Consider the following 72,089-nt stretch of genomic DNA (forward strand, 5'->3'; position numbering starts at 1 on the left):
ATTTGGCATGATCTGGGATTGTTTGGTTCTTCGACGCTCCTCCTGGACTTGCTGTCATAGCAACAGGTGCGCAAGCTTATTTCATGTTAACAGGATTAGATCCCGTCTTCATAAGCGGAGCTGATACTGTACCAGCCATTTGGATTATAGACATACTTAATTTAATGCAGCAACAAATTATTTACAGTGTAGCAAGATGATTTAAAACTCATTTACCTGTAATTAAGGTGTTGCTGTTACTGGTCCCTGGCTTTAGGTCTAAAGGCCTATTTATACTTCTGCGTCGAACTTACGCCGTAGCTACGTCGTAGGCTGTGCTTAGCGCGCGTACCCTTTGGCGTACCCTGATGCGCACCTCTCCAAAAATGTAACAACGCGTCAATTCTACGCGGACGCAAGCGCTGTGATTGGTCTGCTAGAACCCCTCCCTCGGGTTTCACATGGTCCCTCTGCATGAGTAATTGCGCGTCAACGCGGACAACGACGCAGAAGTATAAATTAAAACCAACGCGTTGCCTACAGCGTAGAGGCTCCGGCGTAGGTCCGACGCAGAAGTATAAATAGGCCTTAAGGAAGAGCTGCCCCCAGGAATGCCCTCCACAATGGGTCGGTTCTCATTTAGCCCAAGGGCCAGCTCTTCTGCCGGGGTATAACGTGGGGGTGCAGGACCACCACCTGTTTTTTTCTGCTCCGCCTTTTCCTTGGTTGCAGATAACCATAAACAGACAAACAGACACATCATTTAAAATGTCTTTGCTAAAAGAGACTAATCAGTAGAAGTAGAAAAGATTACCAGTTTGAAGAATATTCTTGTACTTCACTTTTACTTGTTCCCATGTTCTAGTGGGTCCTGAGGTGGCTCTGACATTAAGCAATTATGAAATTATTAAAATACAAGAATATATACTGTAATAAGTGATATAACCATAACATGGAACACTTACGCATTTAATTTGTCTGTTACTTTTTGCCAGCCCTCTCGAGTCCTGGCTTTTGCACACTTTGATTCCCAGTGTTCCCTGGCGTTTTAATTATATTTTTCAAACTCTGCATACCCTTCCAGTAAAAATTCCTGCTCTGCTGCGTTGAAAAACTGAGCGCGCTCTTTGGCCATGGTGAGCAGCCAATAGCAGCGTTGCTGATCAATGTTTCTACTATCGATACATATCCCCTTTTAAACCAGAGCGTGAACGCGCAATTATCTCACTAACTCAATCCAGCTATACTAATCATATCCGGCAGGTGTGTTCGAAGAACCAAATTAGTCAGATCATGATTAGCACGATGATATCATCTTGGATGTCTCGTTTGATCTCAGATGTTTTAAGCAACGTACGAAGAACGGGCCCCAGTTGCTATGACAGCAAGTCCAGGATGAGCGTCGAAGACCCAAACAATCAAATCCAGCTAACTGAGTTCTTCGACGCTCATCCTGGACTTGCTGTCATAGCAACTGGGGCCCGTTCTTCGTACGTTGCTTGAAACATCCAAGATCAAATTATGAGACATCCAAGGTGATATCATCGGCCTAATCATGATCTGACTAGGCATGTGCCGGTATCACATTTTCATGCTGCGATTAATTGAGTGATCTTTTATCACGGTATACGGTATTATCACGGTATTTGAATTGCACATGAGAAACAGATGGATTTGGGGGGGATGTAAAAAATAAAATAAAACTTGCATCACAAGGTGTAATTGTGATTGTCAAAACATTTGGTAACTAAACTGAATTTTATTAAGTTTAGTGACAACATGTTACAATGATTACATGGTACAATGACTGGTAGGCTACTGTTTGTATTGCTTAACACAAATTTAACGATTTCAATTCAATACTTGGGATTTGATTTAAATCTTGATTCAATATTGACTTATTTTGGATAAATATTAGAAAGGCTACAGTAGATAGCCCACGTTATTTTTTTCTCATGAAAAAAAATATCTCACATAATGCTATGTAACCATATAGAACCCTATCAGCTGGTATTTTTAAAGGTTACAAATAACTAATTAAATCAAATATAATGTGGTTTTCATTATAATAACAATTATGTAATGACACAAGTAAAAATATAATATGTAAAGTGCAGTGCACATATTCAGCAAAATACTCCTCTTTATCTATATGTTTTAGTCATCTAACATGCTGCTGGTCATTAAATAGTTTAAATGTAACGTTCTGTGACACAATTGTTCTCCTGTTTCATATCAAAAGTAACCTGCTCTGTCTTGTTTGACGGTATTCGTGTCCTCTTTGCTCCGCGATTTTTCTCTGCGTGAGAAAACCATAGGAGAAAACGGATGTGTGGCGTGAGCGTATGAGGAGTCTCGCGCTGAATGCGTCGAGTTGGCAGCTCTGCTTTTAGAAGCGGGATGGATCCGGATAGATCGGCGGCGGCGTTCCTCCTTCCGCCATGCTGCTTCTCCATGTGAGGACTGTTTACATTAGACTAGAAGTGCGCACCGGCCGCATGCTTATACACGTGGCGATTGTTTACATCAGAATGCGCACGTGTTTTGCGCAGTTTGTTTAAGCGGTTGATGGAAAATAAGCTAATGCGCGTTCTAAAAATCTAAATTCGGATCTATTATTTTTCACGGTATTTTGAAGTGCCCGCGATAACAATATCGTGCATATTCATTACCGCGATTTATCGCATTACCGAATACCGGCACATGTCTAGATCTGACTAATTCGTTTCTTCGAACACACCTGCCAGTTATGATTAGTAGAGCTGGATTGAGTTATCTGAGATAACTGCGCGTTCATGCGCTGGTTTAAAAGGGGATATGTATCGATAGTAGAAACATTGATCAGCAACGCTGCTATTGGCTGCTCACCATGGCCAAAGAGCGCGCACAGTTTTTCTCCGCAGCAGAGCAAGAGTTATTGAAGGTTATGCAGAATATGAAACCTTAATTAAAACGCCAGGGAACCAGGAGAGAGGGCTGGCAAAAAGTAGCAGACAAATGAAATGCGTAAGTGTTCCATGTTATGGTTATATCACTTATTACAGTGTATATTCTTGTATTTTAATCATTTCATAATTGCTTAATGTCAGAGCCACCTCAGGACCCACTAGAACAGTGTTCTTCAACCCTGCTCCTGGAGGACCCCCAACACTGCACGTTTTCTTTGTCTCCCTAATCAAACACACCTGATTCAACTCATCAGCTCATTAACCCATGTGATAATGAGTTGATGAATTGAATCCGGTGTGTTTGATTAGGGAGACAAAGAAAACCAGCAGTGTTGGGGGTCCTCCGGGAGCAGGGTTGAAGAACACTGCACTAGAACATGGGAACAAGTAAAAGGGAAGTACAAGAATATTCTTCAAAATGGTAATCTTTTCTACTTCTACTGTTCTTTGTCTCTTTTACAAAAGAAAAGCACCGTTAAATGTGTTTGTCTGTTTATAACAGCAACCAAGAAAAAGGCTGAGCTGAAAAAAAACAAACAGGTGGTGGTCCTGCTCCCTCACATTATACCACATTATACCCCAGCAGTAGAGCTGGCCCTGGGGTTAAATGTGAACCGACCCATTGTGGAGGGCATCCCTGGGGGCAGCTCTTCCTCAGACCAACAGCCAGGAACCAGTAGCAGCAACACCTTCATTACTGGTAAATGAGCTTTAAATGATCTTGCTACACTGTAAAATATATCTTTTTTTTTTGCCGCATTAAATTAAGTAGGCCTATATAATCCAAATGGCTGGTACAGTAATTTCAGCTGTTAAATATTGAGTAGTGATCAATTGCTTTGACTTGTGAAGGTGAAAACTGCTGAACTTAATGTAAGAATATTTCGCCATGAGTTACTGATCACATTTGTTCATATAGTGTAGTTCATTGTAATGCCATTGTGTTTCCTCTTTTGTGCAGTTTTACATAATACACCAACACTTGTACCTGTTCCCAAGAAAGTAGTGGCTGAAATATGTGCAGTAAGTGGACTTTTTCTAACTTTACATCAAAAGGGAAGAAAGTGCAACACTTTGTAATGCCCATTTGTTTCCATTGCACAGGACAGTGAAGAAACCCTCTCAGATGACTGTCCTTTGGAGGAAGTACTTGTAAGTGCATAAATAACTTTACTTCATTTATAGTAACTTGTGTACATATTATTTCTGACTGCAATATGAGTTGCAGGAGGAAAGGCCTACTGCACAAAGTGATACAGAGGTGGGCAGTGTAGTAACCTACTTGTACTTTTTATTTTTGTTGCATGAGGCTTGTGTTGACAGTTCTTTTTTATTTTTTTATTCTTTTTATCCAAACATGGCACAGGGTGATATCCGTATATAAACGGAATCTACAACAGAAAATTTAGTATTTTGACCTGAAAAAACAGAAAAATGAAGGGGAGAAATAGAACTTGACACCTTAAAGAAGAAAAAACTGGCACTAGAGATTGAGTTGCTTCAAAAGGAACTTCAGAGTAAGTGCTAAATACACTATTTCACACAGAGTACTATTGCTGACCTTGGATAACAATATATCTTATTGCAGGCAAAAGATGACCATCATTGGCTTTTCTTGACAAAGAATAATTGAAATAAAACTCAAGGGACTAAGCATGTTGTCTTGTCTTCTATTCATTTAATGAAGGTTTTTGTTTTTAAAAAAAAAAAAAAAAATGGTGTTCCACAATTCTGTCCCGTGCAGCTCTGCCACTAGGTTGGTCCAAGTGCACTGGCTGGAGGTCATCATCAGGCTGCACCTCCACCACAGGGGTCCTCTCCTTTCTGATGGTGGCACTATTGTGGAGTATGGCACATGCAACAATAATGTCACAGGCCCTGTCAGGTGCAACCCTCAGACACTGAAATCTTTCCTTTAGTTGCCCAAAGGTCATTTCAATGCGTGCCCTTGTCCTGGCTAGAGCTGCATTGAAACGGGTTTGTGGTCCGGGGTTTGGGTCAGGGAATGGCGTCATGAAATACTGCCTGCAGGTATAGCCCCTGTCACCAAGCAGGATCCCGTCGTAAGCACCTGGAAAAATGCAGTTTTGTTAGGCTCAGAATAAATGTATGTAATACAGTGAGCTTGATATTAAATATTTCCTTACCACGTTCAAATAATGTGCATAAATGTGACTCTCTGAAAATCCTGGAGTCATGCACAGAACCAGGCCATTTTGCTTCCACATTTGTGATGTAGGACATGGAGTCACACACCATCTAAGATATTTTTAATCAGTCAACTGCATACTTTTTGATTACATTACTTTTTGTATTATTTGATATATTCTGGACTCGCTTCTCCAAGGTAAATGGTGAATTGTTTGATGTCAGGCTGCATGCTCAGAAAGCGGCAGTGGATTGTGCAGCGTGAGACCACCTTCAGCGACAGGTTCTTGTCGTAAAAACGGACAAGACATGGCTGCGAAAGACTTCCCGTATCACCTCCGCTTATAAAGCCGGGATCTAATCCTGTTAACATGAAATAAGCCTGCTCCCGAGCAGGTTTAAGCTTGGGCACCTGTTGCTATGACAGCAAGTCCAGGATGAGCGTCGAAGAACCAAACAATCCAAGATCATGCCAAATCTCCAACAATCAAATCCAGCTAACTGAGTTAGCGACGTACGAAGAACGGGCCCCTGGGGCCTGTTTCAGAAAGGAGGTTCAACTGAGTTGGCTTACCCTGAGATGGGAAACTCTGAGTTTTCGGTTACAGAACAGCGGAAATTAGTTAGTTCAATCAACTCTGAGTTGACTGACTCTGAGTTAAGCGCGTGCACCACCACTATAAAAAGCCATTATCAATGGAGTGCAGATATTATGAGTCACCATGGTAACAGCGCCAGACAAAAAGAGGTCTGCATATTTCTCACCAGCTTCTGCAAGCGTAAGAAGACATATTATTATTTTTTAAATATCGGCTGCAGCAGCGAAGGACAACTAGAGTTAGCTAGGGAGAAAATAGTTGCTCGAGTCAATGCGTATGTTTACATTTTAATTAGTTATACAGTGTTGGGTGTAATTAATTACCAAGTCATCTAAATACTGTCATTTAATTAAAGGGATTACTCTTAATTCTTCTGTAATTTGAAGTAAAATCTCATGTAATTGCATTAGACTATAGAACAATTCTGTATATTTAACATACATTTTTAAAAGGTATATTTTTTATGTAACCTTCTCCCACTTTGGTCAATTCAAGAATAATCCATGCAATTGTATATTGTTTATTTGAAAGCATTAAAAGTGCAGTTTCTTGTCTCTCCTTGTATTGTTCAAGTGGTTGAGGTTGATATGGGATTTATTAATAAGTAGACCAATACTTTCTAAAGATAGTCATTATTACATGAATCTAATTACACGGTTGAAGATGTCATTTGTAGTTAGTAATTAATAACTATTTTAGAGTAACTTACCCAACTGTTATAATATCAGAGGTGAAACTGGAATTCAACCTAATTTTAATTTTCATGGGTGCAATCCTGCAGGTATTAAAAGAACATGGCAGCAGCTGAAAATTAAATATAAGAACATAATTCAATCAGGTAAGGTTTGAGCATATCATGGGTGTAGGCTACCTGAATTTACAAATATTTGACATATTAAATAACTAAATATAGCATCCCAGTGTCTAGCAGTGCAGCAGCATTTTTGGCTGGGGGAATTCCTGGAGGGACTTCAGAGCCAGTCACTCCCGAAGATCCAAGGGCCTTCATAAAATGTAAGAGGTTTACATATGTGTTATTTCTTATATAGGCTATTTTTGATATTTCCATTTATTTGACTTTGGGTTGGGTTTTTTGTTGGTCCCAACAGATTCCGATGGTAATATCTGTCTTTTGGAGCCTCCTGTCCCAACAAAACCTGCAGGCAGTTGTAAGTAGCCTACTCAATACACCAGAAATTATGACAAATAGTGTTATAAAGTGTACTCATCTTCACAGGACGATGGGGATAATGTTATGTGTCACATCAAACAATCTACACATTCAGATTTTTTCACATTTTTATGTGGAGTAGAATCTAAGTTTATAGTCTTATCTCTCCCCCCGCCCCCAAAGTGGAAGAACAGCAGGAGGACGGTCCATCAACTTCTGTTGCACAGATGAACAGAGTTCAGTGATTTTCAGTAAATGCCACAGTTTAATTCTGTAGAATTTGTTTAGAACTACATTATGTAACTCTAATCTACTACTGTATATTCAGTTGCCAGTTAAGGAGTTAATAGACTTCCTCTTATTTAAAAAATTGAAAAAAAAAAAAAACAGTAAAAATAGCAATATTGTATTTATTAATTAAAGATTAATTTTATTAATAAAAATGTACTGAAAGAATGAATGAGGTGTTTGAACACCACTTCCTCTTTAAAAAAGGGGAGGAGACCGAAAGAAACTCTGGGTTTACCGAAGAAAACCTGCTCCCGGCCAGGTTAGGTTCACAGAGTAAGTTACCATGGTAACTGACTCTGAGTATAAGTTACCTCTCTTTCAGAAACGGGCTTGACTTACTCTGCTTTCTCAGGTTTAACTTACCTCCCATTCTGAAACAGAAAACCCAGAGTTTCCCTCATTTCAGGGTTAACATACTCTGAGTTTTCACTTAACCTCCTTTCTGAAACAGGCGCCCCTGGTCTTTTCACGATCGGATAGCTATCCGATCTGAGAAAACGCATGAAGTGGCCAGGTGTAAACAGCCCCAGAAATCATTCTAATATTCTGATTTATTATGAGTGTTGGAAACAGTTCTGCTGCCTAATATATTTGATGAATAAAAGGTTAAAAAGAACTGCATTTATTAAAAAATATATATAATTTCTAATAATATAAATCTTCTTTACTATCACTTTTTTTAAAATCAATTTAACACATCCTTGCTGAATAAAAGTATTGATTTATTAAAAAAAAATAATAAAAAAAATACTGACCTCAAATTACTGACCAGTAGTGTATATTGTTGTTACAAAAGATTTCTATTTTTAAAAAAATTGCTTTTTTTTTTTTTTTTTTTTTTTATTCATCAAAGTATCCTAAAAAAAGTATCACAGGTTATGAAAACATATTAAGCAGCAGAACTGTTTCCAACTTTGATAATGAATCATCATATTAGAATTATTTCTAAAGGATCATGTGATAGACTGGAGTAATGATCCTGAAAATTCAGCTTTGCATCACAGAAATAAATGATCATTTAAACCAATTATTTTAAATTGTAAAAATATATCACAATATTACTTTTTTTTCTGTATTTTTGATCAAATAAATGCAGGCTTGATGAGCAGAGGAAACTTCTTTCAAAAACATTAAAAATACTAATACTTATACTTGCCCTGTAATACATGTATTCTTTGTTTTAGATGTTATTAACTTAAATTCTTATGAATAATAAAAATGTTGTAATGTCTATTTGTTATTTATGGCCTGTACGCCTCATTATTGATCTGAGCTTCTACATCTTGAATTCGAATAACATTCGATAAAACATAATTGCTGGATTATTTTGACTATAATAAATTAGCAGATGAAACATAGTAGGCCTATACACTGTTTATCACAGATTACTTTGGACCAAAGTTACCATATTATAATTAATTATTATATAGTTCTATTCATTCATTTTATTTAAATTAGCACTGGTTAAAATGTATAAAGCATGAACAAGATATGAAACAATATTTATTAATAATACACAGTTTAAATATCACAAATATCAAATTGTATTTTCATTTGCGTCCTATGCTGGCTAATTACGACGTTTAACCTGTTATCATAATGAAATTCATGCATTTATTTATTTGTCATTTAAACTGATGCAAACAGGGAAAGAGAGTAGAAAACACTTATTATCCTGTCGCCCCCTCTAGTGGACAGCATTAAGTATTACGGCCTTCATTGCTCAGATAACTCAAGTCGATGGATTTTTTGGGAAAGTCTGACCAGTTAGAAGCAAGTTAGACCAGTCTGAGGGTCTGAGCTGAGTTTGGTGAAGCATCAAAGTTCTAGGCGGAGTCAATTTCTCATAATAATAATAACAATTAATCCCAAACCTGGTAATTTTGTCAGTATTTAATTTACGTTCACTGATTCTGGCTTCTCTCTTTTCTGTCTCTTTCTTTTCATGTGAACTGAGTAGGCTACACATGCTTAAATTCAAAAAATATAAACTTTATTTCTATTCAAAATTATTTATAGCCCATTATATAGTTCTATTATATATGTCACACACGCCTACCTGCCTTTTGATGTAAATAAAAGACTAGAGTGGTAAATGTTACGGACATATTATCATGGTACAGTTCAGCCTATTATTGATTTTTATTTCCACTTCCCTTTTATCCAAAGAGACGGAACTATTTGCACTGTATTTATCAATGGGAAATATGCTAATATAATCTGTCATATACTGTGGCTCACATTAATGGGGTTGCTTGCAAGTCGCAGCAGCACGAATTACGTGACCAGCAACATATTTCTAAATCAAATAGTGTGTGTAGTTAACAGTGAGTGGTGGTTTCAGACATTATTTCATTAAAGGGCATTTGTCAGTGCCGCACTCGTAGCCTACTGACTCTTATTCTGCCTGACAGAAAGAAAAGCTCACAGCTTACTGAAGGCGGAGCGGTTTGACCAATCAGATGAAAGGGGCGTTTCAGCGCCGCCCACGTGTGCAAATGAAATATCGAACCCATAAACCGACTTGTAAACGAAAAATGAAAAATCTAGCCAAAATCTAGCCAAAAAAACGAATAAACGAGCTGGTTTTCATTTCTCCTTATTCCATTCTAAACAGGAAATGAAATGATCAAAAAGTGCACGGACCCTATGACTTAGCACGACGGTGTAATAAGTTTATATACACTAGATGTCGCCTTGGCTACGGCAGTTTGGAATATTCTGGGCTCATCTGATTTTTTTGTACATAGCATAACCTACTTTGTTATGATTTTAGTATCATAATGATTAATAAATGCACGCACAATTATCATGAACTTGATTTGAACAAATGCCTATCAACTTGTGTGTGCAAAATTCAGAATTAAATGAATGTGCAGCAATTTGTACAAATAGAGAGTCTGTAGGCCTATACTGTTGTAGCCATTAAATAAGCGCATTTATTTTCATATTTGTTAAAATGTTATAATGTTATTTTTTTCCCCATGTATGTTGATTTATGAAAAGTGAACAGCACGAGTAAGATAGGATGCACAATATATCGAGAGACATGGAGCGGATCAGACATGATTTTGACCACTTCATTAAGTTTTGTTTTGTAGAAAGGCTTTCTTTAAAGTGAATTTCGTTTTGTATAAATTGTATCTTAATTTTAATAAATTTTAATAAATAAGATTTAATAAATAATAATAAAAAAATGATAATCTTGCATTGCACGTTAACTGGAGCGCATCTCATCCTAACTTAACGAAACTCATTGTATGCCTCACACACAGACATGAGAAATACATCAAATACACAAAGCTTGAAATGTCTTTAAACGAAATAATTCCAAACGAAAAGAAAAAGGCTACTCTCTGATTATGTAATCCATTATGTGCATTTCTCTCTATAGGCGCGTTCACTATACGGCGATCGTCAACTTCATCTTTGCAGCCGAGTCGACACTGTCAGAAAACACTAGATTATTAATAAAAATCAATGCACGCGTCACCGGATTTACAAATGCACATCTTGCTTGTTGCCCCCACACATATTATGTCGAAATAACGAGATATTATGTTGAAATAACATTATTAATAATAATACATATTTTATAATATTTGATTGAATGCTGAATGTTGCGCTTGTTCAGTTAATAAAATGAAAACTTTAATTGTGATCATTAAAATAATTGAATATTAAATATTTAGTGGCCAAGTTTTGGTAATTTATTTCTTTATATATATGTAAGGCATTCGTTCCAATCAACTGCCGCAGTCTAGTGTATATATCTATGACTTTGCACTTCTGGGTAAAGATGCGATCAGTCAAATGAAATCCAATAAACGCATAAATAAATATTCCAAATGAAAAACCGATGGGAAATGTGGTCCAATTTTCTAATACTATTATTTGATGACAACAATACATTTGTAAAAGAAAATCCAGCCATTTGTGTTTTTTTGTTTCTTTTTTTTAAAGAAAAAAACCAAGCTGCACCCTTTTTTAAATGTCATCTTTCATTCCGAAAGAGAATAATGAACAGATTGTAAATATTTGAAATATTTGAAATGATTGAATGATTTTGTTGTGTCATTATGATGAAGAAACAAGGCAAAAAAGTGCAAAAAAACCATTTGTGGAAGGCATCCGATGAGTGTCAACCCGGCCAGATCAGCAAATGCATCAAGGCAACCACGATTAGCCGGTGCACCAGCCAGCAAAGTGATTCAATGGTTCATAGGTGTAGCTCGCAGCCTCATCGCCCTACCCTCCACATTCTAAAGAGTGTACAGGCAGTTATTTATATAGGGCAGATAGGAGCTATGTTTCTCTTCGACGGTAACTGTAAATTGAATTCAAGCTGCGATTTTTGAAGTTGGATATACTCGCGCGGGCAAATACAGATGTGTTAAACACGATAAGAACACAAATTCTACCTTTATTCGTTAATACAGTCGGTATTTCCCACAATGATTCTGCTTTGCTATTGGCCCACGTCACGATCAGTAAGCGCTGCTATTGGCGGTCACGATTATTAAGTTTGAAAATGAAAATTCTGTCAGTAATTCCTCACCCTCATGTTGTTCCAACCCCTTCGTTCATCTTCGGAACACAAATGAAGATATTTTTGATTAAATGACTAAATTGGACTATATTAACGATGTGTTTAATGAATTTTTCTGGGCCAGCAAGTTTCAAACCCTTAGAAGCCTGAAGAAGTCTCGTTCCGAACACATCGCGATATTTGGCATCAGTTCACGTGTGTCAGATGTTGGTAAGTAGTAAATACGCTGTCCGAATAATGTGTTATATATAATGTATTTTCTGTTTGTCGATATTAATCAGATTAGCTCACGTTCAGTCACGGCATTATATCTGTCATCTCCACTGAGGCTTTGCGTTTTATTGCTTTCTAATTCAAAACAGGGTGATTAAGTTACACTGCCTGTCACATGACGTGAGCATAGGCCTAAAGACCTTAAATCAGTTCATCATATTCATATCAGATTAAAAGTAGTACAATTAGTTCCAAAGTTGTATTTGTAGTAGAAGCACAGTACAAACAACACTTACCATGCTTTTACCACATTAACATTAGTTTTACTGTGGTAAGTGTAGTAAAAAGACAGTAATCACAAAACTTACCATGCTTTTACCACACTATTGGTAGTTTTAATGTGATACTTACTGTAAATGCACATTAACCACAACGCTTACCATGCTTTTACCACAGGAATGATGTAAAACAACATAATGATATTTTATTTTCTCTTTTTTCAGCTGAAAAGACCTTTCGGACTATTATTGTTTGAGGACAAGTAAACGGAGGAGACAGACAGCTGCAAAGGCAAATATTCGCAATGGTATATACATGTGTTGGTTCGAACCCTAAATCAAACATTTTATCAAGCATTTGTTGTTTCTTAAACCTTTTCTCGCAAAACCCATAGCCCAATCAGTACGAAGATAGTCTGAAAGTCTTAATAATTCACAAGATTTAACAAGTTGTCAAATTCGTATACGATACTCGTACATATTTGTATACTCGTACACACACTGTCAGAAAGTTGATATTAATTGCATTGTATTGATTACAATTAGTGATGCACCGATGTGAAAATTGAGGCCGATACCGATAACCGATATTAATATTGCTGTTATGGCCGATACCGATATTTGCCGATGTCGATATCTCTGTATAGAAAACAAATTTTAATGATTATCAAATAAAGAGCTATTTTCCAAAACACTTTTTTTTTACTTTAGAAATGACTGATATTGGGCACCTTTACCTGTGTGCAAAATATGTCACATACGACACACATGCATTATACTGCATTGCATATACAGTAATGTGTGCTGGTCAACTTGTCTAAAATTAAGAAACCCTTAGAAAACAGTAAAAAAAACCACACAAAAAACAGGAACATTGTGTAAAATTAAGATAGGCTACTTTATTTATTATTCCAATATCCAAATATCGAGGGCTTGGAACCAGAGGGGCGTAAGTGGCATTTGACAAACTTTACAGGAGAGCCAAAACAAAATTTTGACCACACTTCAATCAACTGTATTTATTAACCTTCAACCACAACATTGCAACCACATACATACTTATATGAGTAAGTTCTTAAGTGAACATATTATGGAATATTAACACGATGAACATATTCTAAAACCTTGCAAAATCTTGAAAATATGGCAAAAACATCAAATACGCCTTTTTGGCACCAAACATTTCCAATTCTTCTAAAGAAAAATAGGGCGTATCTGCTGATCAATGCAGAAATGATTGGTCAAAACATTGGTTAAAAACACTCTAACTTCATAACTTTTCATTTTATTTAAAATACTGTATACATAGTCATTTCATCATTTCAAACTGTTTAACATTTCATTTCTAACCGTTTAATTTCAATTCTCATTTATGAGTTCACATTCATGTCAAACAGTTTAACATTTAATTTCAAACAGTTTAATTTCTCTTGTTTATTACACATTTCACTTTTTAGTTCACTTTAGTTGAACTAAAAAGTTCACTCACTGCCCACTGTCAGAGTGTTATAGAACTCTGCATAACAGTGAGGAATACTCCCATTGGTGCACAGGGTGAGTAGGTCTTTTTTCTTTAAGGCACTGATCACTGGAGGATTTTCATACAATGAGCTGGGGTGTGTGGTTCTGGTGCCTCTTGTTGCCTGTTGTGCCACCGTCAGTTTTCGGAAGGTTGGGGCGGTGAAATCATACTTGAAGAAGATTGTTTTTGGTTCATCTTTCGTGTAGCGGAACCATTTAATCTTCTGCCAATGAACTGATTGTCCCTCCTCATCTTTTGTTCTGTTTTTGAGTATGTGGTTGGAGAGGGACTTGAAGTCCAGAAAGTCCTTGTGTTCAAGTTCATGTACACTGTATGGGTCGTTCCTTCTTGCCATTCTCACAAGTGTGTAGTAGCCATCAGTAAATAGAAGTATGGGAGTAAATAGAAATGGGAGTAAATAGAAACTTTTCTTCTTGCAGTTTCCACTGCAGCATGCACACTATCACACTCCATGTCTAGTAGCCATCCATGATGGCTACTACACACTTGTGAGAATGGAAAGAAAGAACGACCCATAGTGTACATGAACTTGGACACAAGGACTTTCTGTACTTCAAGTCCCTCTCCAACCACATACTCAAAAACAGAACAAAAGATGAGGAGGGACAATCAGTTCATTGGCAGAAGATTAAATGGTTCCGCTACACGAAAGATGAACCAAAAACAATCTTCTTCAAGTATGATTTCACCGCCCCAACCTTCCGAAAACTGACGGTGGCACAACAGGCAACAAGAGGCACCAGAACCACACACCCCAGCTCATTGTATGAAAATCCTCCAGTGATCAGTGCCTTAAAGAAAAAAGACCTACTCACCCTGTGCACCAATGGGAGTATTCCTCACTGTTATGCAGAGTTCTATAACACTCTGACAGTGGGCAGTGAGTGAACTTTTTAGTTCAACTAAAGTGAACTAAAAAGTGAAATGTGTAATAAACAAGAGAAATTAAACTGTGTGAACTTAAATGTTAAACTGTTTGAAATTAAATGTTAAACTGTTTGACATGAATGTGAACTCATAAATGAGAATTGAAATTAAACAGTTTGAAATGATGAAATTAAATGACTATGTATACAGTATTTTAAATAAAATGAAAAGTTATGAAGTTAGAGTGCAATGTTTTGACCAATCATTTCTGCATTGATCAGCAGATACGCCCTATTTTTCTTTAGAGGAATTGGAAATGTTTGGTGCCAAAAAGGCGTATTTGATGTTTTTGCCATATTTTCAAGATTTTGCAAGGTTTTAGAATATGTTCATCGTGTTAATATTCCATAATATGTTCACTTAAGAACTTACTCATATAAGTATGTATGTGGTTGCAATGTTGTGGTTGAAGGTTAATAAATACAGTTGATTGAAGCGTGGTCAAAATTTTGTTTTGGCTCTCCTGTAAAGTTTGTCAAATGCCACTTGCGCCCTTCTGGCTCCAAACAATGTGTAGGCCATACATGTATTTTTTAGAGCCAGAAGGGCGTAAGTGGACATACGCCCCTCTGGCTCCAAACAATGCTCAAACTTTTGTGTTAGGTCTTTGTTGTTTTGTTGCTTTATTCAATACAAGTTGATTTCTGATGCGTCTTTTTGGCACAACTAGATAGAGCTCATCAAGACCTTTAATTTGATATATAGAACTCATTTTCGCCCAAAATGCCACTTACGCCCCTCTGGTTCCAAGCCCTCGATATGATACTAAAAAATACCACAGGGAAAAGGGCTTCTATTTGTGACGTGCTGTCTTTGCGTTTGAACATTGCACATTTTAAACAGGACACTCATTAACTGAATAAATGTTAGCCAATACAAACATATTTATAGAAAACAGTTGACAATGAATAGACAGGAGTCCAATAATAGCATAACGAATCATTCTTAAAATAATAACAAGTAGCCTAGGCTATAAGACCAATCCGACATGGGCTGTGTTAACAGTAAAACGTCCGTCATTTAACGAATTTTAAAAACACGGATGGATAATACAAAATACTTTCTGATATTTTGACAGAAAAAAAACAAGCAAGAACAAAATTTAAACTTAGCCCGTCAATTTTTCATTTTACAATTATCTTCTCTCTCTGTGTGTGCACGCGTCCGTGTTTGTGAGAGAGAGAGCTCGCGCAGCACTGATACAACGGTAGCCTACTTTTTAATCCACAAGTAACGAACGCGCTAGTTTTCATACAAAATAAATATGTAACATAATTAGGTAGGCTACTTTAGTTATTATTAATACAATAACGTAACACATGAAGGCTATACGTTTCTCAACACTGAGAATGAATCAATAAACGCCTGTTTCTCCACTCGCGCTTATCAGTAATCCACAAATCACACGTGCTGTCACTTTTGAGAAAAATCTAATTCGAACGGGTATCAAATATCAAGCAATATATTCAAATATCTACGAGTCAAAAAACGATCAGTCAAAAATGTGTCATGAAGAGGAAAAAAACATAAGTCGCACTGGACTGCGTTAACAATGTTACGGACGGGACAGTTGACGTGAGCGCTCTGAAAGCGCCACTAAGACTGCTTTAAAACTTTCACAGAGACCTCAAACAGAAAGCACAAAAAGCCTGTCTTTAAATTTAATTTCGTTTTGTATTAATTGTATCTTAATTTTGATAAATGTTTCACCAACCAATTGCCTGGATTGAATTAAATAAGAAGTAAATATAGTAGAAAATATTTAATCAGGACACGGAGGCGAGGGCGCGTGAACCTGGAGCGCGTCTCATCAATGAACCGAAATTTACCTGCCTCACAGACCGGAGACATATATAGAAAGCTTGAAATGTCTATTTTTAAACAGAACAATTCAAAACGAAAGAAAACAGACTGTTCTCTGCTTATGTCATCTGTATGAAATGTGTATTTATCTCAGGCACATTCACTACTGCTAAGATCGAGTCAGCATCGTCAACTTCATCTTCAACTTCACACGTCAAATGTCGGCCTGTTCACATCGGCCATATTTTGACATCGGAACGATACCGATGTGTAAAAAAATGACCATATCGGCCGATATTATATCGGCGGCCGATATGTCGTGCACCACTAATTACAATTATTACAAATTGGTCCCCGGGATCAGCCCTTCCCAGGTAAAGTTTCTAGAATATTGAAATCGGTATTTACTCATCAAATGCTCTCTCCTGAATCGCCGCCGCTAGAGTTCTTACGAGATCAAGAAAATATGATCATATAACAGCGATTTTATCATCACTGCATTGGTTACCTATAAAGTTCCGTATTAATTATAAGGTATTGCTACTGACTTATAAAGCTCTAAACGGCTTAGCTCCAGTCTATTTAACGGATCTTCTATCGCCCCTATAATCCATCGCGCTCTTTAAGATCACTAAATTCAAGGCTTTTGGTCATACCTAGGATATCCAGAACCACCAAAGGAGGGAGAGCATTTTCACATTTGGCTCCAAAACTCTGGAATAGTCTTCCTGATACTGTTCGTTGCTCAGACTCGCTCTCCCAGTTTAAAACTAGATTAAAGTCGCATCTCTTCAGCCAGGCATTCATATAATCCTACAGTTCAAACTACAATCCGGCCTGTAGCTCATAAATGCCAGAGGAGAACTGGCCCCCGACTGAGCCTGGGTTTTCCCAAGGTTTTTTTCCTCCATTAGGTCACCTGATGGAGTTTTAGGACACCATTAGGTCACTTGATGGAGTTTTTCGGTTCCTTGCCACTGTTGCCTTTGCCTTGCTCAGTTGGGGATATTTTGGGGATATTTAATTTAATTTTATCAATCAATAAATTCCTCTTGAAACAAACATTGTTGTATTATTTTAATTTAATACTGTGAAGCTGCTTTGATACAATCTGTATTGTGAAAAGCGCTATACAAATAAACTTGACTTGACTTGACTTGACTTGAATCGTATGGTAAATTAACTTATTTATAACTGTCTTAATTTATGTTTCAAGAACAATAGTAATTGCACATAGAGTAAGTCGAGACTTTCTTGTTTTACAGCAGAGAAGGAAGACCAGTCCTTATATCAACGCAAGCTAATCGAATAAGTCCTTTGTTTCGGGTGAGGAAGGAACATCTGGTGCCCAAAGAAGACAGAAAGCTGCGCGAGTCCATTGGTATGTCTTGTATTGAAACCAGGGGCGGAGTGGGACCAAAAAAATCTACCGGGAAATTTCGTAGACCACCGGCCCTCGTGGTAAAAAAAAACAACAAAAAAACAAAACAAAACATTTGCTAACAAATATAGCGGTGAATGAGAGAATATTAAATTATATATTTTTTTGTTCCCATTTGCTCAAATAGCAAAAGAAAAACTCCTCTATAGTTTTTTCACAACTTTCAAAAAAAGGAAAAAAAGTATTATTATTATATTGGCTATATTAATAATAATTGAGCAAAACTTGGCCACTAAATATTTAATATTCAATTATTTTAATTATCACAATTAAAGTTTTAATTGTATTAATTTGAACAAGCGCAACATTCAGCATTCAATCAAATATTCTAAAAGATGTATTATTAATAATAAGGTTATTTCAACATAATATCTCGTTATTTCGACATGTGTGCGTGCAACAAGTAAGATGTGCATTTGTAAATCCGGTGACGCGCGCATTGATTTTTATTAATAAACTAGTGTTTTCTGACAGTGTCGACTCGCTGCAAAGATGAAGTTGACGATCGCCATAGTGAACGCGCCTATAGAGAGAAATGCACATAATGGTTTACATAATCAGAGAGTAGCCTTTTTCTTTTCGTTTTGAATTATTTCGTTTAAAGACATTTCAAGCTTTGTGTATTTGATGTATTTCTTATGTCTGTGAGGCATACACTGAGTTTCGTTAAGTTAGGATGAGATGCGCTCCAGTTCACGTGCAATGCAATCGACCGCGCGGGCGCATCCATGATTATATTGTCTACTATATTTGCTTCTTATTTATTCATCCATTGGTTGATGAAAAAAATATTAAAATTAAGATACAATTTATATAAAACGAAATTCACTTTAAAGAAATGCTTTCTACAAAACAAAACTTGATGAAGTGGTCAAAATCATGTCTGACCCGCTCCATGTCCCTCGATATATTGGGCATCCTATCTTACTCGTGCTGTTCACTTTTCATAAATCAACATAAATGAAAAACAGAAATTATTTTTGGGGGTGCTATCGGGGTGCTTTGGACTTTCTTGGGGGTGCTGAAACAGCTGCTAGCGCCGCCCATGCTCAGCGCCACCTTTCAGTTTTCTTTCTTGCCTTTTCATCATTTAACTCACACGGTTAGACTTCCAAAACGTGACGAGGAAAAAGAGGTGTTCGGCGGCTTTTTACATCAAAGGCCGGCCCGACAGGCTATGCCATTTGGGGAGGGGCCGCACACTGATCCCCCTATTTTTTTTTTGTTGAAAATCCTAGACATGGTTGGACCTGCCGAACGGGTTGAGCATTTTTATAGGCTATAGCTACTGTGTTGAGCAGAGAGGCTGCACTGCACAGTTTGACCAGCGGGAAGCGGCCGCATATCAGGCCTTCAGATGGTGTTGCTAATATAACTCGCAACGTGTGGATTCTCAGACCGGCCCTCGCGGCCTCAAAACACTACCGGCCCACCGGGAAAAGTCCCGACTCTCCCGATTGCCACTCCGCCCCTGATTGAAACAATGCTGTAATATGTAGTACATAATTTGATGTTGACAATTTTACATTGTACAGGTTATCACTTGGTTTTTGACCAAGTGAAGCTCTTGAAACAAGTGACAGGAGAGTATGTAACTTGTCTGGAAAGTATCAGAGTCGCATTTGGCACGCGTGCCTTAGGTTGCCGACCCCTGGTCTAGCCTATAGTCTATGGTACCAATCACGTTAGTGAAGCCTGAGTAACATATACTGTAATCGGCATGGTCATGAATGCATGATCTTCATAAAAAATTATGATAGCCTAAAAAAAAACTGCTTAAAAAAAAAACTGCTTTACAACATTGGGTCTTAATGTAGCTTTTCTACTAAAACGAATCCTTTTTTTATTGCCTGTGTGTGAAGGGGTTGTGATATCACATTAAAATGATCCACTTTTCGGGTTTTGCTATTACCTCTGAAAGCAAGTATTCTTATGTTTATGTGAAGGTGCCGGGTCGGATTTACCGCGAAATCCAGTGACGTCACCTGCATGCGCGGAGCGCTCCCGAGCCTCTCGCCTCGTCTAGCCTACTGATTTTGCACTCAACAGCGACGACACTGCAACTTATGACATGGACTTATGACTTATGCAACTTATGACATGTCTGATAACACTAAGAAACGACCTGCTCCCAGCACAACACAGACTCCAACACAAACTCCACATATTGATAAAAAAAACAATAAAACGTTTTTTTCTTTCTGCTGAAGCTCGTATTAAAGGCCAGACGTGAATCGGATGAACTTCGGGTGAAAAAACACGGATCAACATCGGCAGGGCGTTTGAATCATGGAGAGACCTTATCTACAAACCTAGAATGTATACATTTCCTGAAGAAAATGTGAAGCAGTGCTTGCAGTGGCAAAATTCGGCACGGTTGATAGGGTTCCATTCTTATCATGGTACGAGCATGGAGCATTAGTTCAACGTCAAGCTGATAAAAGTAGCCTATTATTGTAACGTTGCAGTGGGAGTTTACCTGAGTTTCTAGCATGTTGTGGGATGCTCTCTCTGGTGTGTTGCGTGACGCGTCTCAGTCTGGCCGGTATCCACAGTGCTCGCTCATAAATTCGAGCACGCGCAAGAGCACGCGCTTGTCAACTTATTGGTTGCAATCTGAAACATCACCGCTAGAGGCCGCTGAAAACTACATACAGCTCCTTTAAGTGGCTTGGAAATGCCACAAAAAAACCTAAAACTGTTTTTTTAAACCTAAAAGCGCCAGGTAAACTCCGAATGACACGACAGACAGCACTTTCCATCAAGTTCTCCGCATCTCCAATAGTGTAAAGGAAAGAGCCACTCGCAAATAATCTTAAGGCAATGCAAACAGTTTGTGCTGTAGTTAAAGCCCGACTCCGACAAGTCGAAAATAAGTGTGCGTTTCCAACAAATTAATCATGTAAACGACAATCTCACCAGTCACGAGAAAAAATATATATCTCAGAAAGTGCACTATTGTAACGCAAAATCTCAGTTCTTCGTACCTCAGGGCCCGTTGTTCGTACGTCGCTAACTCAGTTAGCTGGATTTGATTATTGGCGATTTGGCATGATCTGGGATTGTTTGGTTCTTCGACGCTCATCCTGGACTTGCTGTCATAGCAACAGGTGCGCAAGCTTATTTCATGTTAACAGGATTAGATCCCGGCTTCATAAGCGCTGGACTTCCCGTATCAGCTCCGCTTATGAAGCCGCAGTCTAATCCTGTTAACATGAAATAAGCCTGCTCCCGAGCAGGTTTAAGCTTGCGCACCTGGGGCCCGTTCTTCGTACGTCGCTAACTCAGTTAGCTGGATTTGATTATTGGCGATTTGGCATGATCTGGGATTGTTTGGTTCTTCGACGCTCCTCCTGGACTTGCTGTCATAGCAACAGGTGCGCAAGCTTATTTCATGTTAACAGGATTAGATCCCGGCCTCATAAGCGGAGCTGATACTGTACCAGCCATTTGGATTATAGACATACTTAATTTAATGCAGCAACAAATTATTTACAGTGTAGCAAGATGATTTAAAACTCATTTACCTGTAATTAAGGTGTTGCTGTTACTGGTCCCTGGCTTTAGGTCTAAAGGCCTATTTATACTTCTGCGTCGAACTTACGCCGTAGCTACGTCGTAGGCTGTGCTTAGCGCGCGTACCCTTTGGCGTACCCTGATGCGCACCTCTCCAAAAATGTAACAACGCGTCAATTCTACGCGGACGCAAGCGCTGTGATTGGTCTGCTAGAACCCCTCCCTCGGGTTTCACATGGTCCCTCTGCATGAGTAATTGCGCGTCAACGCGGACAACGACGCAGAAGTATAAATTAAAACCAACGCGTTGCCTACAGCGTAGAGGCTCCGGCGTAGGTCCGACGCAGAAGTATAAATAGGCCTTAAGGAAGAGCTGCCCCCAGGAATGCCCTCCACAATGGGTCGGTTCTCATTTAGCCCAAGGGCCAGCTCTTCTGCCGGGGTATAACGTGGGGGTGCAGGACCACCACCTGTTTTTTTCTGCTCCGCCTTTTCCTTGGTTGCAGATAACCATAAACAGACAAACAGACACATCATTTAAAATGTCTTTGCTAAAAGAGACTAATCAGTAGAAGTAGAAAAGATTACCAGTTTGAAGAATATTCTTGTACTTCACTTTTACTTGTTCCCATGTTCTAGTGGGTCCTGAGGTGGCTCTGACATTAAGCAATTATGAAATTATTAAAATACAAGAATATATACTGTAATAAGTGATATAACCATAACATGGAACACTTACGCATTTAATTTGTCTGTTACTTTTTGCCAGCCCTCTCTCCTGGCTTTTGCACACTTTGATTCCCAGTGTTCCCTGGCGTTTTAATTATATTTTTCAAACTCTGCATACCCTTCCAGTAAAAATTCCTGCTCTGCTGCGTTGAAAAACTGAGCGCGCTCTTTGGCCATGGTGAGCAGCCAATAGCAGCGTTGCTGATCAATGTTTCTACTATCGATACATATCCCCTTTTAAACCAGCGCGTGAACGCGCAATTATCTCACTAACTCAATCCAGCTATACTAATCATATCCGGCAGGTGTGTTCGAAGAACCAAATTAGTCAGATCATGATTAGCACGATGATATCATCTTGGATGTCTCGTTTGATCTCAGATGTTTTAAGCAACGTACGAAGAACGGGCCCCAGTTGCTATGACAGCAAGTCCAGGATGAGCGTCGAAGACCCAAACAATCCAAGATCATGCCAAATCGCCAACAATCAAATCCAGCTAACTGAGTTCTTCGACGCTCATCCTGGACTTGCTGTCATAGCAACTGGGGCCCGTTCTTCGTACGTTGCTTGAAACATCCAAGATCAAATTATGAGACATCCAAGGTGATATCATCGGCCTAATCATGATCTGACTAATTCGTTTCTTCGAACACACCTGCCAGTTATGATTAGTATAGCTGGATTGAGTTATCTGAGATAACTGCGCGTTCATGCGCTGGTTTAAAAGGGGATATGTATCGATAGTAGAAACATTGATCAGCAACGCTGCTATTGGCTGCTCACCATGGCCAAAGAGCGCGCACAGTTTTTCTCCGCAGCAGAGCAAGAGTTATTGAAGGTTATGCAGAATATGAAACCTTAATTAAAACGCCAGGGAACACCTCAAAGTGTGCAAAAGCCAGGAGAGAGGGCTGGCAAAAAGTAGCAGACAAATGAAATGCGTAAGTGTTCCATGTTATGGTTATATCACTTATTACAGTGTATATTCTTGTATTTTAATCATTTCATAATTGCTTAATGTCAGAGCCACCTCAGGACCCACTAGAACAGTGTTCTTCAACCCTGCTCCTGGAGGACCCCCAACACTGCACGTTTTCTTTGTCTCCCTAATCAAACACACCTGATTCAACTCATCAGCTCATTAACCCATGTGATAATGAGTTGATGAATTGAATCCGGTGTGTTTGATTAGGGAGACAAAGAAAACCAGCAGTGTTGGGGGTCCTCCGGGAGCAGGGTTGAAGAACACTGCACTAGAACATGGGAACAAGTAAAAGGGAAGTACAAGAATATTCTTCAAAATGGTAATCTTTTCTACTTCTACTGTTCTTTGTCTCTTTTACAAAAGAAAAGCACCGTTAAATGTGTTTGTCTGTTTATAACAGCAACCAAGAAAAAGGCTGAGCTGAAAAAAAAAAAAACAGGTGGTGGTCCTGCTCCCTCACATTATACCACATTATACCCCAGCAGTAGAGCTGGCCCTGGGGTTAAATGTGAACCGACCCATTGTGGAGGGCATCCCTGGGGGCAGCTCTTCCTCAGACCAACAGCCAGGAACCAGTAGCAGCAACACCTTCATTACTGGTAAATGAGCTTTAAATGATCTTGCTACACTGTAAAATATATCTTTTTTTTTTTGCCGCATTAAATTAAGTAGGCCTATATAATCCAAATGGCTGGTACAGTAATTTCAGCTGTTAAATATTGAGTAGTGATCAATTGCTTTGACTTGTGAAGGTGAAAACTGCTGAACTTAATGTAAGAATATTTTGCCATGAGTTACTGATCACATTTGTTCATATAGTGTAGTTCATTGTAATGCCATTGTGTTTCCTCTTTTGTGCAGTTTTACATAATACACCAACACTTGTACCTGTTCCCAAGAAAGTAGTGGCTGAAATATGTGCAGTAAGTGGACTTTTTCTAACTTTACATCAAAAGGGAAGAAAGTGCAACACTTTGTAATGCCCATTTGTTTCCATTGCACAGGACAGTGAAGAAACCCTCTCAGATGACTGTCCTTTGGAGGAAGTACTTGTAAGTGCATAAATAACTTTACTTCATTTATAGTAACTTGTGTACATATTATTATTTCTGACTGCAATATGAGTTGCAGGAGGAAAGGCCTACTGCACAAAGTGATACAGAGGTGGGCAGTGTAGTAACCTACTTGTACTTTTTATTTTTGTTGCATGAGGCTTGTGTTGACAGTTCTTTTTTTTTTTATTTTTTTTTTTTATTCTTTTTATCCAAACATGGCACAGGGTGATATCCGTATATAAACGGAATCTACAACAGAAAATTTAGTATTTTGACCTGAAAAAACAGAAAAATGAAGGGGAGAAATAGAACTTGACACCTTAAAGAAGAAAAAACTGGCACTAGAGATTGAGTTGCTTCAAAAGGAACTTCAGAGTAAGTGCTAAATACACTATTTCACACAAGAGTACTATTGCTGACCTTGGATCAACCCTGTATCACATGAAATACGTTCTAAGGAAACTATTTTGCAAATCGCAATTACGTTACATGCCAACATATAAGCAGTGCTATTACGTTGGTCCTTAACCTAATATAAGCAGTGCTATTACGTTGGCCCTTAACCTAATATAGCCAATCTATTGCAGTGCTATTACGTTTGTCCTGAACATAATACATCCAAAGCAGGTTTCTTTTCACACGTAGCAGCTAATGCTGTTCATTTTGTTTTAATTATTTACTCCCTTTTTTCTCATTGGGCTACAAAATATTATCTATGCCAGGGCGAGTCAAATGGCAGCACACAGATAATTTTTATCTGGCCCTCCAACTGGTTTTTGATGTTTAAAACCCCTCGCAATCTGATATCAAAGTCCCCGCAAAGGTTTAGCGCAGAGTCATAGAGAGAGAGAGTTGCGACACTCCCATAGACCTCCGTTGTAAATAATGGCGGCGCTTTTAACCGCCTACTTCCGGGATATGAAGATCGGAATAGTTCCAAACACTGTCATTTGGGCGTTGGACACCATTCACTTACATTGCTGCGCGTCGAGTTCAGGGATGGAAATTAACTTTTTTGTCCACAGGCCACTGTGGCTGGTGGATTTAAAAATCTACCAGCCACTCAATGTTTTTATCAGCCACTTTCTTGTTTTTAACCTACAATGTGTAACTGCATGTGAAAATTAATACTACAAGATCTACAATACTTAATCAGTTTATTTAATCTCAAGTCTCAATTAAATACTGACATTTTCTCTTTCGTTCTTATACACACACCAGGCAAGGTATTATGGGTGCGTTAGTAGGCCCACCCACTTCACTTTTCAACAGGCCCACCCAAAACTTGTCTTCAAAAAAAAATAAAAAGTTTATATATTCTAATTTTGTCAAGAACTATAAAAAATCGTCAATAAGATCATAATTTGTGCTAAAATAGTCTAAATGTTTAGTTTTAAATTTTTTAAAAAGCTGGTTATGTCTATCTTGATGTTTCTGCGCAAATTCAGCAGACGGGTTTGTTCCGATCAGAGCTCGTGAGTGGAGAACGCATTTCTGAATAGCTCGCTCATTCCGCAAGGTCGCTCGCTCAACCCAGAATGGCCTGATCCTGGTTCGAAAATATGTGGAATAGGGCTGCCTCCGAGTTAAAAAAAATTCTAGTCGACTAGTTGTTGTTCATTTAAGCCATTCGTGGACAAATCGCCCCTGTATATTATTTTAATTATGCTTAAATAGGCTATAGTCTACAGGATAATGCGCGTTTACGTAATATAGCCGCACTCAAGCGCACGACCGCACGCATAAAGCTTGCCACAAAGAACCGGTAAAAGTAATGAAAATTAATGCGTCTAAAATAGCAAGGAGACATTTAATTATTAATTAATAAACTGGTGTTTTGCGGATTCGCCATGAACGCCAGAGAGAAATGCACATTTCATATGGATTTCACAATCAGAGAGCCTATTTCTTTTGGTTTTGAATATTTTCGTTTAAAAGTAGACATTTCAAGCTTTCTGTAATATATAGCCTATATTTCTCAAATCTGTGAGGCACAAGCTGAGTTTCGGCGCTCTCCAGTTCACATGCAATGCAAGTGATCATGCCGGCGCCTTAATACATTGTCTGCTATATATTTTCTTATTATTTATTATAAATACAGTCAATTCGTTGATAAAACATTGATCAAAATTAAGATACAATTTATACAAAACGAAAATCTTTTAAAAAGAGCCTTTCTACAAAACAAAACTCAATGAAGTGGTCAAAATCATGTCTTACATGTCATGTCTCCAGACATATTTGCGCATCTCATGATGTAGGCCTATCATATCTTTCTCGGCGAACAGCGCCGTTGCTGGGAGGGCGCCAGCGCCTCTGCCTCGCGAGTGGATGATAGCCCTGAAGACGCCAATGGTAGGCTATACCTTTAGTGGTAGTATAGGTACCTTTTGTTAAGTTATACCTCAAGAGTCTTCGTAGCGCACTAAGAGACAACGGTATGATGCGTAATGGAGATTCCAAAGCGCTCTTCTTTGGTCAGAACCATGGAGAGCGATCGCGGATAGGTCCGTCCTATGCACCGACACTTTTTACAATGCAACAAAATATTTAAAGAGCATCAAGCTATTAAAATCTATATTTTATTTTATATTTTAATCTGTTATTTTATCAGTCATTTGTATTAGGTTAAACAGTGGTTGAATAACGGTTTTAATTTAACGTTTTTAATTTAAGGTCCACCTTGTCTCGTCGTAAACTAACCAATCTCGGGACTCCCCATTGTCTGCTTTTCTCCATCGTTCTTTAAAAAAACGTTTTTTTACCTTCGATGTAATGCCAAATTTTTTTGAAGGTGTGCCTCCTCTAAAAGTGTCCGCCGTCCATGTGAAACAGTATGCTATTTTTATTTACCCGCCACGGTGGCCGGTAGGTGAAGCGAGCAGTGTTACCAACTTAGCAATTTTGTTGCTAGATTTAGCAACTTTTCAGACTACCCTAGCAACTTTTTTTTCAAAAAGCACCTAGCAACAAATTTAGCAATTTTTTTAGTTTATTTGGCAACTTTTAGCAACTTTTGGAAAGTGACTCTAATCCAAACAACACTCGCAAGGGCGTGGTGAGCTGGTAAGGGCACCACAACTTCCAATAGGAAATTTGAACTGCAGTAGTCACCGTTCTACCTGAAGAGGTTGAACAGCCTTTTTACAGCATATATTGTAGAATTAAAACACTTTATACCCAAATGTCAAATAAATTACTTGAATAAATGAACAGCATTAATAAAGCCCCAGTCTTACAGATCATTAACTAAAAAAAGTTGTTTTAGGTCTTCTTTTTTTTAAAGGTGGGGTATGTGATTTGCAAAACGGCTGGCAGATTTTGAAAATACACAACTCAAATGGTCCTACCTTCTTTCCTTTGACTCCACCCATTCGAAGAGCATGGACATGGATGGGGGGAGGGGGGTATGGTACGACCGTTTGATTGACGCACTTACTGTCCAATGATTCTAGGTGGTCTTGGAAATGATTGGCTGGAGTTTTTCGAGTCTTGCCCGTTCCACAGATGAGTAAATTGCTTAATTTTCATGTCAGTGCTTCTAACTCAGTGGCTGTAAGTGGGTTAGGGATAGGATTTCAAGTGATTTTGAAAAAATGGCCAAAAAAGAGAATTACATACCCCACCTTTAACTAAAAAAAGTTGGTTTAGGGTTTAGTTACTGGGTAACTAAACCAACTTTTTTTAGTTAAATTTTTTTTTTTTATATATATATATATATATATATATATATATATATATATATATATATATAATTTATTTAACAAACAATAATATCTACGTATTACATAATGGCGTAGTTTTGCGTTGCGATTACGTAATGACGTCATAACGCAATGACGTCACAACGTCATTTAGCAACTTTTAGCAACAAATCGATCTGCCTTTAGCAACTTCCCCTGAAAATTAGTTGGCAACACTGGAAGCGAGTTTACCCGCCACAACACAAAATCACCCGCATTTGGCTGGTGGCGGGTGCTAATTTCCATCCCTGGTCGAGTTGTTCCAGAGTTAAGTTGCCGAAATATCGACCTCTTTTGAATTGTCAACTGTCTATATTGTATCAGAGGCCCTTTGCGATGCTTATACTGGTCTTCATTTGTACATGCACAGCGTAATTATTTATATTTTATGTTGGTTGTTTCAACCAATTTTCAAGCACTGCCTGCTAGCTAACGTTAGTTAGCTAGCGCGACTTCGTCAGCTAAGAGTTCGGTAATGAATCGCTACCACCTTTATAGCAACTTTTATTTAATTTAATTTTTTGGGATATACTAACTTTTCATTATGTTATTATTGTCTTGAGTGAAGCGGCTTGTGAGAACAATGCTGGACCTTTAGGATTGTTATGGCCATCACCAGTCCTGTCTGTTTCATGGATCACCTGCCCCTGGTTTTTGTTTTTCTTGTTCACACACACAAGCACACATTTTTGTTGTCTGTCATTGTTTAATAAAAAAATATTTTATTTGAAAACCTTCATTTGTATCAGCCATGCTTAAATTCGTTTTTAATCTGTTATAGTTTTGATAATGTGTATGGCCTTAATCTTAAAATAATATTCTTAGTCTTAACATGATCATGTTTCACGTTGTGGTCCTGGGGGTGGCCACTTTCATCAGAAGAAGTGAGCTAGCTTCTAAGCGAATTCTGAACGGACCGCCACGGCAGACCTCTTTGCGTGATCACGAACAGTGTTGGGAGTAACGCGTTACAAAAGTAATTAATTACTGTAATGCATTGCTTTTTGCTGTAACGCGGTAATGTAAGGCATTACTGGGGGAAAAAAAGTAATATTTTACTCGGTACAAATGTCAGTAACGCGCGTTACAAGCATTGTTAGTTAACCTGGAATAAAGTGGTAGTTTTTTTTTCTTCATACAAATTCGCCAAAATCACCGCGAGATCAGCAGAGGAGAAACGTCCGCGCAAAATGTTTCACTTCCTGTACGTTTATCAGACAGAGCCGAGATGAGTGAGCCTGCAGCGGATAGTACATTCTCAACAGCGAGAGAGGGAGTTTCCTGCTTACCAGTCGCAGTGGTCCAGCGCCGTTTCCATGGCAAAAGTGCGCCGCGGCCGCTCCAGTGTTTGAAAGCGACATGAATGTTCAAAGTTCACGCGCACGGCAATTGATTAAACCACGTCAAAATCATGCAGCATTTACAAACATCTAGAATTAGAACATTACTTAAATAAAAATCTCATTAATATTAAATTATACATTTAAAACTGATTTTGGAGATCTATGACTCGTTCATAGACCAAATGGCCTATGCCCACACTACTGCAGTCACTCACAATAATAATAAAAATAAAATAAAAATATTTGGCTTAGTTATTATTCATTAGTTATTTTTTGCTAAAGTTTAAGCCTAAAGTTTACCCCGGGCTTAAAGTAAAAAGATGTCTGTACCATGCGTCCATGCAAAGTACCATGGTAATATTTGAGGTACCATGGTTATATCTGAGGTAGTATGTACCATGGTAATATGTACGGCAGAATGTACCATGGTTATTTCTGAGGTACTAGGGCATGTACCATGGTAAATCTGAGGTACCATACTATGTACCATAGTAACATACTGTACAGTATACTTCAGATATTATCATGGTACCATGATAATATCTGAAGTACTATATAGTATGTACCATGGTTATATCTGAGGTACTATGGTATGTACCATGGTAAATCTGAGGTACCATACTATGTACCATAGTAACATCTACAGTACCATGCAATGTACCATGGTACCATGATAATATCTGAAGTACTATATAGTATGTACCATGGTTAGATGTAAGGTACCATGGTACTACTATGGTATACCATGGTATGTACTATAGTACATCATGGTAAAATTTCTTATGGGTCCAAGCTCAGTCGGATACCACATCACCTTCTACTGGATGTGTAATGAGCTAATTGAGCATCATACGCTACATTTAGATTGCCAAATCCATATTTGCAGTTATTTTGGTGAGAGTAACTTAAAAGTAATGCAATAGTAGTGTAATGCCTTACATTTTAAATACAGTAATATTGTAATGTAACGAATTACTTTGAAATGACAGTAACAAGTAATAAATAATGCATTACAGTTTCGAAGTAACTTGCCCAACACTGATCACGAAGGTAGGCTAATGGCTGAATCAAAATTTATAAGCAAAATCACGGGAATCAATAGCCTAATACAGCCCAGTTGTGCTAAAATAAATATCATGAGACGTCCATCATCAGATGAATGATATGGAAAAGTTAAGTTAGAGCCGCTAAAGCCAGTGCCACTACCCATGCGAACATGAACACTAAGCTTTTCCCTCCAAAAATATAGCTTAAAACTTATCTCCAAATGCAAAACTGACATTAACAAAATGCAATAATGCAATAACAGCTGAAAAAGTACTTGGGTGTGTGTTTTATTTTATATTTACCGTTCAATAATGCAATCGCTGCTGTCTGTCCCATAGAAGAACATGACAGCCAGCGTACGTTTTGGAACTATTGGGGCTTACATGAACCACGTGACAGCAATAGCGGCGACATCAAAGAGTGTCGCAACTCTCTCTCTCTAGCGCGTTCAGCGGTGAGTTTAACAACGCACGTGATCATTCAGCGGTGAGTTTAACAACGCACGTGATCTCACGGCAGTTCGTGATATGGTCACGTAATTTAATCTATTGATTTGTGCTACGGACACGTTTATTTCGTTATTTTCGTAATACCAGCACGTTTTTTAAACTAATGTATTTTCAATGGGAAGCGTCTTTCGTGATAATAACAGCACGATTCTTTCTGCCTGGCTTGTCGGCTGCAGCAGAGAAGCTGTTTAATCAACATTTATTCACGAGATCTTTTGTATTTTTATGTATTTTTTTTATGTTATTATTTCGGTCTTATTGCCAGGGAAGCTGGTTTGCTTTGCTGTTTATTGATTTTCTAAAATTATATTTTATCAGTAGGAAATCGCGCTGAAGAAGTCTCGTTCCGAACACATCGCGATATTTGGCATCAGTTCACGTGTGTCAGATGTTGGTAAGTAAATACCTAAATACGCTATCCTAATGTGTGATATAATGTCTTTTCTGTTTGTCGATGTTAATCTGCCATTATATCTGCCATCTCCACGGAGACTTTGCGTTTCATTGCTTTCTAATTCAAAACAGGGTGATTAACACTGCCTGTCACGTGACGTGCTATAGGCCTAGATATTCATATCAGATTAAAAATAGTACAATTAGTTCCAAAGTTGTATTTGTAGTAGAAGCACAGTAAAAACAACACTTACCATGCTTTTACCGCAGTAACATTAGTTTTACTGTGATAAGTGTAGTAAAAAGACAGTAATCACAAAACTTACCATGCTTTTACCACACTATTTGTAGTTTTAATGTGGTACTTATTGTAAATGCACAGTAACCACAACACTTACCATGCTTTTACCACAGTAACCATAGTTTTACTGTGATAGGTGTGGTAAAAGGACAGTAACCACAAAACTTACCATGCTTTAAACCTCAGTAACCTTAGTTTTACTGTGATTGGTTTAGTAAGGACAGTAATCACAAAACTTACCATGCTTTTACCTCAGTATTGATAGTTTTAAAGTGATATTTGTTGTAAATGCATATTAACCACAACACTTGCCATGCTTGTAAGGCTTTATAATGTAACATCCAATATTTGCAAGGTAAATCAGTACTTTTCCCTTTAAATAATCCTATATATTATACATAATGATATTTTCTTTTCTCTTTTTTCAGCTGAAAAGACCAAAAGGGCCTTTCGGACTCAGTCATTCCATTATTGTTTGAGGAGAAGTAAACGGAGAAGACGGACAGCTGCAAAGGCAAATATTCGCAATGGTATGTATGTGTTGGTTTTAACCCTAAATCAAACATTTTATCAAGCATTTGTTGTTTCTTAAAACTTTTCTCACAAAACCCATAGCCCAATCAGTACAAACATAGTCTGAAAGTCTTAATAATTCACAAGATTTAACAAGTTTTTTCAAATTCGTACGATACTCGTACATATTTGTATACTCGTACACAATCCTGCAGCTTTTACTCCTAGTGCTGTCATTGGCTACTGCCTCAATTCCTGTACATATTTATCGCGATATTTGTAAATCAGTTGCGCCACTTCTTGGAAAGTTGTCGGATGTCACACACACTGTCAGAAAGTTTATATTAATTGCAAATTGGTCTCCGTCTGTTTATGTTCCAGTGATACATGATGTCTCTCCACACCTCATAACCTACCTCTGTTTGCAAGAGTGGAAAAGCTTATCTGACTTGTCAAATGACATCAGATACTCGATTATTTATATATAACTGTCCCGTTTGCATGTAAATCATTTTCATGATTATTGCTTGCTATTAAAGACATACTTTTATTCATAGAAATGCCCACATATCAGTGAACTTATTACATAAAAATGCTTTTAACATTTAATTATGCAACACTCTTTACAGAAAACATATCCTACAGTTATAAACTGACTATTTGCAAGTAATGTATTAAAATGACCTTCCTTTCTGTTTTGCAGGATTACTTAGTCCTTTTTTTTTAAAGCTCTACCAATATCAAACTCAACAGCTCTTTTAAGAGCCAACCATTACAAGAGCTACTAGTGAGTCGCAGCGAATCTTGCCGGGATCAGCCCTTCCCAGGTGAAGTTTCTAGAATATTGCAATCAGTATTTACTCATCAAATGTTCTCTCCTGAATCATATGGTAAATTAACTTATTTATAACTGTCTTAATTTGTGTTTCAAGAACAATAGTAATTGCACATAGAGTAAGTCGAGACTATCTTGTTTTACAGCAGAGAAGGAAGACCAGTCCTTATATCAACGCAAGCTAATCGAATAAGTCCTTTGTTTCGGGTGAGGAAGGAACATCTGGTGCCCAAAGAAGGCAGAAAGCTGCGCAAGTCCATTGGTATGTCTTGTATTGAAACAATGCTGTAATATGTAGTACATAATTTGATGTTGACAATTTTACATTGTACAGGTTATCACTTGGTTTTTGATCATGTGAAGCTCTTGAAACAAGTGACAGAAGAGTATGTAGTCTGGAAAGAAATCAAGCATCACTGGCAAAGGCTCAAAAGAGACCATGCCTTTCTTAAAAATCTTTTAAAATATGTTGCTGTTGATATGGGTAAAACTGTTTTTGTTCAGTACTTAGCTTATTTTGTGCTGCAATATTTTATATATATATATATATATGTATATATATTTATATATGTATATGTGTATATATATATATATATGTGTATATATATATATATGTATATGTGTGTGTGTGTGTGTGTGTGTATATGTATATGTGTGTGTGTGTGTATGTATATATGTGTGTGTGTATATATATGAAGAGTTCAGATGCAAAAGCCTCTAAATGCCATTTGAAATTTTCTTATAGAATGATCATTTTTATCAAGCTTGTATATTTAAGTTCAGTAAATTCACTTAAATGATAATTAATAGGTAATCTTCATTGCAATTTAAGTGAAATTATTGAATTTAAATATACAAGCTTGATAAAAAATATCATTCTATAAGAAAATTTCAGATGGCATTTAGAGGCTTTTGCATCTGAACTCTTCATATATATATATATATATATATATATATATATATATATATATATATATATATATATATATATATATAAATACTTCAATGTGTATATTATATAACGTACTGACTGCTGCTTTGTAAATTTATGTAAGGAACAGGCAACTCTGGCCCTTTGCATTCTACTTTTTGAGGTTAGTTAAGAGTTAACCTCCAACCCTAATCGAGCACATCTGAAAATTTTAACCAAAGTCTTCAGGTTTACTTCTAGACAATAGGCAGGAGGGTTTGAGGTCGGAGCTAAATGTGCAGGACAGTGGACGCTGAGGGCCAGAGTAAACCATCACTGCTTTAAATAACGCAGAACATAACATAACTTTATTTGAATGGTTTCTGTCTTTTGTTTTACTTTCAGACCAGGACTGGAGAACGCCTGACAATGGGATGTTGAGACTTCTTCCTCTGGTTGAGAAAAAGCTACTCCACATCAGTGATCACATCTTCTGTTCTTCTGTTCTTCAACTGAACAAACTGTTTAGACGAGGATGAAGAACACTAACACGATAGAGACGTACAGGGAAGAGCAAGAAACCAGTTTAGCTGTGATAATGAATCATTATTTTCCAACACAATATCAAATCTGTTTTCTGTATCATATGTGACTGAATATGATTATCTGGCACTCGTTTTGTGGCTTCAGCAGCTGTGAATGGATTCATATGATGTTAACGTGTTTTTGAAGACACATTTTTATTTATCTTGAATCTCATTTGTCTTTTTGCTACTTTATCAACTTTATGCTTTGTTCTCCAATAAAGTGTTGTTTAATAAAGTATGATGACTATTGTGTATTGAAAGTGGTGTTTGGTACAGTAAATAGAAATTTTCTTTTGAGAAATTTTAATTTCTTATTTCTTTAAAAATAACTACATATAATTAATAACTTATAAATAACTAAATATAATTAATTACCATGATTCTTTTACTTGGGACATAAAAATTTAGATCTGGTTAATGATATTTGGGACAACAATGCAACAAAAGTTGCACATACTTGCATGTATGCCAGTTTCCAGTGAAATAAAGGGAAGCGATGTGAATAACTAGAGGCTGCAGTGGGCTATCTTGCTATAAATACTTAAAGCTTAATTGAAGATGATCCATGTTGATCATTCTAGTATACTCTATATAGTATACTCTATATATCACTGATGTCAGGAATATAAGCAGCAATCAGGGGGTGAAAAGGAAATGTTGGCACTGTTTTTTTGTTGTTTTACTGAATGGTGCATTATCCTTGTGTAATAGTAATAGTATGTGTAGATCTGTGTAGATTATACTGTCCTTCCACCCCCAGGGCCCAGCAACGGCCCCCAGAAGAGCAAACAAATGCACATTTCAAATGGCTGTAACTCAAAGTCTGATTAGTGTATCAAAGAGAAAATCGGCTGGACAACTGCTTATACTATGTTTAATAAATAATGTTGGCCACAGTTTTCAGACATAAATGGAAAGCTGGCATAAAGGTTATTTTTAAAGTGCTCACAGTAAAATATCAAATTTCAGCCTGTCCCTCATATATGTCATAAAGGTTTGCACAATGAACAAATTTAGATATCCAGTTGTCCATTAAATATATTATTTATTTAACATTTATTGTTTTATTACTAAACGTTTTAAACTACATTACCCACATATCTCTGTCATTCTATCAGTGGAGCAGGAAGCATTGTTCTGTAGTTCATTGAAATGTGCAGACATGCTTAGGGTTAGGGTTAGGATCTCGGTAAAGGAGTAATTTCTCACAACATAGAGACACTTTATAGTTAGCTTAATGTATAACTAACGTAATAATACCACCAAAACATACTTTGTAACATGAAGCGCCGTTTTATATGGGTTAAACGATTGTCCAATCACAGCGAGTTCTGCGATAAAGTCACAGCCAATAACAAGCCAGCTGAACAGATGCGTCACACTTACATGCCCTGGTTTATGGTAAACGATGACAGATCTCTTCTGGTTCCGGCTGCGGGGATAGATACCTTAAATATTTTATATTTAGGCTGTTAAACATGCATTCCTTCTAATTAAATTATAAAACTCATATTTAAAAACAAAAGACTCCTTTGTGTGGTTACCATCCAAAAACGAGGTCACATGATCAATGACACAAATTTGCTTAGACTGATGCATAAATAAATTTGAAAGAGAAACTTTTTTCAAAGCAATGTCCTACAGCAGGGGTAGTTTTGCAGTATTTTAATTAAAGATAATTACATGTACTAAAGTGCTTCTAACATTTACAGTGTATGTATAGTATATTAAAGGTATATCAATTATATTCAAATAAATGTAACAAAAGCACAATGAATGGACACCATTTTGAAAGCTTATTCCAATATTTAATGTCAAACTGTTTAAAGACAAATGTAGTGCCAAAACTATTGCACAACAGTATAAAAATCAGTTAATTAAAAATATCCAGATACAGGAGCAATCTATTATAGTGACACATACATTAATGTTAAAAAAATTGCTATGATGAAGTTGAATATATTTACAAACCAAGAGATGAGATTCAAGTTTGTTATGTGAACATACATTTGTTTCTTCGCTTTAAATAACAAATAGGCAAAAACATAAGCACAACATTTTACATTCTCAACTTTCATTCTATATCCTTGTGATTATTGGTCACTTTTATTGTAACTATGCAATGAATATGTCCTTTAGCAAAACACCTGATGAACACTGACACTTTTTTGATAAAGGCATTAGGCAGAAATCAAGTATAATTTATGAAGCTGAAAAGAGAAAACAAAATGCTTTAACAATATGGAAAAAGATAAATCACTATTTTCAATATTGGTTCTGCATATATCAAAGAGATCCTGAGGAGGAATGGGACTCCACATGAAGACTTTCAGAAACTGTGACAGAGCAAAGGGTGCACCTCGCTGGACACATCCTACGCATGCCCAAACAACAACACCCAAACACAGTGATGAAGTGGACACCACCAGGAGGATGCAGGAGACAGGGAAGACCAAGGAAGACATGGAGACAGATGTTTCACGAAGACCTGAAGAATGTCAGTGTCCCATGGGAAGATGTGAAGAACCTGGCCACGGATCGAATACGTTGGAGGACAGTTGTTGCCCAGCACAGGACTTGATGATGCCGTTGTGAGTTTATAACTGTAGGATATGTTTTCTGTAAAGAGTGTTGCATAATTAAATGTTAAAAGCATTTTTATGTAATAAGTTCACTGATATGTGGGCATTTCTATGAATAAAAGTATGTCTTTAATAGCAAGCAATAATCATGAAAATGATTTACATGCAAACGGGACAGTTATATATAAATAATCGAGTATCTGATGTCATGTGACAAGTCAGATAAGCTGCAGGATTGTGTACGAGTATACAAATATGTACGAGTATCGTACGAATTTGACAACTTGTTAAATCTTGTGAATTATTAAGACTTTCAGACTATGTTTGTACTGATTGGGCTATGGGTTTTGTGAGAAAAGTTTTAAGAAACAACAAATGCTTGATAAAATGTTTGATTTAGGGTTAAAACCAACACATACATACCATTGCGAATATTTGCCTTTGCAGCTGTCCGTCTTCTCCGTTTACTTCTCCTCAAACAATAATGGAATGACTGAGTCCGAAAGGCCCTTTTGGTCTTTTCAGCTGAAAAAAGAGAAAAGAAAATATCATTATGTATAATATATAGGATTATTTAAAGGGAAAAGTACTGATTTACCTTGCAAATATTGGATGTTACATTATAAAGCCTTACAAGCATGGCAAGTGTTGTGGTTAATATGCATTTACAACAAATATCACTTTAAAACTATCAATACTGAGGTAAAAGCATGGTAAGTTTTGTGATTACTGTCCTTACTAAACCAATCACAGTAAAACTAAGGTTACTGAGGTTTAAAGCATGGTAAGTTTTGTGGTTACTGTCCTTTTACCACACCTATCACAGTAAAACTATGGTTACTGTGGTAAAAGCATGGTAAGTGTTGTGGTTACTGTGCATTTACAATAAGTACCACATTAAAACTACAAATAGTGTGGTAAAAGCATGGTAAGTTTTGTGATTACTGTCTTTTTACTACACTTATCACAGTAAAACTAATGTTACTGCGGTAAAAGCATGGTAAGTGTTGTTTTTACTGTGCTTCTACTACAAATACAACTTTGGAACTAATTGTACTATTTTTAATCTGATATGAATATCTAGGCCTATAGCACGTCACGTGACAGGCAGTGTTAATCACCCTGTTTTGAATTAGAAAGCAATGAAACGCAAAGTCTCCGTGGAGATGGCAGATATAATGGCAGATTAACATCGACAAACAGAAAAGACATGATATCACACATTAGGATAGCGTATTTAGGTATTTACTTACCAACATCTGACACACGTGAACTGATGCCAAATATCGCGATGTGTTCGGAAGAGACTTCTTCAGCGCGATTTCCTACTGATAAAATATAATTTTAGAAAATCAATAAACAGCAAAGCAAACCAGCTTCCCTGGCAATAAGACCGAAATAATAACATAAAAAAAATACATAAAAATACAAAAGATCTCGTGAATAAATGTTGATTAAACAGCTTCTCTGCTGCAGCCGACAGCCAGGCAGAAAGAATCGTGCTGTTATTATCACGAAAGACGCTTCCCATTGAAAATACATTAGTTTAAAAAACGTGCTGGTATTACGAAAATAACGAAATAAACGTGTCCGTGGCACAAATCAATAGATTACATTACGTGACCATATCACGAACTGCCGTGAGATCACGTGCGTTGTTAAACTCACCGCTGAATGATCACGTGCGTTGTTAAACTCACCGCTGAACGCGCTAAACCTTTGTGGGGACTTTGATATCAGATTGCGAGGGGTTTTAAACATCAAAAACCAGTTGGAGGGCCAGATAAAAATTATCTGTGTGCTGCCATTTGACTCGCCCTGGCATAGATAATATTTTGTAGCCCAATGAGAAAAAAGGGAGTAAATAATTAAAACAAAATGAACAGCATTAGCTGCTACGTGTGAAAAGAAACCTGCTTTGGATGTATTATGTTCAGGACAAACGTAATAGCACTGCAATAGATTGGCTATATTAGGTTAAGGGCCAACGTAATAGCACTGCTTATATTAGGTTAAGGACCAACGTAATAGCACTGCTTATATGTTGGCATGTAACGTAATTGCGATTTGCAAAATAGTTTCCTCAGAACGTATTTCATGTGATACAGGGTTGCCTTGGATAACAATATATCTTATTGCAGGCAAAAGATGACCATCATTGGCTTTTCTTGATAAAGAATAATTGAAATAAAACTCAAGGAACTAAGCATGTTGTCTTGTCTTCTATTCATTTAATGAAGGTTTTTGTTAAAAAAAAAAAAAAAAATGGTGTTCCACAATTCTGTCCCGTGCAGCTCTGCCACTAGGTTGGTCCAAGTGCACTGGCTGGAGGTCATCATCAGGCTGCACCTCCACCACAGGGGTCCTCTCCTTTCTGATGGTGGCACTGTTGTGGAGTATGGCACATGCAACAATAATGTCACAGGCCCTGTCAGGTGCAACCCTCAGACACTGAAATCTTTCCTTTAGTTGCCCAAAGGTCATTTCAATGCGTGCCCTTGTCCGGGCTAGAGCTGCATTGAAACGGGTTTGTGGTCCGGGGTTTGGGTCAGGGAATGGCGTCATGAAATACTGCCTGCAGGTATAGCCCCTGTCACCAAGCAGGATCCCGTCGTAAGCACCTGGAAAAATGCAGTTTTGTTAGGCTCAGAATAAATGTATGTAATACAGTGAGCTTGATATTAAATATTTCCTTACCACGTTCAAAAAATGTGCATAAATGTGACTCTCTGAAAATCCTGGAGTCATGCACAGAACCAGGCCATTTTGCTTCCACATTTGTGATGTAGGACATGGAGTCACACACCATCTAAGATATTTTTAATCAGTCAACTGCATACTTTTTGATTACATTACTTTTTGTATTATTTGATATATTCTGGACTCGCTTCTCCAAGGTAAATGGTGAATTGTTTGATGTCAGGCTGCATGCTCAGAAAGCGGCCGTGGATTGTGCAGCGTGAGACCACCTTCAGCGACAGGTTCTTGTCGTAAAAACGGACAAGACATGGCTGCGAAAGACTTCCCGTATCACCTCCGCTTATAAAGCCGGGATCTAATCCTGTTAACATGAAATAAGCCTGCTCCCGAGCAAGTTTAAGCTTGGGCACCTGTTGCTATGACAGCAAGTCCAGGATGAGCGTCGAAGAACCAAACAATCCAAGATCATGCCAAATCTCCAACAATCAAATCCAGCTAACTGAGTTAGCGACGTACGAAGAACGGGCCCCTGGGGCCTGTTTCAGAAAGGAGGTTCAACTGAGTTGACTTACCCTGAGATGGGAAACTCTTGAGTTTTCGGTTACAGAACAGCGGAAATTAGTTAGTTCAATCAACTCTGAGTTGACTGACTCTGAGTTAAGCGCGTGCACCACCACTATAAAAAGCCATTATCAATGGAGTGCAGATATTATGAGTCACCATGGTAACAGCGCCAGACAAAAAGAGGTCTGCATATTTCTCACCAGCTTCTGCAAGCGTAAGAAGACATATTATTATTTTTTAAATATCGGCTGCAGCAGCGAAGGACAACTAGAGTTAGCTAGGGAGAAAATAGTTGCTCGAGTCAATGCGTATGTTTACATTTTAATTAGTTATACAGTGTTGGGTGTAATTAATTACCAAGTCATCTAAATACTGTCATTTAATTAAAGGGATTACTCTTAATTCTTCTGTAATTTGAAGTAAAATCTCATGTAATTGCATTAGACTATAGAACAATTCTGTATATTTAACATACATTTTTAAAAGGTATATTTTTTATGTAACCTTCTCCCACTTTGGTCAATTCAAGAATAATCCATGCAATTGTATATTGTTTATTTGAAAGCATTAAAAGTGCAGTTTCTTGTCTCTCCTTGTATTGTTCAAGTGGTTGAGGTTGATATGGGATTTATTAATAAGTAGACCAATACTTTCTAAAGATAGTCATTATTACATGAATCTAATTACACGGTTGAAGATGTCATTTGTAGTTAGTAATTAATAACTATTTTAGAGTAACTTACCCAACTGTTATAATATCAGAGGTGAAACTGGAATTCAACCTAATTTTAATTTTCATGGGTGCAATCCTGCAGGTATTAAAAGAACATGGCAGCAGCTGAAAATTAAATATAAGAACATAATTCAATCAGGTAAGGTTTGAGCATATCATGGGTGTAGGCTACCTGAATTTACAAATATTTGACATATTAAATAACTAAATATAGCATCCCAGTGTCTAGCAGTGCAGCAGCATTTTTGGCTGGGGGAATTCCTGGAGGGACTTCAGAGCCAGTCACTCCCGAAGATCCAAGGGCCTTCATAAAATGTAAGAGGTTTACATATGTGTTATTTCTTATATAGGCTATTTTTGATATTTCCATTTATTTGACTTTGGGTTGGGTTTTTTGTTGGTCCCAACAGATTCCGATGGTAATATCTGTCTTTTGGAGCCTCCTGTCCCAACAAAACCTGCAGGCAGTTGTAAGTAGCCTACTCAATACACCAGAAATTATGAAAAATAGTGTTATAAAGTGTACTCATCTTCACAGGACGATGGGGATAATGTTATGTGTCACATCAAACAATCTACACATTCAGATTTTTTCACATTTTTATGTGGAGTAGAATCTAAGTTTAAAGCTACGTATAAATGGGTAGTCTTATCTCTCCCCCCGCCCCCAAAGTGGAAGAACAGCAGGAGGACGGTCCATCAACTTCTGTTGCACAGATGAACAGAGTTCAGTGATTTTCAGTAAATGCCACAGTTTAATTCTGTAGAATTTGTTTAGAACTACATTATGTAACTCTAATCTACTACTGTATATTCAGTTGCCAGTTAAGGAGTTAATAGACTTCCTCTTATTTAAAAAATTGAAAAAAAAAAAAAACAGTAAAAATAGCAATATTGTATTTATTAATTAAAGATTAATTTTATTAATAAAAATGTACTGAAAGAATGAATGAGGTGTTTGAACACCACTTCCTCTTTAAAAAAGGGGAGGAGACCGAAAGAAACTCTGGGTTTACCGAAGAAAACCTGCTCCCGGCCAGGTTAGGTTCACAGAGTAAGTTACCATGGTAACTGACTCTGAGTATAAGTTACCTCTCTTTCAGAAACGGGCTTGACTTACTCTGCTTTCTCAGGTTTAACTTACCTCCCATTCTGAAACAGAAAACCCAGAGTTTCCCTCATTTCAGGGTTAACATACTCTGAGTTTTCACTTAACCTCCTTTCTGAAACAGGCGCCCCTGGTCTTTTCACGATCGGATAGCTATCCGATCTGAGAAAACGCATGAAGTGGCCAGGTGTAAACAGCCCCAGAAATCATTCTAATATTCTGATTTATTATGAGTGTTGGAAACAGTTCTGCTGCCTAATATATTTGATGAATAAAAGGTTAAAAAGAACTGCATTTATTAAAAAATATATATAATTTCTAATAATATAAATCTTCTTTACTATCACTTTTTTTAAAATCAATTTAACACATCCTTGCTGAATAAAAGTATTGATTTATTAAAAAAAAATAATAAAAAAAATACTGACCTCAAATTACTGACCAGTAGTGTATATTGTTGTTACAAAAGATTTCTATTTTTAAAAAAATTGCTTTTTTTTTTTTTTTTTTTTTTATTCATCAAAGTATCCTAAAAAAAGTATCACAGGTTATGAAAACATATTAAGCAGCAGAACTGTTTCCAACTTTGATAATGAATCATCATATTAGAATTATTTCTAAAGGATCATGTGATAGACTGGAGTAATGATCCTGAAAATTCAGCTTTGCATCACAGAAATAAATGATCATTTAAACCAATTATTTTAAATTGTAAAAATATATCACAATATTACTTTTTTTTCTGTATTTTTGATCAAATAAATGCAGGCTTGATGAGCAGAGGAAACTTCTTTCAAAAACATTAAAAATACTAATACTTATACTTGCCCTGTAATACATGTATTCTTTGTTTTAGATGTTATTAACTTAAATTCTTATGAATAATAAAAATGTTGTAATGTCTATTTGTTATTTATGGCCTGTACGCCTCATTATTGATCTGAGCTTCTACATCTTGAATTCGAATAACATTCGATAAAACATAATTGCTGGATTATTTTGACTATAATAAATTAGCAGATGAAACATAGTAGGCCTATACACTGTTTATCACAGATTACTTTGGACCAAAGTTACCATATTATAATTAATTATTATATAGTTCTATTCATTCATTTTATTTAAATTAGCACTGGTTAAAATGTATAAAGCATGAACAAGATATGAAACAATATTTATTAATAATACACAGTTTAAATATCACAAATATCAAATTGTATTTTCATTTGCGTCCTATGCTGGCTAATTACGACGTTTAACCTGTTATCATAATGAAATTCATGCATTTATTTATTTGTCATTTAAACTGATGCAAACAGGGAAAGAGAGTAGAAAACACTTATTATCCTGTCGCCCCCTCTAGTGGACAGCATTAAGTATTACGGCCTTCATTGCTCAGATAACTCAAGTCGATGGATTTTTTGGGAAAGTCTGACCAGTTAGAAGCAAGTTAGACCAGTCTGAGGGTCTGAGCTGAGTTTGGTGAAGCATCAAAGTTCTAGGCGGAGTCAATTTCTCATAATAATAATAACAATTAATCCCAAACCTGGTAATTTTGTCAGTATTTAATTTACGTTCACTGATTCTGGCTTCTCTCTTTTCTGTCTCTTTCTTTTCATGTGAACTGAGTAGGCTACACATGCTTAAATTCAAAAAATATAAACTTTATTTCTATTCAAAATTATTTATAGCCCATTATATAGTTCTATTATATATGTCACACACGCCTACCTGCCTTTTGATGTAAATAAAAGACTAGAGTGGTAAATGTTACGGACATATTATCATGGTACAGTTCAGCCTATTATTGATTTTTATTTCCACTTCCCTTTTATCCAAAGAGACGGAACTATTTGCACTGTATTTATCAATGGGAAATATGCTAATATAATCTGTCATATACTGTGGCTCACATTAATGGGGTTGCTTGCAAGTCGCAGCAGCACGAATTACGTGACCAGCAACATATTTCTAAATCAAATAGTGTGTGTAGTTAACAGTGAGTGGTGGTTTCAGACATTATTTCATTAAAGGGCATTTGTCAGTGCCGCACTCGTAGCCTACTGACTCTTATTCTGCCTGACAGAAAGAAAAGCTCACAGCTTACTGAAGGCGGAGCGGTTTGACCAATCAGATGAAAGGGGCGTTTCAGCGCCGCCCACGTGTGCAAATGAAATATCGAACCCATAAACGAAAAATGAAAAATCTAGCCAAAATCTAGCCAAAAAAACGAATAAACGAGCTGGTTTTCATTTCTCCTTATTCCATTCTAAACAGGAAATGAAATGATCAAAAAGTGCACGGACCCTATGACTTAGCAGGACGGTGTAATAAGTTTATATACACTAGATGTCGCCTTGGCTACGGCAGTTTGGAATATTCTGGGCTCATCTGATTTTTTTGTACATAGCATAACCTACTTTGTTATGATTTTAGTATCATAATGATTAATAAATGCACGCACAATTATCATGAACTTGATTTGAACAAATGCCTATCAACTTGTGTGTGCAAAATTCAGAATTAAATGAATGTGCAGCAATTTGTACAAATAGAGAGTCTGTAGGCCTATACTGTTGTAGCCATTAAATAAGCGCATTTATTTTCATATTTGTTAAAATGTTATAATGTTATTTTTTTCCCCATGTATGTTGATTTATGAAAAGTGAACAGCACGAGTAAGATAGGATGCACAATATATCGAGAGACATGGAGCGGATCAGACATGATTTTGACCACTTCATTAAGTTTTGTTTTGTAGAAAGGCTTTCTTTAAAGTGAATTTCGTTTTGTATAAATTGTATCTTAATTTTAATAAATTTTAATAAATAAGATTTAATAAATAATAATAAAAAAATGATAATCTTGCATTGCACGTTAACTGGAGCGCATCTCATCCTAACTTAACGAAACTCATTGTATGCCTCACACACAGACATGAGAAATACATCAAATACACAAAGCTTGAAATGTCTTTAAACGAAATAATTCCAAACGAAAAGAAAAAGGCTACTCTCTGATTATGTAATCCATTATGTGCATTTCTCTCTATAGGCGCGTTCACTATACGGCGATCGTCAACTTCATCTTTGCAGCCGAGTCGACACTGTCAGAAAACACTAGATTATTAATAAAAATCAATGCACGCGTCACCGGATTTACAAATGCACATCTTGCTTGTTGCCCCCACACATATTATGTCGAAATAACGAGATATTATGTTGAAATAACATTATTAATAATAATACATATTTTATAATATTTGATTGAATGCTGAATGTTGCGCTTGTTCAGTTAATAAAATGAAAACTTTAATTGTGATCATTAAAATAATTGAATATTAAATATTTAGTGGCCAAGTTTTGGTAATTTATTTCTTTATATATATGTAAGGCATTCGTTCCAATCAACTGCCGCAGTCTAGTGTATATATCTATGACTTTGCACTTCTGGGTAAAGATGCGATCAGTCAAATGAAATCCAATAAACGTATAAATAAATATTCCAAATGAAAAACCGATGGGAAATGTGGTCCAATTTTCTAATACTATTATTTGATGACAACAATACATTTGTAAAAGAAAATCCAGCCATTTGTGTTTTTTTGTTTCTTTTTTTTAAAGAAAAAAACCAAGCTGCACCCTTTTTTAAATGTCATCTTTCATTCCGAAAGAGAATAATGAACAGATTGTAAATATTTGAAATATTTGAAATGATTGAATGATTTTGTTGTGTCATTATGATGAAGAAACAAGGCAAAAAAGTGCAAAAAAACCATTTGTGGAAGGCATCCGATGAGTGTCAACCCGGCCAGATCAGCAAATGCATCAAGGCAACCACGATTAGCCGGTGCACCAGCCAGCAAAGTGATTCAATGGTTCATAGGTGTAGCTCGCAGCCTCATCGCCCTACCCTCCACATTCTAAAGAATGTACAGGCAGTTATTTATATAGGGCAGATAGGAGCTATGTTTCTCTTCGACGGTAACTGTAAATTGAATTCAAGCTGCGATTTTTGAAGTTGGATATACTCGCGCGGGCAAATACAGATGTGTTAAACACGATAAGAACACAAATTCTACCTTTATTCGTTAATACAGTCGGTATTTCCCACAATGATTCTGCTTTGCTATTGGCCCACGTCACGATCAGTAAGCGCTGCTATTGGCGGTCACGATTATTAAGTTTGAAAATGAAAATTCTGTCAGTAATTCCTCACCCTCATGTTGTTCCAACCCCTTCGTTCATCTTCGGAACACAAATGAAGATATTTTTGATTAAATGACTAAATTGGACTATATTAACGATGTGTTTAATGAATTTTTCTGGGCCAGCAAGTTTCAAACCCTTAGAAGCCTGAAGAAGTCTCGTTCCGAACACATCGCGATATTTGGCATCAGTTCACGTGTGTCAGATGTTGGTAAGTAGTAAATACGCTGTCCGAATAATGTGTTATATATAATGTATTTTCTGTTTGTCGATATTAATCAGATTAGCTCACGTTCAGTCACGGCATTATATCTGTCATCTCCACTGAGGCTTTGCGTTTTATTGCTTTCTAATTCAAAACAGGGTGATTAAGTTACACTGCCTGTCACATGACGTGAGCATAGGCCTAAAGACCTTAAATCAGTTCATCATATTCATATCAGATTAAAAGTAGTACAATTAGTTCCAAAGTTGTATTTGTAGTAGAAGCACAGTACAAACAACACTTACCATGCTTTTACCACATTAACATTAGTTTTACTGTGGTAAGTGTAGTAAAAAGACAGTAATCACAAAACTTACCATGCTTTTACCACACTATTGGTAGTTTTAATGTGATACTTACTGTAAATGCACATTAACCACAACGCTTACCATGCTTTTACCACAGGAATGATGTAAAACAACATAATGATATTTTATTTTCTCTTTTTTCAGCTGAAAAGACCTTTCGGACTATTATTGTTTGAGGACAAGTAAACGGAGGAGACAGACAGCTGCAAAGGCAAATATTCGCAATGGTATATACATGTGTTGGTTCGAACCCTAAATCAAACATTTTATCAAGCATTTGTTGTTTCTTAAACCTTTTCTCGCAAAACCCATAGCCCAATCAGTACGAAGATAGTCTGAAAGTCTTAATAATTCACAAGATTTAACAAGTTGTCAAATTCGTATACGATACTCGTACATATTTGTATACTCGTACACACACTGTCAGAAAGTTGATATTAATTGCATTGTATTGATTACAATTAGTGATGCACCGATGTGAAAATTGAGGCCGATACCGATAACCGATATTAATATTGCTGTTATGGCCGATACCGATATTTGCCGATGTCGATATCTCTGTATAGAAAACAAATTTTAATGATTATCAAATAAAGAGCTATTTTCCAAAACACTTTTTTTTTACTTTAGAAATGACTGATATTGGGCACCTTTACCTGTGTGCAAAATATGTCACATACGACACACATGCATTATACTGCATTGCATATACAGTAATGTGTGCTGGTCAACTTGTCTAAAATTAAGAAACCCTTAGAAAACAGTAAAAAAAAACACACAAAAAACAGGAACATTGTGTAAAATTAAGATAGGCTACTTTATTTATTATTCCAATATCCAAATATCGAGGGCTTGGAACCAGAGGGGCGTAAGTGGCATTTGACAAACTTTACAGGAGAGCCAAAACAAAATTATGACCACACTTCAATCAACTGTATTTATTAACCTTCAACCACAACATTGCAACCACATACATACTTATATGAGTAAGTTCTTAAGTGAACATATTATGGAATATTAACACGATGAACATATTCTAAAACCTTGCAAAATCTTGAAAATATGGCAAAAACATCAAATTAGTGTTGTTTTTGGCGGCCTGTTTTACTTTTAGTTTTAGTCTAGTCTTTGTGTCAAGCTGTCGTTTTAGTTTTTATTAGTTTTAGTCATGTTCATACTCTTTTTAGTCTAGTCTAGTTTTAGTCGACGAAAACTGATGACATTTTAGTCTAGTTTTAGTCGACGAAAACTGATGACATTTTAGTCTAGTTTTAGTCGACGAAAACTGATGACATTTTAGTCTAGTTTTAGTCAATGAAAATTGTATTTTATTTAGTAATGCAATTCTATTTAACCCAGTCAATATAGTATTTCAAACAAGGTTATCTTATTATATTTAGGGCTGTGTCGGTGGCAGTTTGTTGGTAATGGACCAACTACCAGCGGTGGTTGGGGGGGTTGTTTAAAAAAATAAAAAATAAAAACTCGTTTTATATTTCCACACAAAGACGCGTGATATAGCCTACCACAATGCGCTTTGAGAGGGATGTGGGACACAAAGAGTCCATCGATCTCTTTTCTGATATCTTCATGTTTTCAACTTGATGTAAAATGGTCTGAAGAGCGAATTTTATCCTCCACAAGGGCGAGATATTTAAGCTATGTTTGAGATTGCGCTGCCAGAGAAAGTGAAACAAAAAATCACCCGCGCGTGTGAAACGCGCTTTACAACTAAACTTGACGCGCCTTACCATGTCTATAACAAGCACAAACTGTAGAATTTGACATGCAAGTACAAATGTAGGCTATCTGTCCTACAGCATTTTCTACTTTACCACAGTAAAGAATACGAATATAATAGGCCTTATTAAAAGCGAACCAATGAAGAAACGTTTATAATCCCCTTAGAAAATGGGTGAGACGTGAGTGAAGATTTGGGAAAAGAAAGAGATTCCATGCAGGGATGAGTCACGTTTTTTGAATATTCGATTAGTTTATTTAATTATAGAATATCGAATAGGTTGTGCGATTATTCTTTAAAATAAACTCCATGTTTTCTGTGCTGATGCGGTGGTGACGCGTTCATGTAACCAGAGGGTGACGATTATGAATGTGTCAAAAATATCAATGAGACATTTTAATGGAATAATATTGTTAAATTTGCTGATAATCGGGTGAACAGATCGCAAACCAGAATTTAAAGCCGACAAAGCTATGGGTTCACGCCATAGACAGTAGCTATATAAACGGGTTCACGCACAACTCTCTCATTCGTCGTGACGTTATAACATTTCGTCTAGTCTCGTTTTGGTCAACGAAAATGAAGAGACATTTTAGCATAGTTTTTATTTTGTTAAACCACATTTAGTCTCGTTTTTATTCATCAACGATATTGCATTATACATTTATTTTAGTCATCGTCACATGACCAGCATTTACGTTGCGTCTCGTCTCGTTTTCGTCAGGTGATAACGGTTCGTTGACGACAATATTTCGTCATAATTTTCGTTGACGAAAGCAACACTACATCAAATACGCCTTTTTGGCACCAAACATTTCCAATTCTTCTAAAGAAAAATAGGGCGTATCTGCTGATCAATGCAGAAATGATTGGTCAAAACATTGGTTAAAAACACTCTAACTTCATAACTTTTCATTTTATTTAAAATACTGTATACATAGTCATTTAATTTCATCATTTCAAACTGTTTAACATTTCATTTCTAACCGTTTAATTTCAATTCTCATTTATGAGTTCACATTCATGTCAAACAGTTTAACATTTAATTTCAAACAGTTTAACATTTAAGTTCACACAGTTTAATTTCTCTTGTTTATTACACATTTCACTTTTTAGTTCACTTTAGTTGAACTAAAAAGTTCACTCACTGCCCACTGTCAGAGTGTTATAGAACTCTGCATAACAGTGAGGAATACTCCCATTGGTGCACAGGGTGAGTAGGTCTTTTTTCTTTAAGGCACTGATCACTGGAGGATTTTCATACAATGAGCTGGGGTGTGTGGTTCTGGTGCCTCTTGTTGCCTGTTGTGCCACCGTCAGTTTTCGGAAGGTTGGGGCGGTGAAATCATACTTGAAGAAGATTGTTTTTGGTTCATCTTTCGTGTAGCGGAACCATTTAATCTTCTGCCAATGAACTGATTGTCCCTCCTCATCTTTTGTTCTGTTTTTGAGTATGTGGTTGGAGAGGGACTTGAAGTCCAGAAAGTCCTTGTGTTCAAGTTCATGTACACTGTATGGGTCGTTCCTTCTTGCCATTCTCACAAGTGTGTAGTAGCCATCAGTAAATAGAAGTATGGGAGTAAATAGAAATGGGAGTAAATAGAAACTTTTCTTCTTGCAGTTTCCACTGCAGCATGCACACTATCACACTCCATGTCTAGTAGCCATCCATGATGGCTACTACACACTTGTGAGAATGGAAAGAAAGAACGACCCATAGTGTACATGAACTTGGACACAAGGACTTTCTGTACTTCAAGTCCCTCTCCAACCACATACTCAAAAACAGAACAAAAGATGAGGAGGGACAATCAGTTCATTGGCAGAAGATTAAATGGTTCCGCTACACGAAAGATGAACCAAAAACAATCTTCTTCAAGTATGATTTCACCGCCCCAACCTTCCGAAAACTGACGGTGGCACAACAGGCAACAAGAGGCACCAGAGGCACCAGAACCACACACCCCAGCTCATTGTATGAAAATCCTCCAGTGATCAGTGCCTTAAAGAAAAAAGACCTACTCACCCTGTGCACCAATGGGAGTATTCCTCACTGTTATGCAGAGTTCTATAACACTCTGACAGTGGGCAGTGAGTGAACTTTTTAGTTCAACTAAAGTGAACTAAAAAGTGAAATGTGTAATAAACAAGAGAAATTAAACTGTGTGAACTTAAATGTTAAACTGTTTGAAATTAAATGTTAAACTGTTTGACATGAATGTGAACTCATAAATGAGAATTGAAATTAAACGGTTAGAAATGAAATGTTAAACAGTTTGAAATGATGAAATTAAATGACTATGTATACAGTATTTTAAATAAAATGAAAAGTTATGAAGTTAGAGTGCAATGTTTTGACCAATCATTTCTGCATTGATCAGCAGATACGCCCTATTTTTCTTTAGAGGAATTGGAAATGTTTGGTGCCAAAAAGGCGTATTTGATGTTTTTGCCATATTTTCAAGATTTTGCAAGGTTTTAGAATATGTTCATCGTGTTAATATTCCATAATATGTTCACTTAAGAACTTACTCATATAAGTATGTATGTGGTTGCAATGTTGTGGTTGAAGGTTAATAAATACAGTTGATTGAAGCGTGGTCAAAATTTTGTTTTGGCTCTCCTGTAAAGTTTGTCAAATGCCACTTGCGCCCTTCTGGCTCCAAACAATGTGTAGGCCATACATGTATTTTTTAGAGCCAGAAGGGCGTAAGTGGACATACGCCCCTCTGGCTCCAAACAATGCTCAAACTTTTGTGTTAGGTCTTTGTTGTTTTGTTGCTTTATTCAATACAAGTTGATTTCTGATGCGTCTTTTTGGCACAACTAGATAGAGCTCATCAAGACCTTTAATTTGATATATAGAACTCATTTTCGCTCAAAATGCCACTTACGCCCCTCTGGTTCCAAGCCCTCGATATGATACTAAAAAATACCACAGGGAAAAGGGCTTCTATTTGTGACGTGCTGTCTTTGCGTTTGAACATTGCACATTTTAAACAGGACACTCATTAACTGAATAAATGTTAGCCAATACAAATATATTTATAGAAAACAGTTGACAATTTACAATTATCTTCTCTCTCTGTGTGTGCACGCGTCCGTGTTTGTGAGAGAGAGAGCTCACGCAGCACTGATACAACGGTAGCCTACTTTTTAATCCACAAGTAACAAACGCGCTAGTTTTCATACAAAATAAATATGTAACATAATTAGGTAGGCTACTTTAGTTATTATTAATACAATAACGTAACACATGAAGGCTATACGTTTCTCAACACTGAGAATGAATCAATAAACGCCTGTTTCTCCACTCGCGCTTATCAGTAATCCACAAATCACACGTGCTGTCACTTTTGAGAAAAATCTAATTCGAACGGGTATCAAATATCAAGCAATATATTCAAATATCTACGAGTCAAAAAACGATCAGTCAAAAATGTGTCATGAAGAGGAAAAAAACATAAGTCGCACTGGACTGCGTTAACAATGTTACGGACGGGACAGTTGACGTGAGCGCTCTGAAAGCGCCACTAAGACTGCTTTAAAACTTTCACAGAGACCTCAAACAGAAAGCACAAAAAGCCTGTCTTTAAATTTAATTTCGTTTTGTATTAATTGTATCTTAATTTTGATAAATGTTTCACCAACCAATTGCCTGGATTGAATTAAATAAGAAGTAAATATAGTAGAAAATATTTAATCAGGACACGGAGGCGAGGGCGCGTGAACCTGGAGCGCGTCTCATCAATGAACCGAAATCTACCTGCCTCACAGACCGGAGACATATATAGAAAGCTTGAAATGTCTATTTTTAAACAGAACAATTCAAAACGAAAGAAAACAGACTGTTCTCTGCTTATGTCATCTGTATGAAATGTGTATTTATCTCAGGCACATTCACTACTGCTAAGATCGAGTCAGCATCGTCAACTTCATCTTCAACTTCACACGTCAAATGTCGGCCTGTTCACATCGGCCATATTTTGACATCGGAACGATACCGATGTGTAAAAAAATGACCATATCGGCCGATATTATATCGGCGGCCGATATGTCGTGCACCACTAATTACAATTATTACAAATTGGTCCCCGTCTGTTTATGTTCCAGTGATACATGACGTCTCTCCACACCTCATAACCTACCTCTGTTTGCAGGGGTGGAAAAGCTTATCTTACTTGTCACATGACATCAGATACTCGATTATTTTGTCATAATCAGAACAGTTACACTGCTGATAACTGTCCCGTTTGCATGTAAATCATTTTCACATGATTATTGCTTGCTATTAAAGACGTACTTTTATTCATAGAAATGCCCCCACATATCAGTGAACTTATAATATAAAAATGCTTTTAAAATTGAATTATTCAACACTCTTTACAGAAAAAAATATCCTACAGTTATACATAAACTGACTATTTGCAAGTAATGTATTAAAATTACCTTCCTTTCCGTCTTGCAGGATTACTTGGTCCTTTTTTTTTTTTTAAAGCTCTACAATATCAAACTCAACAGCTCTTTTAAGAGCCAACCCTCACAAGAGCTACTAGTGAGTCGCAGCGAATCTTGCCGGGATCAGCCCTTCCCAGGTAAAGTTTCTAGAATATTGAAATCGGTATTTACTCATCAAATGCTCTCTCCTGAATCGCCGCCGCTAGAGTTCTTACGAGATCAAGAAAATATGATCATATAACAGCGATTTTATCATCACTGCATTGGTTACCTATAAAGGCAAGGCAAGGCAAGGCAAGTTTATTTATATAGCACATTTCATACAAAATGGCAATTCAAAGTGCTTTACATAGAAGAAATTAAAATAATGAAAAGAAATAAGAATAATTAAAACAGTTTAGAAAAATAAAATAAAATACAGTACTTTAAAAAAAAAAAAATTAAAAGAATATTATTATAGATCTTTCCTTCAAAGGATTCCCTTAAGACTTAAATCTTTCAACCTTCTTTTAACCTTCAATCTTCATACGACTTCCATCTATCAATTTTCCTTTAACTTTCTTTTCTCCCTCATTTACTCACACGTTCTTTTCACTTTCTTTAGCACTGCGTTCACATTCTTTCTCAGACGAAAACTTTAATATCGTCATTTAAATACTGTTCTACTTTCAAACCCACATTAATACACGTCACTTTCTTCTGAGTGGGCATTTACAGTTACGGGCTAAATGCCCTGCTGACATAGGAGAAATTTTAATAATTAAAAGAAATAAGAATAGTTAAAACAGTTTAGAAAAATAGAGTAAAATACAGTACAGTACAAACAGTCGGACGAACAGCGGCACAGTGCTCATTCAGTAAATGCATAGCTAAACAGAAGTGTTTTGAGTCTGGATTTGAATGTGACTACTGTAGGAGCACATCTGATCTCTTCTGGAAGCTGGTTCCAGCTGCGGCTGGCATAATAGCTAAAAGCGGACTTGCCATGCTTAGAGTGAACCCTTGGTATTTCTAGCTGATATGAACCTAATGATCTGAGTGATCTGTTGGGTTTATATTCAGTGAGCATATCTGCAATGTATTTAGGTCCTAGGCCATTGAATGATTTATATACCAGTAATAATACTTTAAAATCAATCCTAAATCTAACTGGGAGCCAGTGTAAAGACCTGATGACTGGTGTGATATGTTCATATTTTCTGGTTCTGCTCAGAATCCTGGCGGCAGCGTTCTGTATGAGCTGCAACTGTCTTATGGTCTTTTTGGGAAGGCCAGTGAGGAGTCCATTACAATAATCCACCCTGCTGGTGATGAAAGCATGCACAAGTTTCTCTAAGTCTTGTCTGGAAACAAAGCATCTAATTCTTGCAATATTTTTCAGATGATAGTATGCTGATTTAGTTATGGCTTTGACATGACTACTGAAACTAAGGTCTGACTCTAGTGTCACACCAAGATTCCTGACTTGATGTTTAGTTGTTTGACCCCTAGAGTGAAGGTATGCGTTCACTTTGAGAACTTCATCTTTGTTTCCAAACGCAATAACTTCAGTTTTGTCTTTGTTTAATTGAAGAAAGTTTTGACACATCCAACTGTTGACTTCGTCAATGCATCGGCACAAGGAGTCAATGGGGCTGTAATCATTAGGCGATAGGGCTAAGTACAGCTGTGTGTCGTCTGCATAGCTGTGGTAAGCAATTTGGTTATTTCTCATTATTTGGCTCATTGGGAGCATATACAGGTTGAACAGGAGTGGCGCAAGAATTGAGCCTTGAGGGACTCCGCATGTCATGGATGTCCACTCAGACTTATGGTCTCCTATACTCACATAATAACCTCTCCCATCTAAGTATGACCTGAACCATTTTAGGACTATCCCAGAAAGCCCCACCCAGTTTTCCAGCCTGTCAAGAAGTATGTTATGATCGACAGTGTCAAATGCAGCACTGAGGTCGAGTAGTACCAGCACTGATAATTTTCCTGAATCAGTATTTAAGCGAATATCGTTTATTATCTTTATGAGCGCTGTCTCTGTGCTGTGATGCGGTCGGAAACCAGATTGAAAATTGTCAAAGTATCCATTCGAGCTTAAGAATTTGTTCAGCTGATTGAAGATAACTTTTTCAATGAGCTTGCCTATGAAAGGAAGATTTGAGATCGGTCTATAGTTGCTTAACATGGTCTTATCCAGATTGCTCTTTTTCAGGAGGGGCTTGACAACTGCAGTTTTCAGGGAGTTTGGAAAACTCCCAGAGAGAAGTGAGGCATTTACCACTTCTAGAAGATCTGCTTCTAAACTGTTTAGCACACTTTTGAAAAAAGATGTGGGAAGTGTGTCAAGGGCGCATGTTGATGTTTTAAGGTGTTGTACGGTTTCTTCCAAAATTTTGCCATCAATTTCTTTGAAGTCAGACATAGTAACTACTTTCTCAGGTGGTCTGATCTGTCTGACCTCAGTGCAACTCAAGGATGTGCCGATCACCTTTCTGATATTATTGATTTTCTCAGAGAAGAAAGAAGCAAACTCACTGCACTTGTTGTCTGAGAGCATTTCACTGGGAATCTGGCTTGGGGGGTTTGTCAGTCTCTCTACAGTAGCAAAAAGAGTGCGTGTGTTGTTTAAATTGCTGTTTATAATATTTGAGAAGAAAGTCTGTCTAGCTTTGCCTAGTTCCATATTGAAAGCATGAAGGCTGTCTTTGTAGATGTTATAATGGACTACAAGTTTTGTCTTCCGCCACATGCGCTCTGCTTTTCTGCATTGTCTTTTCATATTTTGCACTGCTGTTGAGTTTCTCCAAGGTGCTTTTTCTCTGCCACTCTTCTTCCTGACTTTAACAGGAGCAATATCATCAATTATATTTTTAACTTTTGAGTTAAAAGAATCAAGGAGAAAATCAACAGAGTCAGCAGATATGCTTGGTGTTAAGGATATAGCCTTCATAAATAGTACACTAGTGTTCTCATTTAAGCATCTCTTCTTGACAGACACAGATCTAGCTTCAGTGGCAGGAGAGATCAATATATCAAAGAAAATACAGAAATGATCAGACAGTGCTACATCCTTAATAACAATCGATGAGATGTTTAGACCCTTACTGATAAGTAAATCTAGAGTGTGTCCATGATTGTGTGTGGGTCCATGTACATGCTGAGTCAGATCAAAAGTTTTTAAAACAGTTTTGATTTCTTTTGCCATATTGTTTTCTGCATTATCTATGTGTATGTTAAAATCTCCAGCAATGGCAAAACAGTCAAACTCTGAGGAAATTGTTGATAACAGTTCTGTAAAGTCCTCAGCAAAGGCTGGAGAATATTTTGGAGGCCTGTAAATAATGATAAGTAAAATGCGAGGAGCACCTTTTAACACAGTACCCAGATATTCGAAAGACGGGTAATTCCCAAATGATATTTGCTTACATTGATAGATATCTTTAAAAAGAGCAGCTAGACCCCCACCTCTCTTAACAGCTCTGCAGACACTCATAAAAGTAAAGTTAGGAGGGGATGTTTCATTGAGGATTGTTGCACTGCAGCTGTCTTCTAGCCAGGTTTCATTTAGAAACATAAAGTCCAGGTTGTTTGTGGTTATTAAGTCGTTGACTAGAAGTGATTTATTTTTAAGTGAGCGAATGTTTAAAAGTGCTAACTTAACAGTCTTACTTTTTGTCCCCACAGCAATCTTAGTTTGACATGTAATTGGCACCAGATTAGTTGGGTTTGCTATACGGCTATTGAAGGCCTTAGACTTTCTATCTTGTAATAGAACAGCAATAGAGAAAGATACAGGCACACTGGGTTCCCGCTTGTTCTGTAAACATTTGAGAAAGTTACTGTTATCGTAGCAGGAACCCAAAACATTTCACTGAGAGTTGGTATCAGTTGTTTTTGGTTCACCTCGGGCAGATGGAGGAGGGTGTGGGCCCTGGCGTTTTGGCCGAAGAGGCCGAAGAGCTCTCACAGGAGGGGGCGGGCGAGCTCGGCGCGCAGGCTTCGGTGTTTGAGGTGCCTGACGTTTTTTGGTTGGTATCTGGGGGCTTGCAGCAAAAGAGTGGGATAGTCTGGTTCCAGCATGCACCAATTCTTCCATTTTCTGTGAGAAGCACAGAAGTGGAGTTGCTGGCGAGAGTGAGAAAGTATCTGGTGAAAGGGGCTGCTGCTCAGGTGTTATCGGAGGCTGGGATATGCTGTCCTGGCTTCCCTGGCTGTTTTCCAGGAAGTCGTCCTTGGGTGCTGAATCTTGGAGCAGTTCTAATATGTCTGTCTGTGGTGAGCTCTGTGGGCAGGGCTCAGCTGAGATTGTGTCCGTGAGCAGAGGTTGTTGTGGCTCAGTGGTGTTATCATTGTCCTTGTGTGATATGTCAATCGCATGTCCATTTTGCTGCTGAAGTGAAGTCCCGTGTTCATTCATACTGTTTCCAGGTGTGTGTGTGTCGTTCAGATTGACACACACTGCAGAAGGATGATTGAGGGAGAAGTCGATATTGTCCTTTAACACTCTTGAACCAAGTTTGTTTGGGTGATGGCCATCCCGATTAAATAGTTGTCTCTGACTCCAGAAAAGATTGAAGTTGTCAATGAAGTTTACTCCTTTTATATTGCAGGTTTTTTGCAGCCATGTATTTATCCCAAGCAGCCGAGAAAACCTGTTTGTTCCTCTTGCTGGGAGTGGTCCACTGATGAATGTTTGAACTTTCAGTCTTTTAAGTGTTTCAAAAAGTTCATTGAAATCCTTCTTTAGGAGTTCTGACTGCTCTTTATGAATATCATTCTTCCCCACATGAATTATGAGTCGATTTGCAGTCTTATATTTCATCAGAATGTTTTGAAGTTCCCTGTTTACATCAGAAGTTGTTGCTTGTGGAAGGCAGCACGTAGTTGTATCCCTGCTGCTAATGTTTCTGATTATGGAGTCCCCCACTATCAGAGTCCTGGGCTCGGCTGCGCTCTGAGCTGAGTGCCGCTGTCTGCTCGACCTTGAGCGCCAGTTAGCATCAGTGTTAGCTACTGGCTGATACAGTCTGTGTTCGATCACATTCATCACGTTTGGGGATTCCTCATTTACATTCATTAGTACTTCAAATCTGTTCTCAAGATGTATAGGTGTTTGCAGGAGACCAGTGTTTGCAGTCCTTGTCAGAGCTGTATCTGGGGTAGAGGATGCTACTGCGGCAATATGTGGGGCTCGTGACAATCTGATGTCTCGAGTGCCTTTGGGTCTCGCTCCCTGTTTGTGCCATCGATTTGTAAGTCGATCGGCTTGTTTCTCTACCTGTCGAGGAGCACTAGTTTCATGGGACTCACCGGCTATATGCTGAGGGCGTCCATGACGAAGCTCTGTTGTGTGTTCCGTCTGGTTTGGTGGTCCCGTAAATAACTTTGTTTCAAGAACTGCAATCCTTTGTAAAAGTCTGTGGCAGTTAGTGCAGCAAGTAGATTCCAGAAGAGGCATTTTCTCTCTTATCCTTGTAGGCAGTTGTGTTTTCCTTTCCCCGGAATGTAAGCTGGTCGGGTAGAAGAATTCTGCGTTTTTGTGGTAATCCAAACTTTGTCGTTTGAGCACTGTGCTGATTTGCTGAAGTTAAAATTAGGTGATAAAAGGAGCTAAAATAAAAAAATATAGAAGATAAAATATAAAAGCGATAGAGCAAAGTGCGGAGCAGTAAGCAAGAGCGTCCGAACGGTAGCTGAGCTGAGCAGGGAACCGTATAAAGTTCCGTATTAATTATAAGGTATTGCTACTGACTTATAAAGCTCTAAACGGCTTAGCTCCAGTCTATTTAACGGATCTTCTATCGCCCCTATAATCCATCGCGCTCTTTAAGATCACTAAATTCAAGGCTTTTGGTCATACCTAGGATATCCAGAACCACCAAAGGAGGGAGAGCATTTTCACATTTGGCTCCAAAACTCTGGAATAGTCTTCCTGATACTGTTCGTTGCTCAGACTCGCTCTCCCAGTTTAAAACTAGATTAAAGTCGCATCTCTTCAGCCAGGCATTCATATAATCCTACAGTTCAAACTACAATCCGGCCTGTAGCTCATAAATGCCAGAGGAGAACTGGCCCCCGACTGAGCCTGGGTTCTCCCAAGGTTTTTTTTCTCCATTAGGTCACCTGATGGAGTTTTAGGACACCATTAGGTCACTTGATGGAGTTTTTCGGTTCCTTGCCACTGTTGCCTTTGCCTTGCTCAGTTGGGGATATTTTGGGGATATTTAATTTAATTTTATCAATCAATAAATTCCTCTTGAAACAAACATTGTTGTATTATTTTAATTTAATACTGTGAAGCTGCTTTGATACAATCTGTATTGTGAAAAGCGCTATACAAATAAACTTGACTTGACTTGACTTGACTTGAATCGTATGGTAAATTAACTTATTTATAACTGTCTTAATTTATGTTTCAAGAACAATAGTAATTGCACATAGAGTAAGTCGAGACTTTCTTGTTTTACAGCAGAGAAGGAAGACCAGTCCTTATATCAACGCAAGCTAATCGAATAAGTCCTTTGTTTCGGGTGAGGAAGGAACATCTGGTGCCCAAAGAAGACAGAAAGCTGCGCGAGTCCATTGGTATGTCTTGTATTGAAACAATGCTGTAATATGTAGTACATAATTTGATGTTGACAATTTTACATTGTACAGGTTATCACTTGGTTTTTGACCAAGTGAAGCTCTTGAAACAAGTGACAGGAGAGTATGTAACTTGTCTGGAAAGTATCAGAGTCGCATTTGGCACGCGTGCCTTAGGTTGCCGACCCCTGGTCTAGCCTATAGTCTATGGTACCAATCACGTTAGTGAAGCCTGAGTAACATATACTGTAATCGGCATGGTCATGAATGCATGATCTTCATAAAAAATTATGATAGCCTAAAAAAAAACTGCTTAAAAAAAAAACTGCTTTACAACATTGGGTCTTAAAGGTGCTGTATGTAGCTTTTCTACTAAAACGAATCCTTTTTTTATTGCCTGTGGGTGAAGGGGTTGTAATATCACATTAAAATGATCCACTTTTCGGGTTTTGCTATTACCTCTGAAAGCAAGTATTCTTATGTTTATGTGAAGGTGCCGGGTCGGATTTACCGCGAAATCCAGTGACATCACCTGCATGCGCGGAGCGCTCCCGAGCCTCTCGCCTCGTCTAGCCTACTGATTTTGCACTCAACAGCGACGACACTGCAACTTATGACATGGACTTATGACTTATGCAACTTATGACATGTCTGATAACACTAAGAAACGACCTGCTCCCAGCACAACACAGACTCCAACACAAACTCCACATATTGATAAAAAAAACAATAAAACGTTTTTTTCTTTCTGCTGAAGCTCGTATTAAAGGCCAGACGTGAATCGGATGAACTTCGGGTGAAAAAACACGGATCAACATCGGCAGGGCGTTTGAATCATGGAGAGACCTTATCTACAAACCTAGAATGTATACATTTCCTGAAGAAAATGTGAAGCAGTGCTTGCAGTGGCAAAATTCGGCACGGTTGATAGGGTTCCATTCTTATCATGGTACGAGCATGGAGCATTAGTTCAACGTCAAGCTGATAAAAGTAGCCTATTATTGTAACGTTGCAGTGGGAGTTTACCTGAGTTTCTAGCATGTTGTGGGATGCTCTCTCTGGTGTGTTGCGTGACGCGTCTCAGTCTGGCCGGTATCCACAGTGCTCGCTCATAAATTCGAGCACGCGCAAGAGCACGCGCTTGTCAACTTATTGGTTGCAATCTGAAACATCACCGCTAGAGGCCGCTGAAAACTACATACAGCTCCTTTAAGTGGCTTAAATGCCACGATTTGGCATGATCTGGGATTGTTTGGTTCTTCGACGCTCATCCTGGACTTGCTGTCATAGCAACAGGTGCGCAAGCTTATTTCATGTTAACAGGATTAGATCCCGGCTTCATAAGCGCTGGACTTCCCCTATCAGCTCCGCTTATGAAGCCGCAGTCTAATCCTGTTAACATGAAATAAGCCTGCTCCCGAGCAGGTTTAAGCTTGCGCACCTGGGGCCCGTTCTTCGTACGTCGCTAACTCAGTTAGCTGGATTTGATTATTGGCGATTTGGCATGATCTGGGATTGTTTGGTTCTTCGACGCTCCTCCTGGACTTGCTGTCATAGCAACAGGTGCGCAAGCTTATTTCATGTTAACAGGATTAGATCCCGGCTTCATAAGCGGAGCTGATACTGTACCAGCCATTTGGATTATAGACATACTTAATTTAATGCAGCAACAAATTATTTACAGTGTAGCAAGATGATTTAAAACTCATTTACCTGTAATTAAGGTGTTGCTGTTACTGGTCCCTGGCTTTAGGTCTAAAGGCCTATTTATACTTCTGCGTCGAACTTACGCCGTAGCTACGTCGTAGGCTGTGCTTAGCGCGCGTACCCTTTGGCGTACCCTGATGCGCACCTCTCCAAAAATGTAACAACGCGTCAATTCTACGCGGACGCAAGCGCTGTGATTGGTCTGCTAGAACCCCTCCCTCGGGTTTCACATGGTCCCTCTGCATGAGTAATTGCGCGTCAACGCGGACAACGACGCAGAAGTATAAATTAAAACCAACGCGTTGCCTACAGCGTAGAGGCTCCGGCGTAGGTCCGACGCAGAAGTATAAATAGGCCTTAAGGAAGAGCTGCCCCCAGGAATGCCCTCCACAATGGGTCGGTTCTCATTTAGCCCAAGGGCCAGCTCTTCTGCCGGGGTATAACGTGGGGGTGCAGGACCACCACCTGTTTTTTTCTGCTCCGCCTTTTCCTTGGTTGCAGATAACCATAAACAGACAAACAGACACATCATTTAAAATGTCTTTGCTAAAAGAGACTAATCAGTAGAAGTAGAAAAGATTACCAGTTTGAAGAATATTCTTGTACTTCACTTTTACTTGTTCCCATGTTCTAGTGGGTCCTGAGGTGGCTCTGACATTAAGCAATTATGAAATTATTCAAATACAAGAATATATACTGTAATAAGTGATATAACCATAACATGGAACACTTACGTATTTAATTTGTCTGTTACTTTTTGCCAGCCCTCTCTCCTGGCTTTTGCACACTTTGATTCCCAGTGTTCCCTGGCGTTTTAATTATATTTTTCAAACTCTGCATACCCTTCCAGTAAAAATTCCTGCTCTGCTGCGTTGAAAAACTGAGCGCGCTCTTTGGCCATGGTGAGCAGCCAATAGCAGCGTTGCTGATCAATGTTTCTACTATCGATACATATCCCCTTTTAAACCAGCGCGTGAACGCGCAATTATCTCACTAACTCAATCCAGCTATACTAATCATATCCGGCAGGTGTGTTCGAAGAACCAAATTAGTCAGATCATGATTAGCACGATGATATCATCTTGGATGTCTCGTTTGATCTCAGATGTTTTAAGCAACGTACGAAGAACGGGCCCCAGTTGCTATGACAGCAAGTCCAGGATGAGCGTCGAAGACCCAAACAATCCAAGATCATGCCAAATCGCCAACAATCAAATCCAGCTAACTGAGTTCTTCGACGCTCATCCTGGACTTGCTGTCATAGCAACTGGGGCCCGTTCTTCGTACGTTGCTTGAAACATCCAAGATCAAATTATGAGACATCCAAGGTGATATCATCGGCCTAATCATGATCTGACTAATTCGTTTCTTCGAACACACCTGCCAGTTATGATTAGTATAGCTGGATTGAGTTATCTGAGATAACTGCGCGTTCATGCGCTGGTTTAAAAGGGGATATGTATCGATAGTAGAAACATTGATCAGCAACGCTGCTATTGAATTGAATTGAATTGAATTGAATGAATAGCTTTATTGGTCACTAGTCACAAGTACCAGCGAAATTCCGCCATCAACCTGTCCATACAAACATACATACAATATGACAAGGGGGTAGACAGGACAGGAAGACAGAGCATTTTAGGAAAGAATACAGCATAACATGAGGAGAGGTGAGGAGAAAAAAAAGGCCACCCCCAGACTACGCTCCTGTAAGGAGTCCAGTTTGGGAACAGTAAAAAACACCTCAGCAACATTGGCACATAATCAGTACACAACATGAACACACAAGACTTGCAACAAGGGAGGGTAGTTGGGGATGGAGGTAACCCAGCACAAACAAGCAGCCATCCGGTTCCTGCAGCCATTCTTCGGCGCTGGTCGGACCCGCCTGCCAGACTGGTGGTATGTAGCGTCGAAGGCGAGGGATGGGGGTATGGGGTGGTGATTGCATATCTGTATATATGTAGTGCGTGTATGTGTAGGCCTGGAAAGCCGCTGCGTCTGGCATCCTAATCTAGCCTCAGTCCGCAGGATGTCATTGCGACACAGCAATTGCTATGGAGACAGCCTTGATCAGGTCCCAGACAGAGTCAACAATCAGCAGGTGTCAGTGGGGAGTGGGGGAAGGAACGCAAGAGCGTCACGCTGCAGTGCTCCACGGGGGGAGTTGTAGTTCCAGCAGCAGCCTCGGCCAAGGCCAGTGCTGGTTGAGGGGGGCCGAAAGCAGATAAGATTGGGGTTGTTTGGTCTTGGGACGAGTAGCTGCATTCCAATTTACGCAGCCCCTGGTCCATTTTGGTCTCCGAAACGATCCATTTGCCTTTGCAAAGCTGTAAGCTTCTCCAAGATGTTATCCATATTTTGGTTCAAAGTCACCAAAGTCACAGTCTGAGTGCTGACAGCTCTGCCCACTGCTTCAATCATAACGGGCAGCCTTATGGGGTTTTGGACAGCTGTCACCGTCTTCTTAATTCCTCGATAAACCAGGGCAATGCCTAATCCAAACAGCAGAAAACCTGTTATCATGGTTCCGAATAGGTAGATGTCTTCAATGTCCTCCACGGAAAGAGCCGCCAGACACACGACCCGCCACCTCTCCCACGCGTCCATCGTGTAGCCAGCTGCGAACGTTCCGGCAGGGCAGTCAGGTTCCCCCGAACCCAAGCTTCTCGTCGAGAAGATGGTGTCAATTGCGTTGAGAGACCAGTTGATCAAATCCATAATTTCTTAGTTTGGAGAACAGTGCGGAGAGAGTCTCTCAGAGTACAAGTAGACTAGACGAGACGAGAGAAGCAAAGCAGGGGAGATAAGGGAGAGGAGGGTAAGAAAATGCGACCGCCTTCGTTGAGAGCAAAAGAAAATGTCTCCTGTGTCTATTGGCTGCTCACCATGGCCAAAGAGCGCGCACAGTTTTTCTCCGCAGCAGAGCAAGAGTTATTGAAGGTTATGCAGAATATGAAACCTTAATTAAAACGCCAGGGAACACCTCAAAGTGTGCAAAAGCCAGGAGAGAGGGCTGGCAAAAAGTAGCAGACAAATGAAATGCGTAAGTGTTCCATGTTATGGTTATATCACTTATTACAGTGTATATTCTTGTATTTTAATCATTTCATAATTGCTTAATGTCAGAGCCACCTCAGGACCCACTAGAACAGTGTTCTTCAACCCTGCTCCTGGAGGACCCCCAACACTGCACGTTTTCTTTGTCTCCCTAATCAAACACACCTGATTCAACTCATCAGCTCATTAACCCATGTGATAATGAGTTGATGAATTGAATCCGGTGTGTTTGATTAGGGAGACAAAGAAAACCAGCAGTGTTGGGGGTCCTCCGGGAGCAGGGTTGAAGAACACTGCACTAGAACATGGGAACAAGTAAAAGGGAAGTACAAGAATATTCTTCAAAATGGTAATCTTTTCTACTTCTACTGTTCTTTGTCTCTTTTACAAAAGAAAAGCACCGTTAAATGTGTTTGTCTGTTTATAACAGCAACCAAGAAAAAGGCTGAGCTGAAAAAAAAAAAACAGGTGGTGGTCCTGCTCCCTCACATTATACCACATTATACCCCAGCAGTAGAGCTGGCCCTGGGGTTAAATGTGAACCGACCCATTGTGGAGGGCATCCCTGGGGGCAGCTCTTCCTCAGACCAACAGCCAGGAACCAGTAGCAGCAACACCTTCATTACTGGTAAATGAGCTTTAAATGATCTTGCTACACTGTAAAATATATCTTTTTTTTTTGCCGCATTAAATTAAGTAGGCCTATATAATCCAAATGGCTGGTACAGTAATTTCAGCTGTTAAATATTGAGTAGTGATCAATTGCTTTGACTTGTGAAGGTGAAAACTGCTGAACTTAATGTAAGAATATTTTGCCATGAGTTACTGATCACATTTGTTCATATAGTGTAGTTCATTGTAATGCCATTGTGTTTCCTCTTTTGTGCAGTTTTACATAATACACCAACACTTGTACCTGTTCCCAAGAAAGTAGTGGCTGAAATATGTGCAGTAAGTGGACTTTTTCTAACTTTACATCAAAAGGGAAGAAAGTGCAACACTTTGTAATGCCCATTTGTTTCCATTGCACAGGACAGTGAAGAAACCCTCTCAGATGACTGTCCTTTGGAGGAAGTACTTGTAAGTGCATAAATAACTTTACTTAATTTATAGTAACTTGTGTACATATTATTATTTCTGACTGCAATATGAGTTGCAGGAGGAAAGGCCTACTGCACAAAGTGATACAGAGGTGGGCAGTGTAGTAAGCTACTTGTACTTTTTATTTTTGTTGCATGAGGCTTGTGTTGACAGTTCTTTTTTATGTTTTTTTATTTTTTTATTCTTTTTATCCAAACATGGCACAGGGTGATATCCGTATATAAACGGAATCTACAACAGAAAATTTTGTATTTTGACCTGAAAAAACAGAAAAATGAAGGGGAGAAATAGAACTTGACACCTTAAAGAAGAAAAAACTGGCACTAGAGATTGAGTTGCTTCAAAAGGAACTTCAGAGTAAGTGCTAAATACACTATTTCACACAGAGTACTATTGCTGACCTTGGATAACAATATATCTTATTGCAGGCAAAAGATGACCATCATTGGCTTTTCTTGACAAAGAATAATTGAAATAAAACTCAAGGAACTAAGCATGTTGTCTTGTCTTCTATTCATTTAATGAAGGTTTTTGTTTAAAAAAAAAAAAAAAAAAAATTGGTGTTCCACAATTCTGTCCCGTGCAGCTCTGCCACTAGGTTGGTCCAAGTGCACTGGCTGGAGGTCATCATCAGGCTGCACCTCCACCACAGGGGTCCTCTCCTTTCTGATGGTGGCACTGTTGTGGAGTATGGCACATGCAACAATAATGTCACAGGCCCTGTCAGGTGCAACCCTCAGACACTGAAATCTTTCCTTTAGTTGCCCAAAGGTCATTTCAATGCGTGCCCTTGTCCTGGCTAGAGCTGCATTGAAACGGGTTTGTGGTCCGGGGTTTGGGTCAGGGAATGGAGTCATGAAATACTGCCTGCAGGTATAGCCCCTGTCACCAAGCAGGATCCCGTCGTAAGCACCTGGAAAAATGCAGTTTTGTTAGGCTCAGAATAAATGTATGTAATACAGTGAGCTTGATATTAAATATTTCCTTACCACGTTCAAATAATGTGCATAAATGTGACTCTCTGAAAATCCTGGAGTCATGCACAGAACCAGGCCATTTTGCTTCCACATTTGTGATGTAGGACATGGAGTCACACACCATCTAAGATATTTTTAATCAGTCAACTGCATACTTTTTGATTACATTACTTTTTGTATTATTTGATATATTCTGGACTCGCTTCTCCAAGGTAAATGGTGAATTGTTTGATGTCAGGCTGCATGCTCAGAAAGCGGCAGTGGATTGTGCAGCGTGAGACCACCTTCAGCGACAGGTTCTTGTCGTAAAAACGGACAAGACATGGCTGCGAAAGACTTCCCGTATCACCTCCGCTTATAAAGCCGGGATCTAATCCTGTTAACATGAAATAAGCCTGCTCCCGAGCAGGTTTAAGCTTGGGCACCTGTTGCTATGACAGCAAGTCCAGGATGAGCGTCGAAGAACCAAACAATCCAAGATCATGCCAAATCTCCAACAATCAAATCCAGCTAACTGAGTTAGCGACGTACGAAGAACGGGCCCCTGGGGCCTGTTTCAGAAAGGAGGTTCAACTGAGTTGACTTACCCTGAGATGGGAAACTCTTGAGTTTTCGGTTACAGAACAGCGGAAATTAGTTAGTTCAATCAACTCTGAGTTGACTGACTCTGAGTTAAGCGCGTGCACCACCACTATAAAAAGCCATTATCAATGGAGTGCAGATATTATGAGTCACCATGGTAACAGCGCCAGACAAAAAGAGGTCTGCATATTTCTCACCAGCTTCTGCAAGCGTAAGAAGACATATTATTATTTTTTAAATATCGGCTGCAGCAGCGAAGGACAACTAGAGTTAGCTAGGGAGAAAATAGTTGCTCGAGTCAATGCGTATGTTTACATTTTAATTAGTTATACAGTGTTGGGTGTAATTAATTACCAAGTCATCTAAATACTGTCATTTAATTAAAGGGATTACTCTTAATTCTTCTGTAATTTGAAGTAAAATCTGATGTAATTGCATTAGACTATAGAACAATTCTGTATATTTAACATACATTTTTAAAAGGTATATTTTTTAGGTAACCTTCTCCCTCTACACACTTTGGTCAATTCAAGAATAATCCATGCAATTGTATATTGTTTATTTGAAAGCATTAAAAGTGCAGTTTCTTGTCTCTCCTTGTATTGTTCAAGTGGTTGAGGTTGATATGGGATTTATTAATAAGTAGACCAATACTTTCTAAAGATAGTCATTATTACATGAATCTAATTACACGGTTGAAGATGTCATTTGTAGTTAGTAATTAATAACTATTTTAGAGTAACTTACCCAACTGTTATAATATCAGAGGTGAAACTGGAATTCAACCTAATTTTAATTTTCATGGGTGCAATCCTGCAGGTATTAAAAGAACATGGTAGCAGCTGAAAATTAAATATAAGAACATAATTCAATCAGGTAAGGTTTGAGCATATCATGGGTGTAGGCTACCTGAATTTACAAATATTTGACATATTAAATAACTAAATATAGCATCCCAGTGTCTAGCAGTGCAGCAGCATTTTTGGCTGGGGGAATTCCTGGAGGGACTTCAGAGCCAGTCACTCCCGAAGATCCAAGGGCCTTCATAAAATGTAAGAGGTTTACATATGTGTTATTTCTTATATAGGCTATTTTTGATATTTCCATTTATTTTACTTTGGGTTGGGTTTTTTGTTGGTCCCAACAGATTCCGATGGTAATATCTGTCTTTTGGAGCCTCCTGTCCCAACAAAACCTGCAGGCAGTTGTAAGTAGCCTACTCAATACACCAGAAATTATGACAAATAGTGTTATAAAGTGTACTCATCTTCACAGGACGATGGGGATAATGTTATGTGTCACATCAAACAATCTACACATTCAGATTTTTTCACATTTTTATGTGGAGTAGAATCTAAGTTTAAAGCTACGTATAAATGGGTAGTCTTATCTCTCCCCCCGCCCCCAAAGTGGAAGAACAGCAGGAGGACGGTCCATCAACTTCTGTTGCACAGATGAACAGAGTTCAGTGATTTTCAGTAAATGCCACAGTTTAATTCTGTAGAATTTGTTTAGAACTACATTATGTAACTCTAATCTACTACTGTATATTCAGTTGCCAGTTAAGGAGTTAATAGACTTCATCTTATTTAAAAAATTGAAAAAAAAAAAAAACCAGTAAAAATAGCAATATTGTATTTATTAATTAAAGATTAATTTTATTAATAAAAATGTACTGAAAGAATGAATGAGGTGTTTAAACACCACTTCCTCTTTAAAAAAGGGGAGGAGACCGAAAGAAACTCTGGGTTTACCGAAGAAAACCTGCTCCCGGCCAGGTTAGGTTCACAGAGTAAGTTACCATGGTAACTGACTCTGAGTATAAGTTACCTCTCTTTCAGAAACGGGCTTGACTTACTCTGCTTTCTCAGGTTTAACATACCTCCCATTCTGAAACAGAAAACCCAGAGTTTCCCTCATTTCAGGGTTAACATACTCTGAGTTTTCACTTAACCTCCTTTCTGAAACAGGCGCCCCTGGTCTTTTCACGATCGGATAGCTATCCGATCTGAGAAAACGCATGAAGTGGCCAGGTGTAAACAGCCCCAGAAATCATTCTAATATTCTGATTTATTACTGTTGGAAACAGTTCTGCTGCCTAATATATTTGATGAATAAAAGGTTAAAAAGAACTGCATTTATTAAAAAATATATATAATTTCTAATAATATAAATCTTCTTTACTATCACTTTTTTTTTTATCAATTTAACACATCCTTGCTGAATAAAAGTATTGATTTATTTAAAAAAAAAAAAAAAAAAATACTGACCTCAAATTACTGACCAGTAGTGTATATTGTTGTTACAAAAGATTTCTATTTTTAAAAAAATTGCTTTTTTTTTTTATTTTATTTTTTATTCATCAAAGTATCCTAAAAAAAGTATCACAGGTTATGAAAACATATTAAGCAGCAGAACTGTTTCCAACTTTGATAATGAATCATCATATTAGAATTATTTCTAAAGGATCATGTGATAGACTGGAGTAATGATCCTGAAAATTCAGCTTTGCATCACAGAAATAAATGATCATTTAAACCAATTATTTTAAATTGTAAAAATATATCACAATATTACTTTTTTTTCTGTATTTTTGATCAAATAAATGCAGGCTTGATGAGCAGAGGAAACTTCTTTCAAAAACATTAAAAATACTAATACTTATACTTGCCCTGTAATACATGTATTCTTTGTTTTAGATGTTATTAACTTAAATTCTTATGAATAATAAAAATGTTGTAATGTCTATTTGTTATTTATGGCCTGTACGCCTCATTATTGATCTGAGCTTCTACATCTTGAATTCGAATAACATTCGATAAAACATAATTGCTGGATTATTTTGACTATAATAAATTAGCAGATGAAACATAGTAGGCCTATACACTGTTTATCACAGATTACTTTGGACCAAAGTTACCATATTATAATTAATTATTATATAGTTCTATTCATTCATTTTATTTAAATTAGCACTGGTTAAAATGTATAAAGCATGAACAAGATATGAAACAATATTTATTAATAATACACAGTTTAAATATCACAAATATCAAATTGTATTTTCATTTGCGTCCTATGCTGGCTAATTACGACGTTTAACCTGTTATCATAATGAAATTCATGCATTTATTTATTTGTCATTTAAACTGATGCAAACAGGGAAAGAGAGTAGAAAACACTTATTATCCTGTCGCCCCCTCTAGTGGACAGCATTAAGTATTACGGCCTTCATTGCTCAGATAACTCAAGTCGATGGATTTTTTGGGAAAGTCTGACCAGTTAGAAGCAAGTTAGACCAGTCTGAGGGTCTGAGCTGAGTTTGGTGAAGCATCAAAGTTCTAGGCGGAGTCAATTTCTCATAATAATAATAATAACAATTAATCCCAAACCTGGTAATTTTGTCAGTATTTAATTTACGTTCACTGATTCTGGCTTCTCTCTTTTCTGTCTCTTTCTTTTCATGTGAACTGAGTAGGCTACACATGCTTAAATTCAAAAAATATAAACTTTATTTCTATTCAAAATTATTTATAGCCCATAGGCTATATGTCACACACGCCTACCTGCCTTTTGATGTAAATAAAAGACTAGAGTGGTAAATGTTACGGACATATTATCATGGTACAGTTCAGCCTATTATTGATTTTTATTTCCACTTCCCTTTTATCCAAAGAGACGGAACTATTTGCACTGTATTTATCAATGGGAAATATGCTAATATAATCTGTCATATACTGTGGCTCACATTAATGGGGTTGCTTGCAAGTCGCAGCAGCACGAATTACGTGACCAGCAACATATTTCTAAATCAAATAGTGTGTGTAGTTAACAGCGAGTGGTGGTTTCAGACATTATTTCATTAAAGGGCATTTGTCAGTGCCGCACTCGTAGCCTACTGACTCTTATTCTGCCTGACAGAAAGAAAAGCTCACAGCTTACTGAAGGCGGAGCGGTTTGACCAATCAGATGAAAGGGGCGTTTCAGCGCCGCCCACGTGTGCAAATGACCGACTTGTAAACCATAAACGAAAAATGAAAAATCTAGCCAAAATCTAGCCAAAAAAACGAATAAACGAGCTGGTTTTCATTTCTCCTTATTCCATTCTAAACAGGAAATGAAATGATCAAAAAGTGCACGGACCCTATGACTTAGCACGACGGTGTAATAAGTTTATATACACTAGATGTCGCCTTGGCTACGGCAGTTTGGAATATTCTGGGCTCATCTGATTTTTTTGTACATAGCATAACCTACTTTGTTATGATTTTAGTATCATAATGATTAATAAATGCACGCACAATTATCATGAACTTGATTTGAACAAATGCCTATCAACTTGTGTGTGCAAAATTCAGAATTAAATGAATGTGCAGCAATTTGTACAAATAGAGAGTCTGTAGGCCTATACTGTTGTAGCCATTAAATAAGCGCATTTATTTTCATATTTGTTCAAATGTTATAATGTTATTTTTTTCCCCATGTATGTTGATTTATGAAAAGTGAAAAGCACGAGTAAAAGTGAATTTCGTTTTGTATAAATTGTATCTTAATTTTAATACATTTTTCATCAGCCTGTATTTAATAAATAAGATAAATAAGATTTAATAAATAATAATAAAAAAATGATAATCTTGCATTGCACGTTAACTGGAGCGCATCTCATCCTAACTTAACGAAACTCATTGAATGCCTCACACACAGACATGAGAAATACATCAAATACAAATATAGGCGCGTTCACTATACGGCGATCGTCAACTTCATCTTTGCAGCCGAGTCGACACTGTCAGAAAACACTAGATTATTAATAAAAATCAATGCACGCGTCACCGGATTTACAAATGCACATCTTGCTTGTTGCCCCCACACATATTATGTCGAAATAACGAGATATTATGTTGAAATAACATTATTAATAATAATACATATTTTATAATATTTGATTGAATGCTGAATGTTGCGCTTGTTCAGTTAATAAAATGAAAACTTTAATTGTGATCATTAAAATAATTGAATATTAAATATTTAGTGGCCAAGTTTTGGTAATTTATTTCTT

The 72,089-nt window shown here is 37.7% G+C and overlaps 2 long non-coding RNA genes across 4 annotated transcripts; one reads left to right on the plus strand and one right to left on the minus strand.

Moving 5' to 3' along the window:
* The first annotated feature begins 31,110 nt into the window (after window positions 1-31,110).
* Window positions 31,111-34,529, plus strand: LOC309493396. 3 transcript variants are annotated; one of them, XR_014203903.1, is made up of 5 exons: window positions 31,111-31,212; window positions 31,941-32,042; window positions 32,729-32,915; window positions 33,010-33,122; window positions 34,176-34,529. It is a non-coding gene; the product is annotated as an uncharacterized lncRNA (long non-coding RNA). The 3 variants fall into 3 exon arrangements; XR_014203904.1 differs by having other exon boundaries at window positions 32,729-32,852; window positions 33,007-33,122; XR_014203905.1 differs by having other exon boundaries at window positions 32,729-32,852.
* A 2,114-nt stretch (window positions 34,530-36,643) lies between these two features.
* LOC309493519 lies at window positions 36,644-38,242 on the minus strand. Its single transcript, XR_014203965.1, has 3 exons — window positions 38,193-38,242; window positions 37,363-37,464; window positions 36,644-36,976 (listed from the first exon to the last, which is right to left on the minus strand). It is a non-coding gene; the product is annotated as an uncharacterized lncRNA (long non-coding RNA).
* Between the last annotated feature and the right edge of the window lie 33,847 nt (window positions 38,243-72,089).

This window comes from Leuciscus leuciscus (genome assembly GCF_965113295.1).
Source record: "Leuciscus leuciscus genome assembly, chromosome: 2".
Classification (NCBI taxonomy): domain Eukaryota; kingdom Metazoa; phylum Chordata; class Actinopteri; order Cypriniformes; family Leuciscidae; genus Leuciscus; species Leuciscus leuciscus.